Here is a 72,089-nt window from a genome sequence, read left to right as displayed (position 1 = left end):
TTAAAGCAGCCAGAAGTACTGCACAAAGAACAGCTAGGCGTTGCGCAAACGACTACTGGCAACACCTATGCAGTCATATTCAGCTGGCCTCAGACACCGGAAACATCAGAGGAATGTATGATGGCATGAAGAGAGCTCTTGGGCCAACCATCAAGAAGATCACCCCCCTCAAATCTAAATCGGGGGACATAATCACTGACCAACGCAAACAGATGGACCGCTGGGTTGAGCACTACCTAGAACTGTACTCCAGGGAGAATGCTGTCACTGAGACTGCCCTCAATGCAGCCCAGCCTCTACCAGTCATGGATGAGCTGGACATACAGCCAACCAAATCGGAACTCAGTGATGCCATTGATTCCCTAGCCAGCGGAAAAGCCCCTGGGAAGGACAGCATTACCACTGAAATAATCAAGAGTGCCAAGCCTGCTATACTCTCAGCACTACATGAACTGCTATGCCTGTGCTGGGACGAGGGAGCAGTACCCCAGGACATGCGCGATGCCAACATCATCACCCTCTATAAAAACAAAGGTGACCGCGGTGACTGCAACAACTACCGTGGAATCTCCCTGCTCAGCATAGTGGGGAAAGTCTTTGCTCGAGTCGCTCTGAACAGGCTCCAGAAGCTGGCCGAGCGCGTCTACCCTGAGGCACAGTGTGGCTTTCGTGCAGAGAGATCGACTATTGACATGCTGTTCTCCCTTCGTCAGATACAGGAGAAATGCCGTGAACAACAGATGCCCCTCTACATTGCTTTCATTGATCTCACCAAAGCCTTTGACCTCGTCAGCAGACGTGGTCCCTTCAGACTACTAGAAAAGATCGGATGTCCACCAAAGCTACTAAGTATCATCACCTCATTCCATGACAATATGAAAGGCACAATTCAACATGGTGGCTCCTCATCAGAGCCCTTTCCTATCCTGAGTGGTGTGAAACAGGGCTGTGTTCTCGCACCCACACTTTTTGGGATTTTCTTCTCCCTGCTGCTTTCACATGCGTTCAAATCCTCTGAAGAAGGAATTTTCCTCCACACAAGATCAGGGGGCAGGTTGTTCAACCTTGCCCGTCTAAGAGCGAAGTCCAAAGTACGGAAAGTCCTCATCAGAGAACTCCTCTTTGCTGACGATGCTGCTTTAACATCTCACACTGAAGAATGCCTGCAGAGTCTCATCGACAGGTTTGCGTCTGCCTGCAATGAATTTGGCCTAACCATCAGCCTCAAGAAAACGAACATCATGGGGCAGGATGTCAGAAATGCTCCATCCATCAATATTGGCGACCACGCTCTGGAAGTGGTTCAAGAGTTCACCTACCTAGGCTCAACTATCACCAGTAACCTGTCTCTAGATGCAGAAATCAACAAGCGCATGGGTAAGGCTTCCACTGCTATGTCCAGACTGGCCAAGAGAGTGTGGGAAAATGGCGCACTGACACGGAACACAAAAGTCCGAGTGTATCAGGCCTGTGTCCTCAGTACCTTGCTCTACGGCAGCGAGGCCTGGACAACGTATGCCAGCCAAGAGCGACGTCTCAATTCATTCCATCTTCGCTGCCTTCGGAGAATAATTGGCATCAGGTGGCAGGACTATATCTCCAACACAGAAGTCCTTGAAGCTGCCAACACCCCCAGCTTATACACACTACTGAGTCAGCGGCGCTTGAGATGGCTTGGCCATGTGAGCCGCATGGAAGATGGCAGGATCCCCAAAGACACATTGTACAGCGAGCTCGCCACTGGTATCAGACCCACCGGCCGTCCATGTCTCCGTTATAAAGACGTCTGCAAACGTGACATGAAATCGTGTGACATTGATCACAAGTCGTGGGAGTCAGTTGCCAGCATTCGTCAGAGCTGGCGGGCAGCCATAAAGACAGGGCTAAATTGTGGCGAGTCGAAGAGACTTAGTAGTTGGCAGGAAAAAAGACAGAGGCGCAAGGGGAGAGCCAACTGTGCAACAGCCCCAACAAACAAATTTCTCTGCAGCACCTGTGGAAGAGCCTGTCACTCCAGAATTGGCCTTTATAGCCACTCCAGGCGCTGCTTCACAAACCACTGACCACCTCCAGGCGCGTATCCATTGTCTCTCGAGATAAGGAGGCCCAAAAGAAGTGTATCTTACAATATTATTTTCTGAAATAAATCTATCCATTAATCAATATCATTGCTTTCACTACCTCCCTCGGAAGCATGTTCCATAAATTCACCACTCGGTCCCTGAAATAATTTTTTTCCAGATTACCTTTGAATTTACTCTCCTTTAAGTGCAGCCAGTGTCCTGTGGTTCTATTGTATTGGACAAGGTGAAACAGCTCGCCATGATCCACTTGTCCTTTTTAGAATCCTAAATAAGCAAAAGGTCAAATGCAAACCTGCAGTGTCATTGTTACTACAAGAAAATGAAAGGTACATACGCTGGATTTTATCCCAAAATGGAGATGAGAAAATATTCCTCTTTCCCTTCCCCCCACCCCTCCCCCAACCCCCTCACCACCCCCCACCCCATCCCACTTACCCCTAAAAATAGTAGAAATGAAGAATAGAATCTTTTCATAGGTATTAGATGTCCTATTGCTTAACATCTTAAGCTGTAAAGATATGTGGTGAAGAACAGATTTGAAGAACAGAGTAAATATAGAGTTAGATGATCAAATACTCAAATACATCACAGTTCCCACAGGGACCATTGAGGTGATAACTGTGAAATACAACTGGGCAAGGCTGAACTGAGGAGATCTGATTTTCAAATGATATATGCTCTATGTTTTGCTCAATTACATTCAGGGATTAAAGATAAATTTAAGAGAGCTTTAGGTCTTTGTATGTTTACCTCTGGCTATTTACCCTCCTCAAAAGATGGATCAAATAGAGAAAATTTTCAACAGTGCAAATTGGACCATGACAAATGGACCAATCATCTTTTGCCACTCCACATATGGTCATTGTGCTGAATTTTTTACTTACCCAAATGCCACTTCTATATTTTAAAAGTGAATCTGGTGGATGAAATCTAAGATGGCTGCTGATAGCACTTATTTTCTTGAGATCAAATTACTAAAATCATTTAATCATCTCCAAATTTTAAAATCAACTTTGTTACTTCAAAACCTTAATCCCCTTTTCAAACTACCAACAAGCTAATGACATCCACTTGCACATTGTCTTCTATGTTGCAAATACTTTGCAGCCTTGCAGCAGACCACCTCAAAACCATGCTTTTAATCTGGTCATTAAAATTTGGTTTCTTTGGAAATAGGGGTGCCATCTTTGCTGCCTCCGGAGAATCCTAGGCATCAGGTGGCAGGACCGTATCTCCAACACAGAAGTCCTCGAGGCGGCCAACATCCCCAGCTTATACACACTACTGAGTCAGCGGCGCTTGAGATGGCTTGGCCATGTGAGCCGCATGGAAGATGGCTGGATCCCCACGGACACATTGTGCAGCGAGCTCGTCACTGGTATCAGACCCACCGGCCGTCCATGTCTCCGCTTTAAAGACGTCTGCAAACGCGACATGAAGTCCTGTGACATTGATCACAAGTCGTGGGAGTCAGTTGCCAGCGATCGCCAGAGCTGGCGGGCAGCCATAAAGGCGGGGTTAAAGTGTGGCGAGTCGAAGAGACTTAGCAGTTGGCAGGAAAAAAGACAGAAGCGCAAGGGGAGAGCCCCGACGACCAATTTTATCTGCAGCACCTGCGGAAGAGTCTGTCACTCTAGTATTGGCCTTTATAGCCACTCCAGGTGCTGCTTCACAAACCACTGACCACCTGCAGGCGATTACCCATTGTCTCCCGAGACAAGGAGGCCAAAGAAGAAGAAGAAGAAGGGGTGCCAGCAGCATTTCTGTGTTATTTGATCACAATGTACATTTTTACCCCACGTACAAATCTAAGGGGAGACTAGGTATTGTAGTTTGACACTGACTCTTAATATTATGGGCAGCACAGTGGCGCAGTGGTTAGCACAGCAGCCTCACAGCTCCAGGGACCTGGGTTCGATTCTGGGTACTACCTGTGCGGAGTTTGCAAGTTCTCCCTGTGACCGCGTGGGTTTTCGCCGGGTGCTCCGGTTTCCTCCCACAGCCAAAGACTTGCAGGTGATAGGTAAATTGACCGTTGTAAATTGCCCCTAGTGTAGGTAGGTGGTAGGGAATGAGATTACTGTAGGGTTAGTATAAATGGGTGGTTGTTGGTCGGCACAGACTCGGTGGGCCGAAGGGTCTGTTTCAGTGCTGTATCTCTAAATAAAAAAAAATAAATAAAAAAAAATAAAAATCACCTACGTTCAAGTCAAAAGGTACACTAGGATTGGGGAGGTGGAAATCTACCTATTGGATGTTAGACTTCTATGTGACTTGAGTTCAGACAGCCTCAGCCCAGGTCCTAACGGAATGGGACCCAGAGCACAAAAATGCCTCTAATTCAGGACTAAATTGACAATCTCACTTGGGGATATCAAAAGATAATGTAGGTAAGAAATGCAAAATGCCACACTTGTAGAAGAGGTGCTGCTTCACTGAAGTTGCAGCAAGTAGAGACCTTTATTTTACATTTATTTGTACCCAGCTTAGCCTGCATTTACTTGATACTGTGTGCCCGAAATTACTAAGTGTTGCATTCATTACTCGATTCAAAAAAGTACCTGCATAGTATTACAGTGAAGTATGCTTAACATTTTCTCAAATTAGTTGCTAAAATAATGAATATTGAAAATTGATGGCTTGCGCAAATAATGCTAGATCTCAGCCATATTTCTTAAGCTAGGGGAAAAAGTTATATTAGTGATAGAAAATAGTGAAGAATAAAGACAAAAGGGACTAAATAAAAGAAAAGGATGAAAGGATAAAAATGTGAAAATGAAAAGTATAAATTAGAGATAAAATATTGCTTTGCACAGCTATAAAACCTCTAGGCTTAAAGTAGTCTGCCAAAATTCTAATGCACAGTGTATGATAGAAACAGATGACGTAGTTAATCACACAAAATCATTGAACAACTTTCTGAAAATCAAATGTGAATTTGACAGGGGAAGAAAAAGTAAATAAAGGAAATGCGCAGCAGATAGATTTAGCAGCTGATAGATTGAATAACATTTCAGGTGTGATGTAAATTTGACAGACTGAAAACCACAAGAGACAAGGAAACAGTTTATTTTTTGTGATGCAGCAGGATAATTCTGCATCTGACAGCATATTAAATACAGACATGGACACAAAAGATGCAAGAATATACATGCATAATTAGAATTGTATTAAAAGTGGTAGGAAACAGACATAACTGACAATTACGTGAAATAACTTAAATTGTGTTCAGTAGACCTTCTCTGAAATACATGCCGGACTAAATGTAAAATGCGTGTTACAGAGAATGGTATGTTGCAGTACATTTTGCATTTCAGAATTCATGTTTGAACCATAAATAATCTGTATTGTATTGGCAACTGCTGGTTTTCAATGATGATTGTAGTGAACTTGCTCCTATTTCTGTTTAATTTTGCTTTGACAACCGTTCCATTTTAATTGAATACCCCAAGCTGCTACTAGCATACACCACACCTCATTTTTGCATAATTAGAGGAAGTCACTTCCTGGTATAACTGAGCCTAGAGCTGCATTCCAGTGCACAATTGCAATGACTTTTTTTTCCACTATCACTACTTCATTTAAAGGTTAACAAGGCATTTCCAAGAGACAGGCGAGTTTTGAGGCCGGCTAATTTTCCAGAACAGGCAGGAGTAGCTCAAGGTTCACCATGTTTCCTTATGGGTTATATTCACATTGCAGCATATGTGTCTTATGCAATACATTTCTTCATATTAATATTGAATTCAATTTAACCCTTCATTTACATGGCTCTAAGTTACACATTACTTCTCATTTCCTTGACTGTAGCAATTCATTCTAGAGTATGGTTTCCTTGGCAGCAACTTCTGGTACCTAGCTCACATTGCAATTTTTAATATACGCTTGGAGATGTAGTGTTACCTGTATGACATCGGGGTCAATAGCAGCAAATATGATCCTATCTTCACCTAGCACCTACACAGGCTTACATTCAGTGACAGACACTGGATAATCATCAAGAACAGGAAAGCATTCTGATTTTCCTCTTCCCTGGCCAGGACAAGGGGCAGGACAAAATATGGCTTCTGTTTCATGATATCAGCTGAGATAGCCAAACTCAGCAAAACTCACAAAGATCTCCTTGGCTTGAACAACTCAATAACAATCTGTGTCATACAGGCACCACAGAATAATGAGACATCGGGAGTAATTTTCCATCTTTGACACTTGGGATCGCCCACCTGTTGTAGACACCACCTGACTTTCATCCCATTGAAATTCAGTTTAAAATCTTCATCTTCAAATTCCTCCATAGCTTCGTTCACTCTGCAGTCTCCTCCAACCTTAATTCTGCTTCACTACCCCTCACCCAGAACCACACTTTTATTTTACATTTGGTCCGGCACGTGTTTCAGAAAAGATCTACTGAACACGACTGAAGCTATTTCATGAAGTCATCAGTTGTGACTGTTTTCTACCACTTTTAATAAAATTGTAATTTTGCAAATATATTCTTACAACTTGATTATCCATGTCTGTATTTAATATGATGTCAGATGCAGAATTATCCTGATGCATCACAAAAAGTAAAAATCAATTCATAACTTTTTATAAATTGCTCACTGTTCACACTACCATTAGTGGTACAGCCTTCAACTGTCTCAGTCCTACTCTGTAGAATTTTCTCCCAAAACCCCTGTCCCTCTCCAATTCTGTCCTCAGTTAAAAACCTTTTCAATGTCATTCTTGTTCACCAGATTTACCGTCACCTCTCCTGACTCAAAGACAGCATCTGTTCCTTTATCGATCATTTTCTTTCTTTTCCCTACTTTCCCAACTTGAAAGAATCTCTGGATATTTTCTACACTAAATAAAGGTGTAATTTTTTTCTTTATTCATTCACAGGATGTGGGTATTGTTGGTAAGGCAAGCATTTATTGCCCATCCCTAATTGTCCATGAGAAGGTGGTTTTGAGCTGCCTTCTTAAACCACTGCAGTTCATGTGCTGTAGGTACACCCATAGTGCTGTTAGGGTTGGAGTTCCATGTTTTTGATCCAGCAATAGAGAAGGAAAGACAATATATTTCCAAGTCAGGAAGGCGTGTGACTTGGAGGCCAACTTGGAGATGGTGCCCTTGTCCTACTTAAGCAGTAGAGGCCGCTGGTTGGGAAGGTGTAGTCGAAGGAACCTTGGTAAGTTGTTGCAGTGCATCCTGTAGATACTACACACTGTAACCACTGTGTGTCAGTGGTGGAGGGAGTGCATGCTTGAGGCGGTGGATGGGGTGCCAATCAAGCAGGCTACTTTGTCCTGGATGGTGCCGAGCTTCTTGTTTTTGAAGTCGCATTCATTCAAACAAATGGAAAATATTCTATCAGTTTCCTGACTTGTGCCTTGCAGATGGTGGAAAGATTTTGAGGAGTCAAAAGGTTCATCACTCGTTGCAAAATATCTAGCTTCTGACTTGTTCTTGTCATCACGATATTTATGTGGCTGATCCAGTTAACTTTCTGGTCAATGGTAAACCCCCAGGATGTTGATGGTGGGGGATTCAGCGATGGTAATACTGTCGAACATCAAGGGAAGATGGTTAGATTCTTGTTTGAAATGGTCATTGCCTGGCACTTGTTTGGCATGAATGTATTTGCCACTTATCAAGCCAAGCTTTAACATTGCCCATGTCATGCTGCTTGTGGACACAGACTGCTTCATTATCAGTTGCAAATGCAACTGAACATCATTACTTCTGAACTTATGATGGAAGGAAGGTCACCAATGAAGCAGCTGAAGATGGTTGGGCCTAAGACACTGCCAGAGGAACCTCTGCAGTGATGTACTGGGGTCTCCAGCACCCGTAACCATATTCCTTTATGCTAACTATGGCTCCAGCCAGTGGAGAGTTTTCCTCCTGATTTCCATTATCTTTAATTTCACTAGGACTCCTTGATGCCACACTTGGTCAAATGCTGCCTTGATGTCAACTAGAACAAAGAACAACGAACAAAGAACAGTACAGCACAGGAACAGGCCATTCGGCCCTCCAAGCCTGCGCCAATCTTGATGCCTGCCTAAACTAAAACCTTCTGCAATTCCGGGGACCATATCCCTCTATTCCCATCCTATTCATGTATTTGTCAAGATGCCTCTTAAACGTCACTATCGTACCTGCTTCCACCACCTCCCCTGGCAGCAGGTTCCAGGCACTCACCGCCCTCTGTGTAAAGAACTTGCCTCGCATATCCCCTCTAAACTTTGCTCCTCTCACCTTAAACCTATGTCCCCTAGTAACTGACTCTTCCACCCTGGGAAAAAGCTTCTGACTATCCACTCTGTCCATGCCGCTCATAACTTTGTAAACCTCTATCATCTCGCCCCTCCACCTCTGTCGTTCCAGTGAAAACAATCCGAGTTTATCCAACCTCACCTCATAGCTAATGCCCTTCAGACCAGGCAACATCCTGGTAAACCTCCTCTGTACCCTCTCCAAAGCCTCCACGTCCTTCTGGTAGTGTGGCGACCAGAATTGCACGCAATAAGTGTAGCCTAACTAAAGTTCTGTACAGCTGCAGCATGACTTGCCAATTTGTATACTCTATGCCCCGACCGATGAAGGCAAGCATGCCGTATGCCTTCTTGACTACCTTATCCACCTGCGTTGCCACTTTGTGACCTGTGGACCTGTACGCCCAAATCTCTCTGCCTGTCAATACTCCTAAGGGTTCTGCCATTTACTGTATACCTCCCACCTGCATTAGACCTTCCAAAATGCATTACCTCACATTTGTCCGGATTAAACTCCATCTGCCATTTCTACGCCCAAGTCTCCAATCGATCTATATCCTGCTGTATCCTGACAATCCTCATCATTATCCGCAACTCCACCAACCTTTGTGACGTCCGCAAACTTACTAATCAGACCAGCTACATTTTCCTCCAAATCATTTATATATACTACAAACAGCAAAGGTCCCAGCACTGATCCCTGCGGAACACCACTAGTCACATCACTCCATTCAGAAAAGCACCCTTCCACTGTTACCCTCTGTATTCTATGACTGAGCCAGTTCTGTATCCATCTTGCCAGCTCACCTCTGATCCCGTGTGACTTCACCTTTTGTACCAGTCTGCCATGAGGAACCTTGTCAAAGGCTTTACTGAAGTCCATATAGATAACATCCACTGCCCTACCTTCATCAATCATCTTTGTCACTTCCTCAAAAAACTCAATCAAATTAGTAAGACACGACCTCCCCTTCACAAAACCATGCTGCCTCTCGCTAATAAGTTTGTTTGTTTCCAAATGGGAGTAAATCCTGTAATCATTCTCACCTTACCTCTGGAATTCAGCTCTTTTTTCCAAATTTGGACCAAGGCTGTAATGAAGTCTGGAGCTAAGTGATCTTGGCAGACACCAAACTGAATATCAGTGAGCAAGTTAATAAGTAAGTTCCACTTAATAGCTCAGTTGACAACATCTTCCATTACTTTGCTGATGATTAAGAGTAAATTATAGGGCCGATAATTTGCTTTTTGTGGACAGGACATAACTGGGCAATTTTCAACATTGTCAAGTAGATCAGTGTTGTAGTTGTACCAGATCAGCTTGGCTAGCGGCACAGCTAATTTTGGAGCACAAGTCTTCAGCACTAGTGCGGGGATGATTTTGGGGCCCAGAACCTTTGCTGTATCTCGTATGCTCAACTGTTTCTGTATCATGTGGAGTGAATCAAATTGCCTGAAGACTGGCTTCTGTGATGGTGGGGACCTCAGGAGGAGGTCAAGATGGATCATCCACTCAGCACGTCTGCCTGTAGATGGGTACAAACGCTTCAGCTTTGTCGTATGCACTCATGCGCTGAGTTCCGCTATCATTGAGGATGGGAATGTTCATAGAACCTCTTCCTCCTCCCGTTGGTTGTTTAATTGTCTACTGATGTTCATGAGTGGGCATGGCAGGACTGAATAGCGTTGATCTATTCAGTTGGTTGTGGGATCGCTTAACTCTGTCTAGTTGTCTCAGCATGTTACTTCTGCTGTTTAACATGTATGCGGTTTTGTGTTGCAGCTTCACCAGGTTTAGATACACCTGCTGCTGCTCCTGGCATGAAACCATAGAAAAATTATGCACAGAAGGAGGCCATTCAGCCCATCGTGTCCGTGCCGGCCGAGAAGGAAAAAAAACAGAAACTAGCCGCCCAATCTAATCCCACCTTCCATCACCTGGTCCAAAGCCTTGCAGCTTACAGCACTTCAGGTGCATGTCCAAGTATCTTTTTAAAGAATTGAGGGTTTCTGCCTCCACCACCATTCCTGGCAGTGAATTCCAGACACCAACCACCCTCTGGGTGAAAATGTTTTTCCTCATGTCCCTTCTAATCCTTCTACAAATCACCTTAAATCTGTGCCCCCTTGTAATTGACCTCTCTGCTAGGGGAAACAGGTCCTTCCTATCTACTCTATCTAGGCCCCTCATAATTTTGTACACCTCAATTAAGTCACCCTCAGCTTAAAGGCCGGCTCAGGTCTGCAAATAAAAACCTGACCCGAGCCCAACAGAACCACATCCGACCCGAGCCCGACCCGGCCCAGGTCCTTCCAATTTTTCCCGCGCCCGACCCGACCATCAGTTAACTTACCTTCCATTTTTCACTTTGTTGCTGATCTGCACAAGCTTAAAATAACTGTAACAAAATTACCTTTCTAGTCCAAAAATTAAATTAACAGCGGAGCCACTTACCTGTGATAGGGTGTGTCCGACACGGGCCCACCTGAGCCCGAATGCCGGACCCGGAAGTGCAACCCGACCCAACATGAACCCGACACATTACGTCAGGTCCCGTTGGGTTCAGGTCAGGTAGCAGGCCTTTACCTCAGCCTCCTCTGTTCTAAGGAAAACAACCCTAGCCTATCCAATCTTTCTTCATAGCTGCAACTTTCGAACCTTGGCAACATTCTTGTAAATCTCCTCTGTACTCTCTCCAGAGCAATTATGTCCTTTCTGTAATATAGTGACTGGAACTGTACGCAATACTCCAGCTGTGGCCTAACCAGCGCTTTATACAGTTCCAGCATTACATCCATGCTTTTGAATTCTATACCTTGACCAATAAAGGAAAGCATTCCATATGCCTTCTTCACCACTCTATCTACCTGTCCTGCCACCTTCAGGGACCTGTGGACATGCACTCCAAGGTCTCTCACTTCTTGCTCTTCTACACTCTCCACTGAACCAAGGTTGGTCCCCTGGTTTGAACATATTTAGCAGCGTGAGAGGTGTACTGGGCCATGACGTTAAAGATTGTGGTGGAATACAATTTTGCTGCTACTGAAGGTCTATAGAGGTTCACGGATGCCCAGATTTGAGCTGCTAGATTTGCTCTGAATGTATCCCATTTAGCATGATGGTCATGTCACACAACATGATGCAGGATGTCCTTAGTGTGAAGACGGGACTTGGTCTCCACAAGGACTGTGCAGTGGTCACTCTGACAAATACTCTCATGGACAGATGCATCTGCAACAGGTAGATTGGTGAAGGTGAGGTCAAGTAGGTTTTCCTCTTGTCAGTTTTCTCACCACCTGTCCCAGGCCCAGTCTAGAAAATAAGTCCTTCAGGACCTGGCCAGTTTGGTCAGTAGTGGTGTTACCAAGTCATTCTTTGTGATGGACATTGAAGTCCCCCACCCAGATTACATTCTATGGCCTTATAATTCCCTCAGTGCTTCTTCCAATTGGTGTTTGACATGATATTGCCTCATCAGCTGAGGGAGGGCGGTAGCTGGTAATCAGCAAGAGGTTTCCTTGCCCACGTATGACCTGATGCCATGAGACTTCATGGGACCCAGAGTCAATGTTGAGGACTTCCAGGGCAACTCCCTCCCAAATGTGCGATTGACTGTGTCAAAGGCTGCAGACAGGTGGAGAAAGATGAGGAGGAATAGCTTGCCTTTATAACAGTCAGATACAATGTCATTTGTGACTTTGATAAGAGTCGTTTCAGTATTGTGACAGGGGCGGTAACCTGATTGGAGGTTTCAAACATGGAGTTTCAGGAAAGATGGGCCCAAGCATAGGAGGTGACAACATGTTCAAGAACTTTGAAGAGGAAAAAGAGGTTGGAGATGGGGCAGTAGTTTGCAAGGACAAAGAGTTCAAGGGTTGGTTTTTTTGAGGAGAGGGGGTGATAACAGCTGATTTGAAGGAGAAAGAGACAGAATCTGAGGAGAGAAAACCATTAACAATGTCAGCTAACATGGGAGCCAGGAAGGGAAGTTGGATGGTCAGTAGGTTAGTGGGAAGAGAGTCAAGAGAGCAGGATGTGAGTCTCACGGACATGATGAGCTCAGAGCGGGCATCAGGATAGATAGGTGTGAAACCAGAGAAGGAAACAAGTGCAGGGGTAGGGCACTGGGGAACCTTGGAGGAAGTTTGGTCCCAGTGGGCATGGGGAAGGGAGGGAAGTGACAGAGGCAGCTGATCAGATGGTCTTAAGCTTGGTGACAAAGAAATCGATGAGTTCCTTGCACAATGTTGGAGGTGAGGGTGGAGGAGACGGGGGAGAGGAGTTTAAGAAGATGGCTTGCAGTAGAAAAAAGCCAGGGTGTGGGGGGGGGCGGTAATTACCTTTGCATTCCAGGATGATCCTGGTATAATAGTAAGCAATTTTCACAGAAGAGAGCAGGACCCAATAGTAGAAGTAGCTTTATGTGGTCCAGCCAGATCTGGTGGTAAATGGCTAAACCAGTTGTTCACCATATCTGTTCAAGTCTGCTTCCCATGGACCTAAGGGAGTGGAGATGAGGGCCCGTACCAGGCCAGGGTGAGAGAGAGTGTAATGGCTTTAATGGGGACAAGGGTGTCAAAAGTGGAAGTGAGGGTGCGGTTGAGCAGACTGGTAGCTGCAGAAATGTGGTGAACAGAGGGCCAAAGGCTGGATAATTGGGAATTTGAGGGGATTTTCTTTCCAGGGGCAGATACAGAAGGAATTAGGGTTTGGAGGCGGATATGCAATGTGGATGGAAGGCAATACAAGGAAGTGATCAGAGATTACCTTATCTGCAATTGGTATTATGGGGGCAGCGAGGCCACATAAGATGACAAGGTCAAGCAGGGTGGCCATGAATATGGGTTGGGGATTTTACATGGAGGGTGAGATTAAGCAAGGATAGGAGGGCAGTGAACTCAGAGGAGAGAGAACATGACATGATGAATTGAGATGGAGGTTAAAATCACTGAGGATGAGAAGCCGCTTGGTTCAGAGGCTGAAGTAGGAAAGCAATGGAGATAACTTGTTCAGAAATTTGGCAAGGTATTTGGGTTGGTGGTAGAGAAACAGGATTGTAAATGAGTGGTGAGAGGGGTGAAACAAGGTGAGATGCTTAACGGAGAAAAGTGCCAGAGAAGCAAGGGGACAGCAAGCTGAGATTTGGTTATAACAGCCACATCACCAATAATGCAACTGAATGGCCATTTCAGAAGGCAGCTAAAAGTTTAGCTAATTGCTGTGGATTTGGAGTCACATATGGGCCAGACCGGGTAAGGAGGGCAGATTTCCTTTCCTAAAGGACATCTCTTTTGATTTACACTTTCAACCCTTCTATCATTTAATCTCTCCTGCCTTCCATTCTCTCAGATTCTGCCTTTTGTTCTTTCTTCGCAACTTCCCCACCATTTTACCTGCCTCTGTACTTGCTTAAAACCTGTTCGATCTCTAACTTTTTCCAGTTCTGATGAATGGATATCACCCTGAAATGTTAACTGGTTTTCTCTCCACAGATGCTGCCAACCTGAACATTTCCAACATTTTGTTTTTAAACCATATATCCAAGTTTGCCAATGATACAAAGACAGGTAGCATAGTAAATAGTATAGATGGAGCATAAAATTATGAAGACATTGATAGATTAAATGAGTGAGCAAAACTGTGGCAGATGATTTCAATGCAGGTAACTGAGGTCATCCATTTTGGACCAAAAAGATAGATCCGAGTACTATACATGGTGAAAAGCTAGGAACAGTGGCGGTTTGAAGAGACTACACAGCTCATTAGTAGTCAGGTACAAAAAATATTCTAAAAGGGTAATGGAATGTTAGCCTATATAGCTAGACGGTTACAATATAAAGGTGAAGTTTTGCTACAGTTATACAAAGCCCTGGTTAGACCGCAGCTGGAGTACTGTGTGCAGTTCTGGGCACTGCATCTTAGAAAGGATACATTAGCCTTTGAAAGGCTGCAGTGCAGAATCACTAGAATGTTACCAGGACTCCAAGGTTCAAATTATGAGGAGAGATTACACAATCTAGGTTTATAGCCCCTGGAAGAAAAAGAAAAAGACTTGCTTTTCACAATCATAGGACGTCTCAAAGCACTTTACAGCCAATGAAATACTTTTGAAGTGTAATCATAGTTGTAATGAAGGTCAAAGGAATAATGGTGCAGAGATTAACAAAAGAAAGCTACTTGCCCAACCTCGGGAAGGCGGTTGAAAGAAAAAAAAGTTGATTTATTTATGGTTATTTTTCCCAGTAACAGAATTTAGAAAGAAAACATAAAATCCAGGTGCACAATGATTTTTTTCAGGCGATCACAAGCAGTGTTTAAAGAGGGTGTTGTTGAAATTAACCCTTTACAACCTTCCAGATCACCCTTGGTTCTGAGTTGTCCTTCCCACAGAAGGTTGTAGAGCATCTTTATCTGGAAAACTGTCACGTCTTAATGTCAACTAAATGATTTAAGAGTATAAAACCATTCTATAGTGTATCTGTTTCAGTTGATTCTTACCTTTCAGGTCCAGTAGAGTTAACCCTATAGATTAAAGTAGCAACGAATATGTAAATAGCTAAAACAGTGAGAGACACACCCACAGAAAAATGGGAGAAATTAAAAGTTAACAGAAAATGCTGGCTCCGCAAATTCCAAAAAAAAAGTAAAATGGGTCACTACCTTGACTGTATAGGACAAATAACTACTTGGGTAAAATGTCATAGAGCCCTAATCACTAGTAGAAACATGTTAAAAATACAACCCACTATCTTTGGGAAAGGAGGAAGCGGTGCTTGGAAAAAAAATTGCACTGATTTTTATAGGACAGTCGTGATGCTACACTTGAAATACTGTGTTTAATTTTTGTCACTATCCCCAAAAGGATATTAAGAACCCTGGAGAAGAATTAAACAAGAAGGATGGCCTGGGATTTCTGTGGTTTGTAGGGAAGACATTACCCAGATTATTAAAATCCTGGCAGCATAAATAATTATAGATAGATAAGCTGCTTATTTAACATGGACTGAATTAAGTACAAACCACAATAGAGATTACAAAATTTCACCCTGAAGTAGTGTATATATGTAACAGACTAACAGAAAAAGCAAGTAATGACTTATAAAAAATTATCAAATGATAGGTCTAAATGAGGTTGATGGTTACAAAGTTAAGTATAGAGATAGATTAAATATCCCATTTAATGTGATCATCACTGAGATGCTAAGACTACAGAGAACACCTTCCATCAGAGGAAACTGTTCAAAAAGTGAATCATAAGGTTAGGCAGATATTCTAAGATTTTGTCCATCACTGTAACAAAAATAAATATTTTGTCTCCTTGTAGTTTAGCGGTTATTCCTTTAAATCCAGTCACAGTACATAAGGAGTTTAGCAGCCAGCTAAATCAGGATCTTGTATCAATGTTGCAAGTTACAGACTGGAGAAAGGAATGATTCAAATCTATAATAATAATTTGCAGTTTTTGTCTGTCCAGACTGTTTTGATTGATCAGTTTAAGGGCTGTGTCTGTTACTGGGTTTATTTGGGTACTGAGTATACTGAGCATAACAATTTTTTGATCCATCTGATACAATGCATCTGGAATAAAGTGTAAGGTCCTCTGTTTATAACCAGGTGTGTCTCTTCTAATCTCTGCCATGCAAGTTTTTTAAGAAAGTAGTTGCTAACTGAAAAATTTCAAACGCCTCATTGTAGTTTGTGGAACCTTGCTATGCATAAAATGGTTGCCACTTTATCTCACAGAAGTGCACCAGATAATTAATTCTATGCAAGGTGCTTTGGGACATTTGAAAGGCACGAGTGGCTGAATTTTACCAGGCTCCTGATATCCAGGTTGTGGCAGGGGGGCCCGGAAAATGCTTCCGGGAGAGGCCCGCCGCGCTCTCTGACGCCGGAAAGGCCCCGCCCCATTTTACCGGAGGCGGAAGGACCTCGGAGCAGCCCCCCCCACCCGCTGCTCGGCGGCAGCGGCACCCCAATTTAAATATTCAAAGCATTACTTACCTTGCATCACGCTGCCTCTAACTTCTCCATTCAGCATCTTCCAGTGAACGGGCATTTCTCACGTGCTGTCCCGTTCACGACTAATAAGAGCCGGCAGGACAGCAGTTGCAGTCATCGGAGCCTTTGCTGGTAAGTCTTACGAGATGGGTCTCAACTCTGCAAGCGTTTTCACAGAGGGTGAGAGGGGGGATAGTATTAACAAAGAACAAAGAACAGTACAGCACAGGAACAGGCCATTCGGCCCTCCAAGCCTGCACTGATCTTGATGCCTGCCGAAACTAACACCTTCTGCACTTCTGGGGCACATATCCCTCTATTCCCTTCCTATTCATATATTTGTCAAGATGTCTCTTAAACGTCGCTATCGTATCTGCTTCCACCACCTCCCCTGGCAGCAAGTTCCAGGCACTCACCACCCTCTGTGTAAAAAAACTTGCCTCGCACATCCCCTCTAAACTTTGCCCCTCGCACCTTAAACCTATGTCCCCTAGTAACTGACTCTTCCACCCTGGGAAAAAGCTTCTGACTATCCACTCTGTCCATGCCGCTCATAACTTTGTAAACCTCTATCATGTCGCCCCTCCACCTCCGTCGTTCCAGTGAAAACAATCTGAGTTTTTCCAACCTCTCCTCATAGCTAATGCCCTCCAAACCAGGCAACATCCTGGTAAACCTCCTCTGTACCCTCTCCAAAGCCTCCACGTCCTTCTGGTAGTGTGGCGACCAGAATTGCACGCAATATTCTAAGTGTGGCCTAACTAAGGTTCTGTACAGCTGCAACATGACTTGCCAATTTTTATACTCTATGCCCCGACCGATGAAGGCAAGCATGCCGTATGCCTTCTTGACTACCTTATCCACCTGCGTTGCCACTTTCAGTGACCTGTGGACCTGTACGCCCAGATCTCTCTGCCTGTCAATACTCCTAAGGGTTCTGCCATTTACTGTATACCTCCCACCTTCATTAGACCTTCCAAAATGCATTACCTCACATTTGTCCGGATTAAACTCCATCTGCCATTTCTACGCCCAAGTCTCCAACCGATCTATATCGTGTTGTATCCTCTGACAATCCTCATCACTATCCGCAACTCCACCAACCTTTGTGTCATCCGCAAACTTACCAATCAGACCAGCTATATTTTCCTCCAAATCATTTATATATACTACAAACAGCAAAGGTCCCAGCACTGATCCCTGCGGAACACCACTAGTCACATCCCTCCATTCAGAAAAACACCCATCCACTGTTACCCTCCGTCTTCTGTGACTGAGCCAGTTTTGTATCCATCTTGCCAGCTCACCTCTGATCCCGTGTGACTTCACCTTTTGCACCAGTCTGCCATGCGGGACCTTGTCAAAGGCTTTACTAAAGTCCATATAGACAACATCCACCGCCCTTCCCTCATCAATCATCTTCGTCACTTCCTCAAAAAACTCAATCAAATTAGTAAGACACGACCTCCCCTTCACAAAACCATGCTGTCTCTTGCTAATAAGTTTGTTTGTTTCCAAATGGGAGTAAATCCTGTCCCGAAGAATCCTCTCTAATAGTTTCCCTACCACTGACGTAAGGCTCACCGGCCTATAATTTCCTGGATTATCCTTACCACCCTTCTTAAACAAAGGAACAACATTGGCTATTCTCCAGTCCTCTGGGACCTCACCTGTAGCCAATGAGGATGCAAAGATTTCTGTCAAGGCCCCAGAAATTTCTTCCCTTGCCTCCCTTAGTATTCGAAGGTAGATCCCATCAGGCCCTGGGGACATATCTACCTTAATGCTTTGCAAGACACCCAACACCTTCTCCTTTTTGATAATGAGATGACTGAGACTATCTGCACTCCCTTCCCTAGGCTCATCATCCACCAAGTCCTTCTCCTTGGTGAATACTGATGCAAAGTACTCATTTAGCACCTCACCCATTTCCTCTGGCTCCACGCATAGATTCCCATCTCTGTCCTTGAGTGGGCTAACCCTTTCCCTGGTTACCCTCTTGCTCTTTATATATGTATAAAAAGCCTTGGGATTTTCCTTAATCCTGTTTGCCAATGACTTTTCATGACCCCTTTTAGCCCTCCTAACTCCTTGCTTAAGTTACTGCTCCCGAAATGCTCCTCCACTGAAACTTCGACCACCTGGCCGGGCTCATTCCCCAATACCGGGTCCAGAATGGCCCCATCCCTAGTTGGGCTATCTACATACTGTTTCAAGAAGCCCTCCTGGATGCTCCTCACAAATTCTGCCCCATCCAAGCCCCTAGCACTAAGTGAGTCCCAGTCAATATAGGGGAAGTTAAAATCACCCACCACTACAACCCTGTTACCTTTACATCTTTCCAAAATCTGTCTACATATCTGCTCCTCTACCTCCCGCTGGCTGTTGGGAGACCTGTAGTAAATCCCCAACATCGTGACTGCACCCTTCCTATTCCTGAGCTCCACCCATATTGCCTCGCTGCATGACCTCTCTGAGGTGTCCTCCTGCAGTACAGCAGTGATATTCTCCTTAACCAGTAATGCAACTCCCCCACCCCTTTTACATCCCCCTCTATCCCGCCTGAAGCTTCTAAAGCCTGGAACATTTAGCTGCCAATCCTGCCCTTCCCTCAACCAAGTCTCTGTAATAGCAACATCATATTTCCAAGTACTAATCCAAGCTCTAAGTTCATCTGCCTTACCTGTTATACTTCTCGCATTGTAACAAATGCACTTCAGACCACCAGTCCCGCTGTGCTCAGCAACATCTCCCTGCCTGCTCTTCCTCTTAGTCCTACTGGCCTTATTTACTATGTCCTCCTCATTTACTTCACTAGCTGTCCTACTGCTCTGGTTCCCACCCCCCTGCCACACTAGTTTAAACCCTCCCGAGTGACGCTAGCAAACCTTGCAGCCAGGATATTAGTGCCCTTCCAGTTTAGATGCAACCCGTCCTTCTTGTACAGGTCCCATCTGTCCCTGAAGAGAGCCCAATGGTCCAGATATCTGAAACCCTCCCTTCTACACCAGCTGCTCAGCCACGTGTTTAGCTGCACTATCTTCCTATTTCTAGCCTCACTGGCATGTGGCACAGGGAGTAATCCCAAGATTACAACCCTAGAGGTCCTGTTTTTTTATCTTACTACCTAACTCCCTAAACACCCCCTGCAGGACCACATCACTCTTCCTGCCTATGTCATTGGTACCGATGTGTACCACAACCTCTGGCTGTTCACCCTCCCCCTTCAGAATGCCCTCTGTCCGTTCAGAGACATCCTTGACCCTGGCACCAGGGAGGCAACATACCTTCCTGGAGTCTCTTTCATGTCCACAGAAGCGCCTATCCCTGCCCCTGACTATAGAGTCCCCTATACCTATTGCTCTTCTGCGCTTTGTCCCTCCCTGCTGAACAACAGTGCCAGCCGTGGTGCCACTGCTCTGGCTGCTGCTGTTTTCCCCTGATAGGCCATCCCCCCCAACAGTATCCAAAACGGTATACTTGTTAGAGAGGGGGATATTACTGGGGGCACAACTCTGCAGGCATCAAGGGAGGTGGAAGGCGGGATGGTATTACTGGGGGCACAACTCTGCAGGCATCAACGGAAGTGGGAGGGTGTATGGCATTACTGGGGGCACAACTCTGTACATGTGTAGAGAGGTGGGAGGGGGACTGCATTAAAGGGGTACAACACTGCTACTGCGTACCCACCCTCTGTAAAGGTTGTCCACTCTGTGCCATTGATTGTTTGTGTGAGTGAAGGAGCAATGGCACTCCAGTGGCCCTGTGGGTTATCTGGCTGGTGGGCCAATTGATGCAGCTGTTACAATCTGAATGTGGTCATGCTGTGCCACTCTTAATGGACTAATACAGGCAATGCCATGCCAAGCCACATAGTTGCTGCATGAAAGCACCTGATGTATAACTCAACATCAATCTCTGCTCTACCACAAACAAGAAATGCTGGAAATGCTCAGCAGGTCTGGCAGCATCTGTGGAGAGAGAAGCAGAGTTAACATTTCAGGTCAGTGACCCATCATCAGAACTGACAAGTAAAGCAGGGGTGGGGCAAGAGATAACAAAACAGGTGGTGTTGAAAGGACAAGGTCACAGAGAATAACTGACCAGAAGGTCATAGAGCAAAGGTAAACGGTATGTTAATGGTGTGGTGAAAGACAAAGCGTTAGTACAGAGAGGGTGTTTAGGAACAGAAAACTGAACAGCCTGGCCCCAAGCACAAACATGAAAAAAACAGTGGGTAGGCACAGTAGAAACAAACTAAACAAACTAAAATAAAATAAACACATAACAAAGAAAAAGTAAAAAGAGGGGCCCGTCATGCTCTGAAATTATTGAATTCAATGTTCAGTCCGGCAGGCTGTAGTGTGCCTAATCAGTAAATGAGATGCTGTTCCTCGACTTGCGTTGATGTTCACTGGAACACTGCAGCAATCCCAGGACAGAGATGTGAGCGTGAGAGCTGGGGTGAGTGTTGAAATGGCCAGCAACCGGAAGCTCAGGGTCATTCGGACTGAGTGCAGGTGTTCCGCAAAGTGGTCACCGAGTCTGCGTTTGATCTCCCCAATGTAGAGACCACATTGTGAGCAGCGAAGGCAGTATACTAAATTGAAAGAAGTACAAGTAAATCACTGCTTCACCTGAAAGGAGTGTTTGGGGCCAGGGATAGTGAGGAGAGAGGAGGTAAACGGGCAGGTATTACACCTCCTGCGATTGCAGGGGAAGGTGCCGTGGAAAGCGGACGTGGTGGTGGGGGTAATGGAGGAGTGGACCAGGCTGTCGTGGAGGGAGCGATCCCTTCAAAACACTGACAGGGGAAGGGAGGGGAAGTTGCGTTTAATTGTGGCATCACGCTGGAAGTGGCAGAAATGGCGGAGGATGATCCTTTGGATGTGGAGGCTGTTGGGGCGGAAAGTGAGGACAAGGGGAACCCTGTCATGGTTCTGGGAGGGAGGGGAAGGGGTGAGGGTAGAGGTATGGGAAATGGGCCGGACATGGCTGAGGGCCCTGTCAACCACAGTGGGGAGGAATCCTCGGTTGAGGAAAAAGGAAGACATATCAGAAGCACTGTCATGGAAGGTAGCATCATCAGAGCAGATGCGTCGGAGACGGAGAAACTGGGAAAATGGAATGGAGTCCTTACAGGAGGCAGAGTGTGAAGAAGTGTAGCTGTGGGAGTCGGGGGGCTTATAAGGAATATTAGTAGACAGCCTATCCCCAGAGATGGAGACAGAGAAGTTGAGGATGGGAAGGGAAGTGCCGGAGATGAATCATGTAAAGGTGAGAGAAGGGTGGAAATTGGAAGCAAAGTTGATAAAGTTTTCCAGTTCTGGGCAGGAGCAGGAAATGGCACCGATACAGTCATCAATGTACTGGAGAAAGGGTTGGGGGAGAGGGTCTGAGTGGGACTAGGAATGTTCGCCATATCCCACAAAAAGACAGACATGACTAGGACCCATGCGGGTACCCATAGAAACACCTTTTACTTGAAGGAAGTGAGTGGAGTTGAAGGAGAAGTTGTTCAATGTGAGAACAAGTTCAGCCAGGCGGAGGAGGGTGGTGGTGGATGGGGACTGGTTGGGCCTCTGTTCAAGGAAGAAGCGGAGAGCCCTCAAACCGTCCTGGTGGAGGATGGAGGTGTAGAGAGATTCGACGTCCATAGTGAAGAGGAGGCAGTTGGGGCCAGGAAACTGGAAATTGTCAAAATGACGTAGGGCCTCAGAAGGGTCACGGATGTAGGTGGGAAGAGAAAATCTCTGCTCTGTTAGTTTCTTCACTTCCTCGAAGTTACCTGAATGTCAGAGTGTAATTGCAACTTGGAGATGGGGATGGTACACCCTATATTCATTGATCCGCTTGTCATGAAGATTCATATGCAGTGCAGGCAAAACCAGCAGGCATGTGCAGCCCATGTAGAGGCCGCTGGTCGTGAGCAGCAGCAACCCCCAAGGAGAGCTCGCCACTACAGATCACCGCACATCTACAGGTCCCGCATGACAAACCTGCAGATGTCAGAGCGCCAGTGTCAGAGGCAACTTCGGATGTTGAGAGAGGCAGTGACACATCTCTGTGCCCTGCTCAACAATGAGCTGCAGCCCATGGGCTTCGGTGGACATCCTATGCTTTTAGCCCTCAAAGTGACAGCGGCTCTCAACTTCTACATTTCATTTCAGGGGCCCACCGGAGACCTTTGTGGGGTCACACAGTCAGCAGTGCACCGCTGCATCAGGGAGGTCACCGATGCCCTGTACTGGAGGGTCCCTGACTATGTCTGCTTCACGATGGACCCTGAGAGCCAGACCCAGAGGGCCATTGGTTTCGGCTCCATCACGGGATTCCCACTGGTGCATGGGGTCATAGACTGCACCCGTGGCCATCAAGGCTCCTGCCGGATGACCAGCTGCGTACGTCAACCGTAAGGGATTCCACTCAATCAATGTACAGTTAGTATGTAATCACTGGAAGTGCTTCATGCAGATCTGTGCCCGCTTTCCAGACAGCTCCCATGACACCTTCATCCTGCGCCAGTCCCAGCTGCCATTGCTGTTCATTGAACTGGCTCAGATGGAGGGGTGGCTTCTTGGAGACAAGGGCTACCCCTTGCAGACATGGCTCCTGTCACAGTGAGACACCCCAGCACTGCTGCAGAAGAGTGATACAATACCAGGCACAGAGCTACAGGAGCCACCACTGAGCAGGTGATCGGCATGCTGAAAATGCACTTCTGCCGCCTGGATAGATTGGGTGGTGCCCTGCAGTACGAGCCGGAAAGGGTAGCTCGTATCTTTTCTGTTTTCTATGCTCTGTATAACTATGCACTCAATATGGGGGAGGCCTTGCAGGATGAGGAGAGACGTGAGCATGACTCCTCCTCGGACGATAGGATGCTGAGGGCTTACAGCAGGAAAGACGCACAGGAGGACGGAGAGCATCCAGGTGCTGCGTGCAGGGCGAGCAGCGAGCTAGGGATGCACGGCAGCACCTTATTGATCAAAGGTTCTCCACTCCATAGGAACCACTATGAGCTCTACAAGCCACACAGAACCCTCGCTCACCTGCTGTGCAGCAGTCTGCATCTGCAACATCTTTGTCTCAACCATTAGAGGCAGCAGCAGAATGAACCATTATCTATGTTAGTGCATCCGTGGAGACGCACATGAGTAATGCTGGCATGGCAATGATATTATTCCATACATTGGCAGTTATGAAAGGCCAATGATGTAAAGTGACGAGACATGAGCGGTCCATGCTGGCACACGTCATTCACACAGTAAAATGACACACATATTAGAAGAACGTTTAGTGGATTACTTTGGCGGTCGTCCTCTGTACACATAGGGCCTGGAGGGCCTGCATCAGTGCAGAACTCCCCTCAGACGTCTTGGCTGCTGGAGCTTGACTCACCGGGGGAGGGGCGGGCGTCCACATTGGAATCATCTTGAGGGGGGACCCCAGATATGGCACGCAGGCTCACCTCTTCCATCTCAGGGCTCATTGGAGCCCTCTGCTCTCCCAGGAAGGACCAAGGGGACAGTCTCCATGCCCCGGTCCCCCTCTCATCTTGCCACTGTTGATTGGATCTCATGGCCTCGGCAAGGGATGCAGGTCAGCGCAAATCAATGGAATCCAGCCCACCAAGACGACCGCCGCCATCTCAATGGATGACACCGGCGCTCATACACCTGGGACGTGGCAGTTGTCATGGCCTGGATGGACTCCCCCATCGTCCGCTCAAGGCTGCACATGGCCTGTGGCATCTCCACCAGATGTTGCCACCACTGCTGCTGCAGCTCCAACATGTCCTGTGCTGCTGACAGCAAAAGGTCATCAGTGGCCTGGAGCTCTGCATAGGCCTGGCCACTCACAGCCCTCCAACTGTCAGGGGTGTCAGCTTTCTCAGCCTCAGTCAGCTGCTCAGGCTCATGTGCAGTGCTCTCACCAGCTTATTACCCACACTCTAAGGCCAGACGGATATCTACTGAGGTGACAGTATTTGCACTGGTGGAAGGTGTGTTAGTGTCATGGGACACTGCTTCCTCGGAGGATGTCTCTTCCTCTGAGGTGTGGGAGGTGTTGTGGGCCACCAGGGTCGATTCAGAACGCTGACCTGGGAGATACAATGGGAAGAGCACACTGTCAGTCTTGATGTTGCGCAAAACATGATTATAACAACAATTTCACAGTGATCGTTGTTTATATGAAATGGATGTATGTTCACCAGGACCCTGAGGTCTACGTCACCGAATAAGCGTTCCTCATGGATCGCCGATATCTCCAAGGCCGCCTCCTCCGTATCTGTGAGCCTTCTAATATCTGACACTTCTCCACCCGTATGACTGGCCTCTCTTGCATTGTGCGCCGTCTTTGCCTGGAGGAGCAATGAGGCAGATATTAAGCATGGCTGATCAACAGCATGACTCATGTTACAAGAGGGGTGCTGGGCACAAAGGCGAGCACTACTGAATGGGACACTCATGAAGGTGGCATGCTCTGAGCAGCAGACAAGGGTAAGTTCTATCTTGCATTCTTCCATTTTTGTCACGTCTTTCCTCCCTGCCCAACCTCCGTGTCTTTGGCATGGCAGTGGCATATGTGCCAGTGTGGGCACACCCAGGATCAGTGCAGCCCTGAACTGAAGTGCCACTTACTTTTGCGGAGAGCGGATCATTCATCCTCTTTTGGCATTGGACCCAATCATGCTGGATGGACCCACGACTACTGACCTCCTCTGCCACCTCCAGCCTCTGCCTTGGTCAGGCGGGAGGGCCTCTTCTTGCCATAGTTGGGGAAGAGGACCTCCCGCCTTGCCTGCACAGACTGGAGGAGAGTGCGCTTTCGTCTCGATGGGAGTGAAAAGAGTTACCTCCTGGAATTGGACCATTTTGCTACCAAATACATAGACAAGTCTATCATGCTGTTTTTTCATTGCATGTTTCAAGTAGAGATAGTGCTTCTTACACTCAACTGTATATACTTGATGCAGCAGAAGCAATAGATTTACAATTGAAGAGAAATACAAAATGCATAGAGGTGATATTTAGACAATTAGATGAACTGCTCCGATAAGTCAATCCTTTCACCCATGCTTACAAGAATATGTCTGAAGTTGAAAAAATTGAAAACAAGGGGGCTATTAGAGAGGGAAGACAACTGAGAGAAGTCAGAATATATTTTTAAAGCTGAAAATGGAAAAGATCAAAGACGTTACAATAATCCAACTGCAAGTGGTTCATCTGACATAGCAGCAGCGTTTGTAGGCAAAGACAGGAACCCTCCTCTGCATAGAGATACATGTATCTATCCCTGTGGAAATACATACCAGAATATTAATTTTCTAAGTCCTAATTGTGATCCCATGACGTATCCTTTACTATTTTCGTACGGGGAACAAGGATGGTCGGTTCGCACGGAACATGAGGAAGAGCAATGAACGACAGTCAGAATCAAGGTAACACCCTTCAATTTTATGCATGCAGACTTGCTGTAAGGGATGGCTTTAGCATACTTCATAGTAGTGGAAAACTGTTTCAGCAGTATTAGAGTTGAAGGCAACAGGCTTAGTTATAACAAACAAAATCAGAAATGTTTACAAGTTGAGCTTGTAATAGTAACAATACCTGTTAGATAATGTGCATAACAGAGCAGCTGAACACAACACAAAGCTTGGCTATATGTTTATTTTGCCATCGAGGCACATTTCAAGGCAGCCTGAGAGATATGCAGCAGAATTACAAGATGCCATGACAATTGTAAGAAGATTTGTGAAGCTGGATCTGTTTGTTACATTTACTCACAAACCAAGATGGATTGAAATCGCAGAAAGCATTGAACATTATCAATGTCCAGAACATAGGCCAGATATTGTTGCAAGAGTTTGTCACATGAAACTAAAAGAACTACTTCATGATTTAACAATAAAACATATACCCGGGAAGTCAAGTGCATTTTTGTATGTAGTTGAATTTTAAAGACTTCCACATGTACATATCCTTATAAACTTAGTAAATGAAGACTACAGACACTACAAATATATCAAAAGATTGTTACAGTAGAATTCCCCAAGCAACAAGGAAGGCTCTTTGAGATTGTTAAAGCGAACATGGTACATGGCCCTTGTGGTACTCTCAACCTTAATTCACCGTGTTTGCGGGATGATCAATGTAGTAAAAAATTTCCAAAAGAATTTATAAATGGAACCAAAGAGAACACTGGTGGTTAAGCCCAATATAGGAGATGTGATACAAACATGACAGTTAAAGTTGGAAAATATGGGCTCAATAATTGTGAAGTAGTGCCTTACTTAATCTTAAAAAATAAAGCTCATATTGATGAACAAACTTCAACATTAATAAAAAGCGTGAAGTCTTCTTTGGCCTCCTTATCTCGAGAGACAATGGGTAAGCGCCTAGAGGTGGTCAGTGGTTTGTGAATCAGCGCCTGGAGTGGCTATAAAGGCCAATTCTAGAGTGACAGACTCTTCCACAGGCGCTGCAGATAAAATTGGTTGCCGGGGCTGTTACACAGTTGGCTCTCTCCTTGCACTTCTGTCTTTTTTCCTGCCAACTGCTAAGTCTCTTCGACACGCCACTCTTTAGCTCCGCCTTTATGGCTGTCTGCCAGCTCTGGCGATCACTGGTAACTGACTCCCACAACTTGTGATCAATGTCACAGGACTTCATGTCATGTTTGCAGACGTCTTTAAAGCAGAGACATGGACGGCCGGTGGGTCTGATACCAGTGACAAGCTCGCTGTACAATGCATCCTTGGGGATCCTGACATCGTCCATGCGGCTCACATGGCCAAGCCATCTCAGGCGCCGCTGGCTCAGTAGGGTGTATATGCTGGGGATGTTGGCCGCCTCGAGGACTTCTGTGTTGGAGATACGGTCCTGCCACCTGATGCCAAGGATTCTCCGGAGGCAGCAAAGATGGAATGAGTTAAGACGTCGTTCTTGGCTGACATACGTTGTCCAGGCCTCGCTGCCGTCGAGCAAGGTACTGAGGAAACAGGCTTGATACACTTGGACTTTTGCGTTCCGTGTCAGTGCGCCATTTTCCCACACCCTCTTGGTCAGGCAGGACATAGCAGCGGATGCCTTTCCCAGGTGCTTGTTGATTTCTGCATCGAGAGACAGGTTACTGGTGATAGTTGAGCCTTGGTAGGTGAACTCTTGAACCACTTCCAGAGCGTGGTCGCCGATATTAATGGATGGAGCATTTCTGACATCCTGTCCGTGAAGTACTATACAAGTATGTTTACAAAGGACATGACTGTGTGAGCATAGAAATGAGACTGCAGACTGAAGAAAGTGGTGAACTGGCATGGGGCAAAGTCGCAACATATTTGGACGGCGTTAAGTTAGCGCCCCGGAGTGATGTGAAGACTGTCAGTAAACAAAATGCAAGATCAATCTCATACAAACATCAAAATGCCGTGCATTTACCTGACATGCAAGTGGTCTACTTTCAAGAAAATCAAGAACAAGAAGCCATCATGAGAGCAAACATGAATACAATGCTGACAGCTTATTTCAAGTTGAACAATGACGATATATCCGTGCAAGGGTATTTTCATTCGGAAATACCAAATCACTATGTTTGAAAAATAGCGAGGCATTTGGAAGAAACATAAGCAAGGAGGTAAATCAGTAATAGAAAGAATGATTACAGTGAGCCCAAAAGATGAACGTTAATTTTTAGGAATGGTGCTGTTGCATGTTAAGGGTGCAAAATTGTTCGACGATCTGTAAACTGTTTGCAAACCGAATGGTGAACAGAAAGCATGTTCTACATACAAATATGCAGTGATTGAATTAGATCTTTTGGAGGATGATTCGGAATGTGAAAATCTGCATTCAATGCCTTCTCAGCTTAGAACACTTTTCGCTACTATTTGCGTTTTTTTGTAACGCTGAAGATCCTCTAGCACTACAGAATAAATTTAAACAAGCAATGAGTAAGAGTTTTTGAACACTTACTCAGAAGAAACAGCATATTCTCATTCACTCTCACACTGAAGAATTTTAAAGGTGCAATAATACAAGTTCACAAAACCTCGGTGTAAGATCTCACATTGTAGATCCGTTATTGTACATCTCTGGAAGAAACACGTGGCACTACTTTCTGGATTGCTGCTGTAAACTAAATCTTTCTTATTGATTCCCTTTAGTGGCACATTGCGCATGCTGCATCTTGCATGTACGGTGGCCTCAAATGAACAATACACTACACTCGGACTGCCAGCATGCACTTTGACTAATGCATTCCTCTGTGAAGATTACTTTATTTTGGAAGTCTATCTTAATAAAGAAAACCTTAACTATGATCAAAAGGCAATTGTTGATGAGGCCTCCCATGCTGTCTACAAAGGAGAAGCATTTGTTTTGGATGGTCCTGCGGAACAGGGAAAGCCTTTGTTTACAACACTCTCATGCATATGATACGAGGTAAAGGCGATGTAGTTTTGCCTTGCACTTCAACTGTCATAGCCCCTACTCTTCTCATTGGAAGTTGAACAGCACATTCACTTCTTAAAATGCCAATACACGAGTCTTCAACATCAAAATTGAAAGCAAATTGTAGAAAAGTAGATCTTATTAGAAAGTCAAAGCTTATTATATGGGATGAAACTCCAATGATACCAAATTATTGTTTCCTGGTGGTGGATCGTTAACTTAAAAGATTTAATGAATAACAATATTACATTCGGAGGGAAAATTGCTTTGCTGGGGGTGATTTTCGACAGCTCCTACTAGTTATTTCTAGAGCGATGAGAGGATATATTGTAGGAAGATGGATTAACAAAATGACCACAATTGAGGAAATTCAAACTTAAAGAAAATATGAGAGTAACACCCAATGACAAAAGTGTTTACAGATTGGCTTCTTAAACTAAGAGAAAACTGGCAGATTCAATTAAGTACTGGAGAATTGTTTTTCCGAGGAGTCAAATTGTGTTGATTTCTTATTTGGTGAAAGCGTTAATGTATTTGGTACCATTTATTATTTGAAAGCTTCATGCTAAAAATTAAGATTCACTCGATTTGAATCAAAAGGTTTTTGAAAAGCTGCTAGGTGAATTAAAAGAATACATCAGCCAAAGACTTGCAGGTTGATAGGTAAATTGGCCATTGTAAATTGCCCCGAGTGTAGGTAGGTGGTAGGAGAATGGTAGGGATGTGGTAGGGAATATGGGATTAACGTAGGATTAGTATAAGTGGGTGGTTGTTGGTCGGCACAGACTCGGTGGGCCGAAGGGCCTGTTTCAGTGCTGTATCTCTCTATGACTATGAGCATTGACTCTATAGACAAAGATGATAACAGTCTGCACCCTCCAGGGTTTCTCCACAGTCTAACTCCAATGGGCATACCACTGCACAAACTTAGACTCAAGGAAGGAGCACTTATAATGTTGCTACGAAACTTGAAGCCTAAACAAGAACTTTGTCATGAATTTAAAGGAATTAGAGTTTTTATTCAATTTAACTGAGCCAATCAGATGGAAACCTGCCTTTTCAACTCAGGACAAAACAGTTCCCAATTAGACTTCAACATTCTATGATTATAAACAAGTCACAAGACCAGACTTTTGACAAAATTTGTATTTATTTATTTAGAGATACAGCACTGAAACAGGCCCTTCGGCCCACCGAGTCTGCGCCGACCAACAACCACCCATTTATACTAACCCTACAGTAATCCCATATTCCCTATCACCTACCTACACTAGGGGCAATTTACAACGGCCAATTTACCTATCATCTGTAAGTCTTTGGCTGTGGGAGGAAACCGGAGCACCCAGAAGAAACCCACGCAGACACAGGGAGAACTTGCAAACTCCACACAGGCAGTACCCAGAATCGAACCCGGGTCCCTGGAGCTGTGAGGCTTGGAATATTTTGCAAAGTTTATCTTTTCCCTCCTTCAGGGTACAGCCCACACAAAGCAAGCTGTATTTTAACTGTGTTCAGAAAAGACTTGATAGGCAACTAGCCAGTTCTTACTTTGACAGATATTTCCTACAACTTGGAGAATACATGAATATACAGCTTTGTATTATCAAACTTTAAAAATCGTTGCAAATAACTGCTTGAATTTGCTAACATTCTTGTCTGAGTAATTCAGAAGATTTTCTCTTACTTGGCTCTTGAGGAAAATGTCAATAAACAGTGCTGAGATTCCAGAAACACCAGTGTTCAGTAGAGACACTGACCACCCACCATCTTAAAAGTGATATCCTCAAGGTCCTGTTGTGTGAACTCAAGTTTAAGATTGTGGGGAGCTCATTATCAACTTTGGTAAAATATCTGACTCTAGAATAAGCCAGTAAATGGATAAGAGGTATGGAGGGGATCATTTTCAATTTAGCCACATGGACAGTAACCTGGCAGAATAGTTCGCCCACCCAATTTCCATCTCATTGAAATCAACGGGAATTACCTCCATTCATTTCAAATAGTTGCAGTGTCAGGGTGATGCTGTCTTATGACTAATTGCTTCACTGCACCGTTTTATTTTTCCTCCTCTGGACCTCTTCACCCAGTTTCCCATCCACTCTAGCTCCATTCCTTGATCACTCTGCAGTTTCTTTCCCATTTCTCCTTTTTTGTTCTAAAAATTCATTTCATTCTCCTTCAGCTCCTGACCACTGCAGGGGAGGCCATGGCATAGTGGTAATGTCACTCAAGTAGTAATCCAGCAGCTCAGGCTAATGCCCTGGGGACATGGGTTCAACTCCCACCATGAAATTGTGGAATTTCAATTAATAAAAATCTGCAATTGAAAGCTAGTCTTGTAAAAACTCATCTGGTTCACTAATGTCCTTTAGGGAAGGAAATCTGCCATCCTTACCTGGTCTGGCCTACATGTGACTCTTAACTGCCCTCTGTAAACCCCTAGCAAACCACTCAGTTGTCAAGGACAAATTAGGATGGCAACAAATGCTGACATGCCAGCAACACCTACATCGCATGAAAGAATACAAAAAAAATTAGCCCTCCTTGCATCCAAGCTAGTTTAACATGGTTAAAGGTGCCCTTTGCTCAAGCACCATCCCAATCAATGGGATGAAAATTGAGCAGTTTCTACTATGAATGGTTGATGTGTTTTGTGGAAAGGATGTTTCCTCTTGTGGGTGAGTCCAGAACAAGGGGGCACTGCTTTAAAATTAGGGGTCGCCATTTTAGGACAAAGATGAGTAGAAATTTTTTCTCTCAGACGGTTGTGCGACTTTGGAACTCTCTACCTCAGGTGGTGGTGTAGGCAGGGTCATTGAATATTTTTTAGACAGAGGTAGATTGATTGCCTTGCCTAACAAGAATCTAAGATTATCAGGGGTAGATGGATGTGAAATTCGAGACAGAAACAGTTCATCCGTGATCTGATTGAATGGTGGAGCAGGCTCGATGGGCCAAATGGCCTATTTCGACTCCTAATTCGTATGGTCAGGTTATCTCCCAGGCAAAGTTGATAATTACTCTCATGGATCCCTGCCAACTTAGTGTCCATCCTGTCTGTGCAATAAACCATCAGAGCAGTTCTGACAAGCAATCAAATGTTCAAAAGCAAGACAGATATCCTACAAGGAGCAAGGTTCTATGCATGTAGGTTAACGGTCAGGTTTGCATCAACAACCAGTGTGAAGCATAATTCTGTCAAATCTGGCTCAAGTCAACAGCAACACCAGCACGATGTATTAGGGATTTGTTGAGAGAGTTTCTTTTTAACAAGTTCAAACTTTTTTGATTAGATAGCGCTACTTTTCAAAAGATCCTAAGATTGTTGCTTAGTCCCACAGAGAATCCAACAGTGTTTTCAGAAATTGTTCGACTATCTTCAGAACTCTTCATCTTAATTGGTCAATCCCAATGATTTACTTTATTGGTCTGCATGACTGTGGTGTCTCAAAACCACTTCTCAGCAGATGAGGTAGTCTTTCCAAGTTCATGCAATAGGGAATCTTGCAGGCACTATATTTAGATATGATTTAGGAACATATGAGCAAGAGTAGGCCATTCAGCCCATCGAGCCTGCTTCGCCATTCTATACGATCTTGACTAATCATCCACTTCAATGCCTTTCTCCCACACTATCCCCATATCCCTTTATGTCATTGGTATTTAGAAATTTGTCAATCTCTGCTTTAAATGCACTCAATGACTGAGCTTCCACAGCCCTCTGGGGTAGAGAATTCCAAAGATTCACAACCCTCTGAGTAAAGAAATTTCTCCTCATTTTGGTCTTAAGTGGCTTCTCCCTTATTTTGAAATCGTGTCCCCTGGTTCTAGACTCCCCAACCAGGGGAAACATCTGACCTGCATCTACCCTGTCTCTCCCTTTAAGTATTTTGTAGGTTTCATTGAGATCACCTCTCATTCTTCAAAACTAGAGAATACAGGCCCAGTTTCCCCAATCTCTCTTCATAGGACAGTCCTGCCATCGCAGGAACAAGTCTGGTGAACCTTCTTGCACTCCCACTATTGCAATAATATCCTTCCTAAGGTAAGGGAACCAAAACTGCACACATTACTGCAGGTGCAGTCTAACCAAGATTCTATACAATTGAAGCAAGACTTCACTATTCCTGTACACAAATCCTCTTGCGATAAAGGCTAACATACCATTAGCCTTCCTAATTGCTTGCTGCACCTGCCTGTTAGCTTTCAGTGACTTATTGACGAGGACACCCAGGTCCCTTGGTACATCTACACTTTCTAATCCCTTACTATTTAAGAAATACTCTGCACAGCTATTCCCCTTACCAAAGTGGTCAATTTCACATTTTTCCACATTATATTCCATCGCCACGTTCTTGACCACTCACTAAGTCTGTCCAAATCCCCTTGAAGCTGTTTTGCATCTTCCCTCAACACACATTGCCACCTAGTTTTGTGTTATCTGCAAACGTGGAAATATTATATTTGGTCCCCACATCCAAATCATTGATATGGTGAACAGCTGGGGCCCAAGTACTGATCCTTGCAGTACCCCACGAGTCACAGCCTGCCAGCGCGAGAATGACCCGTTTATTCCTATTCTCTTTCTTGCCTGTTAACCAATCCTTAATCCATGCCAGTATATTACCTCCTATCCCATGTGCTTTAATTTTGCTAACCAACCTCCTGTGGGGGACTTTATCAAAAGCCTTCTGAAAATCCAAGTATACTATGTCCACCGACTCCCCTTTATCAATTCTGTAAGTAACATCCTCAAAAAACTCCAACAGGTTCGTCAAACATGATTTCCCATTCATAAATCCACGTTGACTATGCCCAATCAGATTATCCAAGCGTCCATTTGTCACATCCTTTAGAACAGATTCTAGCATTTCCCTACTACTGATGAAAGGCCAACAGATCTGTAGTTCCTCATTTTCTCTCTCCTTCCCTTCTTAAATAATGGGGTGACATTTGCGACCTTCCAATCTGCAGGAACCGTTCCAGAATCTATAGAATTTTGGAAGATGATCAGCAATGTATCCACTATCTCCATAGCTACCTCTTTCAACACTCTGGCATGTAGAACAGTAGGTACTAGGGACTTATCAACCTTCAGCCCCATTAATTTCTCCAATACAACCTTCTTACTAATAATTTCCTTCAATTCCTCATTCTCCCTAGTCCCTTGGATCTATAATTCTGGGAGATTTCCTCAGTGAAGACAGACACAAAATAATCATTTAGCTTCTCTGTCACTTCTCTATTTCCCATTATAAATTCTCCTGACTCTGCCTGTAATGGACCCGCATTTGTCATAGCCAAACATTTCCATTTTTACGTACCTATAGAAGCTTTGTCTGTTTTTATGTTTTTTGCTAGTTTACATTCATATTCTATTCTCCCTTTATCAGTTTCTTGGTCCTCCTTTGCTGTATTCTAAAATCCTCCCAATCCTCAGGTTTACTACAATTTCTAGCAACTTTATAGGCCTTTTCTTTTAATTTTTTTCCCCCTGTATACCCTGTCCTACAGTGTAGCTGCGTTTGGGGGCCTATAAACTACTCCCACAAGTGACTTCTTACCGCTACCCAAACTGATTCTACCTCTTGATCTTTAGAACAAAGGTCATTTAGCACCTGCCAGAACAAAAAGAAAAGTCTTAAAGAATAAAGGAAGCCTATTAAGCAACTTGGTCTGATTGCAAACCTAGCATTTTTTGTAAAATTGGAAAACAGTAAGGGATGACAGAAATGTGACACTTTTCACATAAGTAGCTGAGCTGCACTAGCAAGAGAAAGGAACGCCCAGAAGTGTGACTATTTCTTTCGGTACATAAAACAACAGCAGAGGCCTTTTGTCAATACATTGTAATGACCAACAACTAGTTTAACTGGTAAATTCAGAGTCAGTTAATATTTGTTCACAAAATAAGTCATGCCTCCTCTTTGCAAAAAAGCAACAGAATTATGCAGTGAAGAAGAGATCTGTTTGGATTCTTTACGAGGAATGGACATAGGTAGGTGTGCCATATTGTACTTCACCTGGTATGTGAGGAATACTGACAGAAGTCAGACATACAATCCCATTAAAAGGTTGAGCAGCAGCATGTACGGGCCAGCATTGTTATAATAAACCAAAACAACAGAAAATCATCACAAGTATTTTATATTTAGTATCAAGTTTGGAACACCAAAAATATGACATTCATTTGGAAATCTATACAAGTCTTACAGGTGGGCAACATCACTTTAGAAATGGTATTAAAAATGAAACTTGAACTTCAAAATATGCATCTCATGAAATTCTGATCAGATCCTCAATTGCCAAATGGCCATCACTATGTTAAGATAAACCAAAACAATAGAAAGTCATCACAAGTATTTTATATCTGGTATCAAGTTTAACACACCCAAAATGGCATCATTTGGAATTCTACACAAGTTTTACAGGTGGGCAACACTTTTCAAATGGTATTAAAAATGGAACTTATACTTCAAAATATGCATCTCATGAAATTCTTATCAGATTGCCAAAAATTCAGAAAAGTTAAAAATTTGTTTTCTCATAGCTTGACATTACCAAATATGACATATTACCAAATATTTAATCAATTTTAGGTCCAGGTTATACTTGAATTACATATGGAATGCTTCACACCAACTGACTGTTTTAAAGATACAACTAACACATTCACAATGCAATGCGTACACTGTCAAAGGCGAGTACTAACATCAATCAATATAACAAGATTAACAAACAAGGGCACCTAGTTATGCTGTAAGAATGTATATTAAAATAATAAATACAAAACCATGAAATACATTCCATTCTATTTTGATTTGCCACTCTGCAAGCTTCTACTTCCTTTATAAACCAATGGGGTTGGTCTTCAACAGCATCCTTCCTGGTTATTGAGAAGTAACCAGCTACTGAATAGGAACCTTCCTTCTCCCTCATGTATTTCAGATCCTGGCTCCTGGCTTAAGGCAGTCAGTCATTGGACAATCTCAAAGTAGTGCAATATTGCCATAATATGCTGAGGCATAAACACATAACCGGTGTACACAGCCATCCCAACAACAGAAATCAATAGAGAGTCTGAAGAGTAAAGTTAAGGAACAGGTTTTGTTAAAAGCATTACATTCAATTACCTGAAGTGAACACAGTGGGCATTGAACACAGTCTAATTCCTCTGGTCAGAAGTACTTAAGGGGAAAAAGGCAAATATTTTAAACTTGCCTTCAGCTGATGTTCATACACACAAGCTTTATAGTGGAAGTCAATGGATAACAATGAGGAATAGTAACTGTGGTTTGCTTTTCTCCAACCTAGCCCAAAAGTACCTAACTGGCCTGCTTGATTTGCAAGGCTTAATTTCATTTATCTGATGAGCCAATCAGTATTTTAAAAACCATTCAAATGCATTTTGAAATTGTTCCATATTGTCACCTGGGCTTTAACATTTAATTGGAGCATTAACAACTGTAGCTACTAGTCTGACAACTAGATACACTATACAGGAACAGGTCAAAATACAATGTTAAGCAGCAGAGAATGTGAATTAATTGCCACTACTCTCTGAATGCTAGCTTAGTGTAAATTAGAATGGGCGAGTATTAGTATTTTATAAATACTCAAAATATTGGTTAGCTGCAGCTGGAAGCAATAATCTTGGGTACAAATTTCAAATAAATTTAACAGATGAACCACAAGCAATAAAGTCATTCACTGTTTATGTTAAATCCACAGAAAACTGAATTTTGCCAGTTTCAACTTGAGTTGGCTAGTTTTAAAGTCAAATATACTTGTACATGCATAGGAATTTTAGAATCCTTTGCACACAAACAGCTTTGACTTAAGTTTCAACAAGATATGTTTCAACATGACAATTGTGCATATGCAAACTTCTCATGCACGATATCAATGAGTGAAGTGCAAATGAGGTGGGGAGATGGGAAATGAGGGAAATTTAACTATACCCTCAAATCACAAACCCACTTCACATTATTAAATTAAAAAGCAGTAGCACATAACTGAAGACTTTTCAAAGTTGGATGCAGGGTTGGCAATTATCAAGATAGTTTGTAAAATCATGGTTAAAATGCTGCAGTATAATTTGTACATAATCTGCACTGCAGATTTTATAATGTAACTTTTTTTTATTCATTCATGGGATGTGGGTGTCGCTGGCTAGGCCAGCATTTATTGCCCATCCCTAATTTCCCTGGAGAAGGTGGTGGTCAGCTGCCTTCTTGAACTGCTGGCTGCAGTCCAGATGAGGTAGGTACACCCACAGTGCTGTTAGGAAGGGAGTTCCAGGATTTTGACCCAGCGACAGTGAAGGAACAGCGATATAGTTCCAAGTCAGGATGGTGTGTAACTGGAGGTGAACTTACAGGTGGTGGTGTTACCATGCATTTGTTGCCCTTGTCCTTCTAGTTGGTAGAGGTCATGGGTTTGGAAGGTACTGTCTAAGGACCCTTGGTACGTTGCTGCAGTGCATCTTATTGATGGTACACACTGCTGCCACTGTGCATCGGTGGTAAAGGGAGTGAATGTTTGCGGATGGGGTGAAAATCAAGCAGGCTGCTTAGTCCTGGATGGTGTCAAGCTTCGAGTGTTGTTGGAGCTGCACTCATCTAGGCAAATGGAGGGTATTCCATCACACTCCTGACTTGTGCCTTGTAGATGGTGGACAGGCTTTGGGGAGTCAGGAGGTGAGTTACTTGCCGCAGGATTCCTAGCCTCTGAACTGCTCTTGTAGCCACGGTATTTATATGGCTACTCCAGTTCAATTTCTGGTCAATGGTAACCCCTAGGATGTTGATAGTAGGGAATTCAGCAATCGCAATGCCATTGAATGTCAAGGGAAGATGGTTAGATTCTCTCTTGTTTGAGATGGTCATTCGTGCCACACAAGTGCCAGGCAATGTTACTTGCCACTTACCATCCCAAGCCTGGATATTGTCCAGGTCTTGCTTTTCTTCAATATATATTTTAATGTATAAATATTCACAGCAAAAATACATACATGTTTCACAGGTTTCATATGGTACCAAATCCTGTTTGTCAAAATAGACTAAAGGACATCTGCACAAGGTCTCCATTTGTCAAACAGGACTAGAGAACTGTGAGCATAGTTTCAATTTAATGCATCAAATATAGGAAGGCTAGTAATTTATGCAACAGACATTTCATTGGTCATAATCACCCTGCAATAGTCAACATTATATTAGCTGCATTGCAAACAAAGACTTACACCTGCTCAAAGAAATCAACAAGAAAAAGTTTTTTCTTATGAAAGGTCACAGACCTGAAATGTTAACTCTGCTTCTCTCTCTACAGATGCTGCCTGACCAGAGTATTTCCGGCACTTTGTTTTTATTTCAGATTCCCAGCATCTGCAGTATTTTGCTTTTATATTAGAAAAACAGTTTACTCGCAAAGATTTTAAAAGTCATCTGCTTCCCATTATGTATTGAGGGCACATTCCTTTTTTGGTCCTAGTTTCCCTGGAGAGTCTTTTGTTTTGAGGCTAAAAGGCCAAGCTAGGGCAACTATTCCAGGCCACTGGCTTACCCAACCTCAGGTGGCTGCCAGAAGGTACATAAATGCAACCAGAGTTAGATGACACATCAAATTTTCCCTTCCACAAAGGGAAGGTAAAATGCTATACATGTTCTTTTTGCAATAACGCAAGGTCAATAAACTGGGAGAATCAAACTTGTAGCTCTCTGCTCTATTGTACTGTGGACTGACAATATGTCCAACTGCTAAGAAACTCCTACTGGAAAGTGCGTGTGTGGACGGCTGGAGAGCAGGATTAGGCTCAACTGTAATATACCTTCCACGATTGATTACCCTGCTAAGTCTCATCACCTAGGCCCACACACTGTAGACTTATGCAAGGGTTTGGAGGGTAACCAGTGTTTATGGACTCATATACACTGGCACAAGTTAGCACCTTCAGGAAAAGGAAGAATGAGGAGGAAAATTTAAAAGACGTATGTAAATTAGCAGCAGTGCTAATCAGTCTGTGAAGTGCAAAATATACTTATAGACTACTTACAGCAACTAGAATATGGAGTTTCTACAAAGCTTTATATTGAAAAAAAATTGGTCATGAAGAAAAAAACTTCTTTAAGCCAAGATTAGGACAGGTCCTAAACCTTAAGTTCCCCTTTATAGCTCTCTAAACACAAAATATTGGCTTCTGCCATTTAGATTAGCCCTACAATATGATTATCTGCTCCACTCTTTATTATAAACAACAGAGTACAAAATTAAAAATGAAAATAGACCTGCTTCCCACAACCCCAGAGCAGAATACATTACCAGGACAACAGTGATGCACTTTAAAATTGAACAAATGTTTTGACCTTTCCTTCCCAAATGCAAATTGTTTTTGCTTATTCTCGAAACCACTATATAAGACTAGCAGCTAGTCTAATTTGTTCATTATCTGTCCAGCTAACCCAGAATAGCTTGAAGACATCTGATATTTTTAACATCAAATTTCTTCTCTGTAGCCTGCGTCAGTCCCATAAAGCTGAGTTGATAACATCAGTGTCATGTACCCAAATGGTCATACTTTGTTTCTTCAGACAGATGTTTAGTCTGATTTTGTTACCCAATTTTGCTGATAACATTTTCTTACTGCATAAAATTCTGAATTTTGTTTACTTGTATTCAGAAAGCAAAATTACCACTAGCGCTCTCAAGATTCTCCAAATGGAGATCCACTGTTTTTAGTTCTCACGGAACAGGAATGGGAAATCCAGTTACAGCTCTACCTTATGTGCAGATGATGTGCCACTACTCTGCAACCTATATTTCAATACAGCTCAAAATGCATACAATAAATGTATTAAATATTTTTAAAAGCCTAACCCAGGCCATGCTGCTTAAAACGAACATTTACGACTCAGTAGAAATAGCTGAAGGCCATCCCATTCCTCTATCTGCTGGTGAACCCAGATCAGAAGCTCCTTTTAAAAGCAGAGGTTGGAGAAAGTCAAGTGTTCAGACCTGTAAGGGAGAGCAGGATTTAAATCTACTGGAATAGCTAACAGCTTAGCTGAAATATAGAAAAAACATTAAAGGAGAAAGGGAAATATATAGGGACTAAGCTAGTAAGAGAAAAAAACACTTGTAGATGGGACAAGACTATAAAAAAATTAAATGAGTAGAGCTGTAAACAAAAGTGTTCATTACTCAAGAAAATTTAGAGTCAACTCAGTTTCACAAAACATTCAAAACAGAATCGGAGTCAGAACCATTGTCTATGGAGGGATGGGCAATAGTAACAATCAAGATGTGAATTAAGTTTGAATAAGACTGAGAACTTAATATTCCTGGTTATAACATTTTCAAGAGACATAAGGAGTGAAAAAGTGGTGATGTGGTAGTATTAGCAATGGAATCTAACAGAGGACTAGCACATAAGGATTCCCTAGATAATGTGTTAAATCGGAATACATACAGATGATTAAGAAATAGGAATGGTTGGGTAGCAGGGACCCAAGTATGACCCAGGTGACAAGCATCTATGTGTAAAATGGCAATGATGCATGCTAGGAGCCTCCATCACAAACTCCACTGTCTGGAACAGTGAATGGTATGCAAATGTAGTTGCACTTGCAGGCATAAAATCCATGCTGCACAACCTGTAAAGTATATTTAGAGGAAATATGGATTCTGCTCCTTAAATTTCATTGGTAATTTGCCAATGTTGAAAACTTTGTGCAAATTGCTACTTTATTGTGCTCGAATAGTCACGTCGCACTGTAAAGATGGCTGTATTTAAAACCACATTGAGAAGGTGAAACTAACAAGATACAAAATGCACCAAATTGCTTTATACTGGGGTGAAGTCAAGTAATTGTTATTGGGATCAGGCTTGAACTTCTGAACACACAACAATCACCAAAATTAAACATTCACATTTATGTATGCTCCAAGAATATCTGTACTGTTTAAGTTATTAGTTGCAATTCTTACTCTTCAATCCACTGTCGGAAACAGGAAAGATTTAGACTTGTTTGTTGGACAGTCACACTTATTTTACACCAAAAGCAGACATTTTGTACAAACTTGCCTCCCACATCTAACCTTTACAAAATGCAGCCTAGCAGCGCTTGCATGTAATGATTAACTCCAACAACCACCCCATGCAACAACAAATACAAAATGACAAACACACTTTAAAAGGATACTGAATATGGTCCTTTCCCAGGGCTCTAGCATGTACAGTGCTGTAACCAACAAGTACTGGTAGTAAAGCCAAGACATCTGTTTCCATGCTGTTCCCAGCGCCATGGTCACTGGTTTGGTTTCCTCCAAAAACTGCAAGCTAAAGAACACAAACATGTCATTAGTCACTATCCTGCTTTTTATTGGGACAGCAACATCTCTCTTTAATCAAAAATGCAAGACAAAGTCATAAATGACATCCTATACAACTATGACATGAGGAAACGATCCCTCCTCATTGCTTTCAGCCTGTCTACAGCCTTTGACATGGTCAACCACGCTATCTTCCTCCAAAGCCTCTCCACTGTCGTCCAGCTGGGTGGGTCTGCACTTGCCTGGTTTCATTCTTATCTAATCATATCCAGAGTATCACTTGCAATGACTTCTCTTCCAATTCTATAGTGCTACCTCTGCAGCACCTGCCCCCTTGGCCCCCTCACATCTACACACTGCCCCTAGGTAACATCATACAAAGACACAGTGTTAGCTTCCACATATACACTGCCAACACCCAGCTTTACCTCACCATTACCTCTTGATGCCTTCGCCTCCCTCTAAATTATCAGACTGCTTATCTGACATCCAGTACTAGATGAGCAGAAATTTCCTCCAACTAAATATTGGGAAGACTGAGGTCATTAGCTTCAGTGCCCACCACAAACTCCGCTCCTTTGACACCTGCTCCATCCCTCTCCCTGGCATCTGTCTTAGGTTGAACCCGACTGTTCACAACCTTAGTGGCATATTTAATCCCATTATGAGTTTCTGATCACATATCAGCACCATCACTAAAACTGCCTATTTCCATCCGTGGAACATTGGCTGACTTCACCCATCTAGCTCATCTGCTGCTTAAACCCTCATCCGTGCCTTTGTAACCGCTAGCCTTAAATCCTGGCTGGTCATCTATGTTCTACCCTCCGTAAATTTGACATCACACAAAACTCTGCTGCCCATGTCCTAACTCACACCATGAAGGGGAGACGTTTGGTGCAGTGGTAATGTCACTGGACTAGTAATGTCCCAGAGATGTATCCAAATTCCACCATGGCAGCTGATGGAATTTAAGTTCAATTAATTAACACAATTCAATTAATTAATAGAAATCTGTAATTGAAAACTAGTTTCAGTAATGGTGGCATAAAACTATCGATTGTTGTAAAAACCCATCTGTTTCATTAAAGTCCTTAAGGGAAAGAAATCTGCTGTCCTTACCTGGTCTGGCCTACATGTGACTCCAGACCCACAGTAATGTGGTTGACTCTTAACTGCCCTCTGAAATGGCCTAGCCAGCCAGAGTTCAAGGATAACTAGGGATAGGCAAAACTGCTGGCCTCGTCAGCAATGCCCGCTTCCCATGAAAGTTTTTTAAAAATGGCTCGAGCAGGATGGTTTGTTGGATGTGGGCTCCTCATAAAAAAAAAAGATTTTTATATGGAATGTTCTTTAACCCATTTTTGATCCTTTCTAATAGAATAAAAACCCCACTCTCTTCCCATTACAAGAGAAACTCTTCTTGGAAATCACCTGTACTAAATTTGCCCTTCATCATCTTCAACCCAAGCCTTCTCATCTTGACACTATCAAAATAGTATTTTAGATTTACCTTCTCAACCCTTTTTAACATAGATACAGCTAAGCTAAGATACAACTAAGGTCTTCTCAGAGATGTGTTTTCCAGGCTGAAGCAGCTTTGCTTCTTTCCATAAGATGGCAGTTGTGACTTTAATAATGGCTGCTTCAGTGCTCTGGGAAGAGCACAGTAGCGCAGTGGTTAGCATCGCAGCCTCACAGCTTCCGGGACCCGGGTTTGATTCTGGGTACTGCCTGTGCGGAGTTTGCAAGTTCTCCCTATGACCACGTGGGTTTTCGCTGGGTGCTCCGGTTTCCTCCCACCGCCAAAGACTTGCAGGTGATAGGTAAATTGGCTGTTGTAAATTGCCCCTAGTGTAGGTAGGTGGTAGGGGAATATGGAATTACTGTAGGGTTAGTATAAATGGTGGTTGTTGGCCGGCACAGACTCGGTGGGCCGAAGGGCCTGTTTCAGTGCTGTATCTCTAAATAAAAATAGAAACTGGATTGCAGGGATTCAAATATAGGAGTTGCCGAAAAGGTGGGCATGAATTTGGGAGACAACATGTTCAAGAAGTTGAGAGGAAATGAAGGTTGGAAATGGGGGTGGGGGGGGGGGGGGGGGGGGGTTAGTGTGCAAGAACAGAAGAGTCGAGGGTGGGGTTTTTGAGGATGGGCGTGATGACAGATTTGAAGAGGAGGGAAACCGTACCCGAGGGCAGAGCACCATGAACAATAGCCAGCATGTGGGCTGGGAGGGCGAGGGGGAAGACAGGTGGTCAGCAGTTTTCTGGGAACAGGGTTGAGCAAACAGGTGGATCTCATGGGCAAGACGAACTCAGAAAGGTTATATGGGGAAATAGGAGAGAAACTTACAGATGAGTGCAGGTTTAGGGCTGGGGGTGTATTTTAGAGGAAATTTGGCCTGGTGGGCTAGGGGAAGGAAAGGAAGCACTTGGGGCAGCTGATTGGTTTCTTTGTCGCTAAGATCGAGATGATTCACTAAGCTTCTCACACTTGGAGGTGAAGGTGAAGGAGGCACAGAAAGAGCATTTAAGATGGTTGGTAGTGAAGGGAAGCAGGATGTTAACTTCGCATTCCAGGATGATCCTGGAATAGTGAGCAGCTTTGGCTGAAGACAGCAGGACCATAGCAACAGTATGTGGTCCAGCCAGATGTGGCAATGAATGGCTAAACCAATTGTAGCCATAAACACTCAAGTCTGTGTCCCTTGGACTTAAGGGAGTGCAGCTGAGGGCCATACCAGCAAATTGACTAGGGTGAGAGACAGTCATGGTTTTAGTGGGGACAAAGGAATCAAAGGTGGAGGTGAGGGTGCAATGAGCTGTAGAAGCATCATAGTGAGTGAAGAGCCATAAGTTACAAATGAGGCAGCAGGAGTGCACTGTTTATTCTAGTTCCACTTCTCCACAGGTCACAACACAATTAAATTTTTTCCCACTATAGTCAATCATAGGCTCTATTTTTATCCCAGAATAAAACACACCAACCATGTTTCTTTAATAAGCAACAAAAAAATCATTTATTATAAAACAAGTCTTAACCAGTAACGAAGTAAAGCATAAACACAGATTGAAATATTAAAGTTCCTTTTTACCTTAGCCCCCACCCCCCCCACACACACACACACACGTTAACCGGAAAAAAGGGATTTTTGTTTCAGAGCTCTATTACAAAAAAGACAAAAAAACACTTGGGTTAAATCCTTGTTTATTCTTGAAGAAAGAGGAAATATGCGTATAGACGGCTGTCACTAGATCTCCCTAGAACAGTTCCTTTAAGGCGACGTTAAAGTTTGGGTAAGCTTCCAGGAAATGGAGCAACAGAGGTTTCAGACACAGGCCTTACAGGAGGAATGCAGTCCCAGTCTGCTTCTTACACTTGCTTTTTAGCTCGAGAGATGGAAAATTGGCAGGCTTTTTCCAAACTGCTGGAACAGACTGAGTTGGGGTGGTTTGTTCTTCTTGGCAAGTTTTCTCAAACCTTCCTTTCAAACCATTATCCATATCCCAACTCAGTCCAAAGCGAAACCATAAACAATGTCACAAGAGACAAGCCTCGTAACCTCAATAAATCTTGACCTGTCACTACTCCGTAAATAACTTCCCCCAAGACAGAAACAACCACTGCTGGGTAATTATTTGAAGACAGGTGCCTTCCAGTAACTGTTTACAGTCCAGATCTCTCAGTGACCCTCATAAAAAAAAACCATGGACTCCTTTTCAGTTTTAAACCACAAATTCTCAAAATTTAACCATTACGACCAGGTAAGAAGGGGGTCTAGGGTTCCCGCTCAGCCTTCATCTGATCTTACCGTAACAGAGTTTTATTTTAAACACACCACACTTTTAGCTCCCCCTTGGCGAATCCTTGTTCACTGCTTTCCAATTGTAAGGCAAAGAAACCATCCAAACAGGTCTTCTTAGGTTTAAAGAAGACAGGTTGAACTTTATTAAACTTAAACTCGAATTCGGTTAACGACTACGGATACACGACACGCCCACGCTAGCATGCGTACACGATACACACATGCAGATAAAGACAGAAAAGGGCAGAAGGAAACGTTTGAGGCAATATCTGAAGATGATTTTGGTTACTGTTCTTCAAGCTTGCTGTAGAGCCCTTGACTACATAGAAAATAGGAGCAAGAGTAGGCCATTCGGCCCTTCGAGCCTGTTCCGCCATTCATTATGATCATGGCTGATCATCCAACTCAGTAACCTGTTCCTGCTTTCGCCCCATACCCTTTGATCCCTTTAGACACAAGAGTTCTAACTCTTCAAGACTCCTTAAAACATACATTGTTTTGGCCTCAACTGCTTTCTGTAGTAGCAAATTCCACAAGCTCATCACTCTCTGGGTGAAGAAATTTCTCATCTCAGTCCTGAAAGGTTTACCCCGTATCCTGAGACTATGACCCCTGGTTCTGGACTCCCCCACCATCGGGAACATCCTTCCTGCCAAGTCCTGTTAGAATCTTATTGGTTTCTGAGATCCCCCCTAACTCTTCCGAACTCCAGCGAATATAATCCTAACCGACTCAATCTCTCCTCATACGTCAGTCCTGCCATCCCAGGTAAACCTTCGCTGCGCTCCCTCTATAGCAAGAACATCCTTCCTCAGATAAGGAGACTAAAAACTGCACACAATATTCCAGTGTGGCCTCACCAAGGCCCTGTATAATTGCAGATTGTAGATAGGTCTTGCTTTTCGTTGGGGCCCAGTATTCTTAAACCTTGCTCGAAGTAGGAGACTTTTCTCTCGTGGTTCACATCTTCAGTGGATTTGGAGTTCCATGAGAAAGAGATGGAAGCAGACAGGAGAGGCTGTGCAAAGCCATTCAGGAGAAGTCTTTACAGTCCAGAAGCAAACAGTTTCTCTCTCTCAAACTATCTGTACAATTCAAAAAAAACTCAAGTTGCCCAGCAGGTTAGTCATGTGACTAGCTGGTTTGACCACGTCTGTTTGTGGATTCGGCCATCCTAGCATTCATCCTGGAACGTGAGCTTCCTCACCTTCAATGTCTAGTAATCAAAGTCCATTGTGGATTGAATGTTAGGGAATGGTTCTTTGTCTCCACAAGCACTGTCTGTTAGTATGCAAATGTTTTTTCCAGCCACGGCTGATCTGTTTAACAAGTCATTTCCTCACACCAACAGTTCAAAGTTAACGTTCATATGACAAAATTAATATGCCTCATTCTTGGCAGGTGGGGGTCTGCATGACACTTCCACACCAGCAGAATGAAATGCAATGTTTTAAAAAAAAAGAGCATTTCATTAAAAGGGACGAGAGAAAAAATATAAGATACGGGGAAAAACACGCGTCTCTCTTTCTCATTCATTCACGTTCATTTACAAATCCCAAAAATTACAGCCTGTCTTTTCTTGGCGGCAGCGCCACTCCAACTACCCCCTTTTTGGCATACCAATAAATGTGGTTCTTTGGGGATGTTTTTCTTCAGTTTGCCCATTTCCACGAGTGCCTAGGGTCTTTGTTCCTGTTGAGGTCTGCAAAGGGGGAGGATTAGATTCAATTAGCCCGAAGTTGGAATATTTTCCCTCAGGAGACTCAGTAGTGGGCAGGTCCATCCTGAACTCTTCTTTCAGTGGTTTGCTGAATCATGCAAAGGCTTTTGACTTCAGGGGATGGGTGAATCTTTTTATTGGATGTGGGGGATGATTGTTTGCTAATTTCCTCTTTGTCCCGGAGGACACTCCTGCCTGCAGGTATTTGTGCAGACTCTACTGCACTCCCCTGTGGCACTTTGACTATGTGAGGATTCACCCTCACGGTTTCTCTGCCCCCTCGTGATCTTTCTTTGTCTCTGCATGCTCCTGGAAATGCTGTTTGCAACTCTGGGGAGGTGCTTCTAGTGTCTGCATTTACAAAAGGAGAATATGGGGTATAATTTTTCACATTTTTTGGGGTTGGCTGACTGGACAGTAGGTGTTTTCATCCGGGATTCCTCCTGACTTCTTTTAACCTGCCTCTTGGACACTTTTTCCCCTTCCCTTTCTAACCTTTTGCCAGCCTTGCGCCTGCCTGTCCCCTTTGTTCTCGGCGGCGGTCCCTTACAGTTCACCAGCTTGAAGGGTCCTCCTAACACCAGTACAGGACATAGGGGTACAGGTTTAACTGTAGGTTGGGGTTTCCCCACAACCTTGCACACGTGGCAGCTCCTGCAGTGCTCCACCACATCTTAGTGGAGTTTTTGCCAATCAAACTGCTGCCTTATGCAGGCTTTGGTGTTTCGCATACCAGCATGTACAGCCACTGTAGTCTCATGGGCCCTTAATATTTCTCTCCGGTACCACTAACTGGTGAACTACCGCTCACTCCTTGCACTCAGGTCTGTGAAGAGAACTCCATTTCCTCATCAGTACCTCATTCTTTCGATAGTAGCAATCAGGGAGTCCCTCTGCTTCACTTTCAGACTGACCAGCCTGTGCTAACTCTCGCAATATTGGGTTGGCTCGCTGAGCCTCAACTAGGGAAGATTTATTTAACACTTTCCCTGGGTCTTCTAACTTTCCAAAGAAAGTCTTGGACAGACGGACCTCATGATCATCTGCCTGCAGTGCCAATGCAGTCTCCTCTGGGGGAGCTGGTTTGATCATGGCCTGATTCATTACCCATTCAGGGACTCTGCAGGGGACCATCTCCTGCCACTGCCCTGTCTCTCTGACCTCCTGCGGTCTTTCACCACTGGAGGTACTACCACCTTCACCCCCACCAAATCATTACCTAGGAACAGGTCAACCCCCTCCACAGGCAAACTAGGGACAATCCTTATGGTCACTAATCCCGAAACTAGGTCGCACTTCAGGTGCACCCAGTGTACAGGTACAGGCATACACTGCCCTTCAATACCATTCATCACCATTCTGGTGTTCACTGCGCTCTGGGAGAAAGGTTGCAATAGTAAATTCCATCGGAATAGTTTGGCATTCTGGTTTTTGAATTTTTCCACAAAGGCTAGGGGGTTATGATCAGTATATGCCAGTATGTCTCTGTAGTCATGGCAGACACAGACGTCAAAATGCTTAAGAGCCAATAATAAATCTAAGGTTTCTTTTTCCACTGTTGAATATCTTTTTTGATATCCATTTAGCTTTTTGGAAAAGTATCCCACTAGCCTTTCTATGCCTGATTCATCATCTTAGGAACATAGGAAAATAGGAACAGGAGTAGGCCATTCAGCCCCTCAAGCCCGTCCCGCCATTCAATGAGATCATGGCAGATCTGCGGCCTAACTCCATATACCTGCCTTTGGCCTATACCTCTTAATATCTTTGCTTAACAAAAATCTATCTATCTCAGATTTAAAATTACCAACTGTTCTAGCTTTAACTGCTGTTTGTGGGAGAGTTTTCCAAACCTCTACCACCCTTTGCCTGAAGAAGTGCTTCCTAACATCTCTCCTGAACGGTCTGGTCCTGATTTTTAGACCATACCCCCTAGTTTTAGAATCTCCAACCAGGGAAATAGTTTATCTTTATCTAGCCTGTCTTTTCCTGTTAATATCTTGAAGACTTTGAGCAGATCACCCCTTAACCTTCTAAATTCTAGCGAAAACAGGCCTAATTTGCATACTCTCTCTCCTCGTAACTTAACCCCTGTTGTCCAGGTATCATTCTTGTAAACCTACGTTGCACTCCCTCCAAGGCCAATATATCATTCCTAAGGTGTGGTGCCCAGAACTGCTCACAGTACTCCAAGTGGGGTCTAACCAGGGTTCTGTACAGCTGCAGCATAACCTCTGTCTTTATATTCCAATCATCTAGATATAAAGGCTAGCATTCCATTAGCCTTTTTGATTATTTTCTGCACTTGCTCGTGGCATTTTAAACCCCCACCCTGAACCCCCAAGTCTCTTTGGACATCCACTGGCCTGAACCTCTTCCCATTTAGAAAGTACACTGCTCTATCCTTTTTTGGTCCAAAATGGATAACCTCACACTTGCCCGCACTGAAATCCATCTGCCACAGTTTTTCCCCACTCACCTGGTCTGTCAATATCTCTTTGCAATTTTATGCTATCATCTAGACTGTCTACAATGCCGCCTAGCTTTGTATCATCAGCAAATTTGGATATATGACTTACTATGCCATCATCCAAGTCGTTAATGAATAATGTGAATAATTGAGGCCCCAACACAGATGCCTGCGGGACACCACTAGTCACATCCTGCCAATCGGCGTACTTACCCATCATCCCCACTCTGTCGCCTACCACTCAACCAACTTTCTAACCATGTCAATAATTTGCCCTCAACTCCATGGGCTTCTACCTTAGTTAACAGTCTCTTATGTGGGACTTTATCAAATGCCTTCTGGAAGTCCATATAAATAACATCCATGGACATTCCCTTGTCCACTACCTTAGTCACCTCTTCAAAAAATTCAATGAGATTTGTCAGGCACGACCTTCCCGTCATGAATCCATGCTGGCTGTCCCTGATTAACTGAAATTTTTCTAGGTGTTCAGTCACCCTATCCTAGATTATAGACTCCAGCAACTTGCCCACCACAGATGTCAGGCTAACTGGTCTGTAATTTCCTTGGTTCCCCCTTTCACCCTCCTTAAAAAGTGGAGTGACATGTGCAACTTTCCAATCCAGAGGGACCACTCCTGAATCTAGGGAACTCTGAAAGACTATAGTTAGGGCATCTACAATGTGCTCCCTACTTCCTTTAACGGATGGAAACCGTCAGGTTCTGAGGATTTCTCACTCTTTAGTTCCATTAATTTCCTTGTTACTGATGTTTTACTTATGTTAATTGTATTAAGTCCCTGTCCCCTACCGGCTATTAATTTTCTTGGGACATCCGGCAAGTTATCCTCCTTTTCAACTGTAAATACTGAGGCAAAGTAATTGTTCAACATGTCTGCCATTTCTCCATTATCAATGACAATATCTCCATTTTCAGCTTTTAGTGGGCCTACATTGGTTTTCTCAATGAAATTGATCCGGCAATGAAATTGATCCGGATGAAACTGACGAGAACAGCTGCCGATACTTCAATCTCCGATCCTGCTGTCTTCACAGTCCAGAGTGTCTGCAGCCACGGCATGCGGTAAGTCCATTGAGGTGAAGAAGGAGCTGCGGGACCCGAGAGAAGTCCTGTGAAAAGGTGCCCCGAACACCCAAAACATCCACGAACGGCCCCCCCGGCCGCAACTTCAAAGCGCCCGCGGGAGATGGCTCGGAGAGCATCTGCAGCGCACTGTCGGCAATGCTGCATGCCTTTATTTAAACCACTGCAAAAAAAAAAAACCCTTAGCAAATGTAATCACCTCTAAGTCTGCCAAATGATGCTTCACCTCCCGAAGGGCGTGGATGAGCTTTCCGGACGTCGATGGTGGGCACTGAGGAAATGGCTTATTACCTGCACCAGATTCCACCCCCCCTCCCCCCCCCCCCCCCACCCCCGTCCCCTTCCCTGCTCCACCCTCTCAGCTCACCCCCTCACAACCCCGTCCCAGCCCGCCCCCCCCTCGCACCATCTTCACCCCGCACCCCCTTCCCCTGCACCCCCCCCCCACCCCCTCCCTCTACCCCTCCCCCTTGCATCCCCTCCTCCCACCGGCACCATCCTACACCTGTGTAGGGGCCCCAACAACCCCACTGCCTTGTGGGCGTCTCGGGAGAGACCAAGGCTAAGGGAGTAAACCCTAACAGAAAATCCGGAGTGGAACCCCGTAGGCGGTCATGTGTCACCTTTGGCATGTTTCCGGCAGTTCCTGCAGCCATACTGGTGCCAAACGTCGTGTCCTGCACTCCTTTGGACCCCACCAGAAAGGCCGAGAGGGGGGTTTTGACGACTGGGCAACTCTCAACCTCCATAAATTTGCCCAGGCATGCGCCATGGAGAGGTCACTCCATAGTTGCCTCACAGCGACATTGCTCTTGACCACCTGCTTTCCCTTTATGTAACTATAAAATTTCTTATTTGATTTTGATGGCCCTTGCAAGTTTCCTTTCATAATTTCTTTCAGTAGCTCTTATAAGCTGCTTTGTGACCCTTTGCTGGTCTTCGTATCGATCCCATTCGGCCGGATCTGTGCTGCGTTTTGCTTGAAACAGGACTGCACCGACCCCCACCTCACTAGCATCAATTGCTAGCTTGAAGGGCTTAGTGAAATTTGGAGCAGCCAACACTGGTTCATTAATAAAAATTACTTTCAGACTCTCAAAGGATTCTTGGCACTGCTCTGACCATACTACCTTGGTTTTCCTTTTCTGTAGCAAAATCTGTCAGTAGAGAAGCTATAGTACTAAAATTTGGTACAAACTTGCTGTAGGAACCCACACCCAAAAACCACATGATTTCTCACTTAGTCTTAGGGGTAGGGAACTCCGTCAATGCTTTTACTTTTGCTGTTCTTGGCAACACTTCTCCTTGCCCTACTATATGCCCGAGGTAGGTCACTGTCACTTTCGCAAATTCACTTTTGGCAATGTTTATTAATAAATCAGCTGATTATAATTTTCTAAACAGAGCTTCTAGTTGTTCCAAGTGGTCCTTCCAAGTGTCACTGTATACCAGCACATTAATGTAAACTACAGAGTTAGGAACACTGGCTACCACTTGGTTCATTAATCACTGAAAGGTTGCTGGGGCATTTTTTAAGCCCGAATGGCATCACTCAGCATTGGAAAAGTCCAGCTAGTGTGACAAAGGCCAATATTTCTTTAGCTTGGAGTGTTAAAGGAACTTGCCAGTAACCCTTTAACAAACCTATTTTTGTAAGAAATGTGGCACTGCCCACTCTGTCAATACAGTCTTCCAAGCAAGGAATTGGGCAGGAGTCTGTCTTTGTTACTGCATTAACTTTTCTGTAGTCTATGCAGAGTCAGGTTTAGGCACTTTACATCACTGGGGAACTCCAGCTGCTTTGACTGGATTCAATTAGGTGGTTTTCCAGCAAGCATTGGATTTCTGCTTTTACCTGGGCCTGTTTCTCTGGACTTAAATGATAAGGATGTTGCTTTATAGGAAAGGATTCCCCTACATCTACATCATGTATGGCGAAGGCTGTACATCCTGGCTTGTCCCAACAGACTCTTTTAAAAGCTGCAAGTAGCCTTGTTAGGTCTTGTGTACTGCATCTAAATATGAAAGCAATCTCCCTAACAATTCAGTATTAGCTAACCAGATAGTAGGAGATTCAATTTGAAAATTATCTAGGTCTCCTTCGGTCTCATCCTCACCATCCCTTTTACCCTTCACTGTCCCTACTACCTGACATACCTGTACTGTTGCTTGCTTATCCTGCTCCCGGTGATGATATTGTTTCAACATATGGATATGACACAGCCGATTCTTTTTCTGGCGATCTGGGGTGTCAATCAAATAATTTACTTTACCAATTCTCTTCACCACTTTATATGGACCACTGAACCATGCTTTCAATGGTTCACCCTGTAAAGGCAGTAATACTAACATCTCATCCCCTGGTTGAAACGTTCAGGTCTTGGCATGCTTGTCTGCCCATTTTTTCATCATTGTTTGGGAGCTTTAAGGTGTTCCTGAGCCACTTTGCAAACTCTCGTGAGCCACACCCGAAACATGGATACATAATCTAGCACAGAAAATTCATCCCCCTGTTCTAAAAACCTTTCTTTAATTAGTTTTAGAGGACCTCTTATCTCATGTCTGTAAACTGATTCAAAAGGACTAAAACCGGTAGATTCATTAGGTGAACAACCGAAATTCTAGTCCTTTATCCCAATCATGGGGATATTCGTGCCAGTATCCCTGATCATCATTTTGAGGGTCTGACGGTACCTTTCTAAAGCTCCTTGTAGCTGTGGGTGGTATGCTGAAGACTTAAACTGTGTTATACCCTAATTCCCCTAACTTCCTGAAAAATTTTAGACATAAAATTGGAACCTTGATCCAACCGAATCTCAAACAGTACTCCATATCTAATGAAGAACTGGGTTAACTTCTCCACCATTACCTTAGCAGAAATTGTTCTCAAGGGAATGGCCTCTGGGAACAGAGTAGCCATATCCATGATCGTGAGTATATATTGGTGTCCCGCTTTTGTTTTCGCTAAGAGTCCTACAGAGTCTACTAACTGGTTCCCTAAAAACAGATATGGGAATTAGAGGTGTCAATTTTATGGCAGGTTCCTGTTTTCCCACAATCTGGCACGTATGGCAAATTTTACAAAACTGCACCACATCCTTGGAAAGACCTGGCCAGTAAAAATGTCGACTTGATTGGGTCTTCCGGATCTCCACATGTCCCGCTATAGTAATTTCATGCGCTTTATTTAATAGTTCCCAGCGATACTTTGGCAGTACCACTATCTGATGAACTACCGTCCATTCTTCATCCGCAGGTCTGTGAGGAGGTCTCCACTTCATCAGAATCCCATCTTTAAAATAGTAGCCTTCTGGAACTCCCTTTGCCTCAGCTTCAGTTAGAGCTGATTGCACCACTTATTTAGCTCTGGCTCAGCTTGCTGAGCCTTGACTAGAGAAGACTTATTAAACATTTCCTTTGGATTATCCAAATCCCTAAAGTAAGTTTCAGATAGTCGGTTATCTGTCTGTGGTGCCAATTTTACCTCCGACAATGGAATTTGTTTAGTCATTGCTCATGAAGGAAAAATTCCTGGAACCTTTTCCTGCAACTGTTCTGTCTTTAACTTCACTTGGTTTTTCCATGACTACTGGAGAAGCTACTACCTTCGCTCCGACCAAATCGTTCACCAGGAGATCAACTCTGTCTACTGGCAAACTATGGACAACTCCTATAGTTACCGTTCCAGACATTAGGTCACACTCGAGGTGCACATGATACAAAGGTACGGGTATATACTCCTCGCCAATACCATTCACTAAAACTTTGGCATTCAGTACACTCTTTGGTGGAAAGGTTATGCCTTTTCCCAGCAAAAGAGTTTAGGTGGTTCCCATATCCTTAAGTATAACTATAGGTTTACCTGCCTCACTTGAGTGATAAGGAGTTACTTTTCTTCTTGTCAAGAATTCCCTATAACTTTCAGGTATCTTATTCAAACCCCTGCACTCAGTGGTTTTTGTACTTGGCCTTACAGCTGCAGTCAGAGCGACAGCCTGATCTGTTGTACTCTCGGTCAGGGCCCTTTTCTCTGCATTGGCTTTGTGTATCCCAATAAGAGCCATGGGTTTACCCCACAACTTCCAGCATTCTGCTCGAAGGTATCCCTTGTCACAATGGTAACATTTAGGCTTGCAGTCCTCACTTCCAACCTCAGCATCTTTCTTTCTGGCCTGAGGAGATGATCCCGGGGCGTTCCCAGCTGTCCATTCTTGTCCCCGACTACTTGCCTTCCTTTCACCTTCCCACCTTCTATGCTTCCCGGGTTTGTGGGGGTGTCGGACAAAGGGTTTGGGATTATACACAAACTCAAACTTCAGCAATTTCCGCTGCCAGTCTGGCTGTTGAAAACGTCTGGCTCTCTACATGGGTTCTTACTAATGGAGGCAGTGAGTTTTTAAATTCTTCCAGGAGAATTAGTTCCCCAAGGCTCTCATACGTAGCCTCTATTTTTAGTGCCCGTATGCAAAGATCAAAATTAATTTGCTTTACCGTCTCAAATTCTATATAAGTCTTCCCAGACAATCTCCAGAGGTTCTGAAATTTATGCCGGTAAGCTTCAGGGACTAACTCATATGCAGTGAGAATAGCCTTTTTTGCCATCTCAACGTGCAAAAGTCTCCTCAGAAAGCATGGCATAAACTTCATGAGCTCTGCCCATCAACCTGCTTTGCAAAAGCAGTGTCCAGCTTTACTTTGGTCATTTCATCTGTTTGGCTATCTTGTCAAAAGAAATGAAAAATGCCTCTACGCCCCTTTCCTCAAACTTAGGGAGGGCTTGTACAAATTTAAACAGCTCTCCACTGGGTCCTGAACTGGAGTCAGATCTTCCACCACCACCACCCCCCGGCAGAACTTTCACTGGTGTCAAGACCACCCCTTTCTTTGTCTTAGTTCCATCTTTTTTAATTCAAATTCCTTTCCTTCTTTTACTCTTTCCTCAAGTTCAAGTTTCTTCATTGTCAATTCTCTTCCAAGTTTTTCCAATTCTATTTCTTTTTCTTTGACAAGTTCAAGCTGCTTCATCTGTAAACGAATTTTAGCTAATTCAACTGTACTACCCTCTGGTTTGCTTTTGGCGGCTTCCAACTGCAAATGCTGTGCTATTTTCAATTATGTCTGCTTTCTTAGCTCCTGGCTTTAACACTAACACCAATAGTTCTGCCAAATCCTTTAGTCTAACTTTGATAAGTGTCTCAAATTACTCAGGCATACATCTTCCTTCCCCAGAAAAGTCAAAGCAACTGTTAAAGACATTCTGGTAGATTAATACTGCACAAGAAACCTGTCTTTTTTTTCCTCTTTTCAATTATTATTACCCCACTTATAATTGAATGTCGTCAGCGTTGGATATCCCGCAAATAGCCCCCAATTATATGTTACGACCGACGGTGGCGGAAGGAGTGCACTGTTTATTCTAGTCCCACTTCGTCACAGGTCACAACATATATTTAGGTTCTTTCCCACTTACCGATACAGTCAATCATAGACTCTATTTTTATCCCAGAATAAAATACACCAACCAGGTTTCTTTAATAAGCAACAAAAAAATCAGATTATAAAACAAGTCTTAACCAGTAACGAAGTAAAGCATAAACACACAGATTGAAATACTGAGGTTCCTTTTTACCTTAGCCCCTCACACACCGGATAACTGGAAAAATAAAGGGATTTTCGTTTTAGAGCTCTATTACAAAAAAAGACAAAAAAACACTTGGGTTAAATACTTGCTAATTCTTGAAGAGGTAATATGGAAAGATGTCTTTTGTTTTGGTTTGGTGTACCAATGCGTATAGACGGTTGTCACTGGGATCTCCCTAAAACAGTTCTTTTAAGGTGATGTTGAAGATCAGTTTGGGTAGGCTTCCAGGAAATGGAGCAACTGAGGTTTCAAACACAGGCCTACAGGAGGAATGCAGACAGAGTTTCAGTCTGCTTCTTACACTTGCTTCTTAGCTCACGAGATGGAAAACTGACAGGCTTTTTCCAAACTGCTGGAACAGACGGAGTTGCAGTGGTTTGTTATTCTTGGCAAGTTTTCTCCAACTGTCCTTTCAAATCATTGTCCATATTGCAACTCAGTCCAAACTGTAACTGTAAACAATGTCACAAGAGACTAGACTCCTGACCTGTCACTTCTCTGTAAACACCTTCCCCAAGTCAAAAACAACCACTGCTGGATAATTATTTGAAGACAGGTGCCTTCCAGTAACAGTTAACAGTCCAGTCCTCTCAGTGACCCATGTAAAAAAAAACATGGACTCCTTTTTAAACTTTAAAGCACAAATTCTCAAAATTTAACAAAAAATCAGAAGCACTCATAACACATAGGCTAGATAGTTGGGAATTTGAAAGTGCCATAGTAAGTGATTTGGGGGAGGAAAAATTCACAGGGCCAGGCCAAGAAGAATGTAGAGTTGGGAGTGGGGTAGGAAAAGAGAGAGAGAGAGAGAGAGAGAGAGAGATCTGACTACACAGTACATTAAAGTACTATATTCATTATAATTAATTATTGGCCTGGATTTTGCAGTCAACAGTAAATGAATAGCACGTGACGTTCATTACACTTGCTGTGGATATTTGCACTGGAACTTGTAGTTATTAGCCAGCCAAAGCAGTATGGCCAGCATCCAATACAGAGGTTCAAGGGCATATGTAAACAGGGCAAGCAATGTTGTGTCTCCTCAACCAAATCAGATTGAAGAATCATCTCACACATGCAGAATGAACCAGGAAGTGTAGAATAGTTAACTTAATGCTAAATCAGGTACAGAAAATGAAATATAGAGAAGATGGGATTGAGAGAGAAAGAAAGGAGACAAAAAAAGAAACATTTAATCTCCAACAATTAAAGTCTGAAGGAATGATACTCCACACTTGTGAAAATTAATTTTCAGTGTCAGTGTTTGACAGTAATTAAAACTTTGCACCTTTAAAAATTCACTAACATTTGAATGGATTAATAGTCAGTAATTCAGCAGGAATACTGTGCAAGATATATAGGGCAATGAATTTTCTTCACAATTCCATGGCTATTTTTTAAAAATAGATTATAGAAACATTTCATTATATGCCATAATTCAGAAATTATGTAAATTTTTCATGAAAATTAGTCTTACATGGACTATAGCATCAAGTCAATAGGTTAGGTTTCTCATAATAAAAGCAAAATACTGCGGATGCTGGAAATCTGAAATAAAAACAAGAAATGCTGGAACCACTCAGCAGGTCTGGCAGCATCTGTGGAAAGAGAAGCAAAGTTAACGTTCCGAAGAAGGGTCACTGACCCGAAACGTTAACTCTGCTTCTCTTTCCGCAGATGCTGCCAGACCTGCTGAGTGGTTCCAGCATTTCTTGTTTAGGTTAGGTTTCTCACTTAATAAAACTGGAACAGCCCCTGTGCAAGTGTTCCCAGAGTATGGTCTTGAACAGATGCCAGTTTCTGGAGTAATATATTCTTTATTTCCAGGCAACAACTTTTTTTTGCTACTGTAACAAGACTTGAGCTGTTGCTGCAAGTTTCCACCATCAGAGTAGCAGGACTCCTTAGAAGAGCCTGGGGTGCCACCTCCCATGTGTATTGACTCCAAGGCTGGAAATAGAGCTGAGGGCATCTGAAAGATGAGTGATAGTGCCTGCTTGCTTCAGCACAGTGACCAAAAGCAGAATGTAAGCTTCAAAGTCTAATTTATATTCAGGTTGCATCCCAGCTCTGATATTCCAGATTCTCACACTATTAGTAAATTAACAATAATTACCTCTAGGGAAGGAAACAGGAACGATAAAACATAGGCTGAAATGGAATAAATAAAAGATATAAGCACTAGCCTAGTTCACAGCAAGAGGTCTTACACTGGGCATCTCTTTCAGCATAGCTAAAACTGGCCTTAAATGAACAGCAAGTTTAAAAAAAAATCAATTTTGCTCGTGACAAAGGGTTTTGAAGGAAACAAACTCAAAAGTAAACTTTGTGTAAAGGTAGTTCATATTTATTCCATTCTCCCAGTTTCTCCGTCTCCGACGCATCTGCTCTGATGATGCTACCTTCCATGACGGTGCTTCTGATATGACCTCCTTTTTCCTCAACCGAGGATTTCCCCCCACTGTGGTTGACAGGGCCCTCAACCGTGTCCGACCCATTCCCCGCACCTCTACCCTCACCCCTTCCCCTCCCTCCCAGAACCGTGACAGGGTTCCCCTTGTCCTCACTTTTCATCCCACCAGCCTCCATATCCAAAGGATCATCCTCCGCCATTTTCGCCACCTCCAGCGTGATGCCACTACCAGTCGCATCTTCCCCTCCCTTCCCCTGTCAGCATTCCGAAGGGATCGTTCCCTCCGCGACACCCTGGTCCACTCCTCCATTACCCCCACCACCTCGTCCCTGTCCCAGGGCACCTTCCCTTGCAATCGCAGGAGGTGTAATACCTGCCCATTTACCTCCTCTCTCCTCACTATCCCAGGCCCCAAACACTCCTTTCAGGTGAAGCAGCAATTTACTTGTACTTCTTTCAATGTAGTATACTGTATTCGCTGCTCACAGTGTGGTCTCCTCTACATTGGGGAGACCAAGCGCAGACTGGGTGACCGCTTTGCGGAACATCTCCGCTCAGTCCGCAAGCAGGACCCTGAGCTTCCGGTTGCTTGCCATTTCAACACTCCCCCCTGCTCTCATGCTCACATCTCTGTCCTGGGATTGCTGCAGTGTTCCAGTGAACATCAACGCAAGCTCGAGGAACAGCATCTCATCTACCGATTAGGCACACTACAGCCTGCCAGACTGAACATTGAGTTCAATAATTTCAGAGCATGACAGCCCCCCACTTTACTTTCATTTTTAGTCATTTTTAGTTATTTTTTCTTCCTTTTTTTTTTGCATTCCTTTTTACATTTTTTACAATCTTTTTTTGCATTTATTTCATTTCATCTTAGTTTGTTCAGTTTGCTTACCCACTGTTTTTGTCAGGTTGTTTTTCTTCAGGTTTGCACTTGCTGATGTTCATTATTCAGTATATTCACACCTAATCTGTACTAATGCTTTGTCTTTCAACACACCATTAACATATTGTTCGCCTTTGCTCCGTGACCTTTTGGTCAGCTATGTGGCCTGGTCCAATCTGCACCTTCTCCTTTGTTATCTCTTGCCCAACCCCCACCTCACTTGTTTATAATCTGTGACTTTTCTAATATTTGTCAGTTCCGAAGAAGGGTCACTGACCCGAAACGTTAACTCTGCTTCTCTTTCCACAGATGCTGCCAGACCTGCTGAGTGAATCCAGCATTTCTTGTTTTAGTTCATATTTATGCCTGTCCTTCGTTGTGAGATCATAGGAAAATTACTTTACATCAAATTAGTCAAGCAACAGGCCGAGTTTAGAATTGTTATGGAAAAGGACAAGGAGGGCTAATTTCAGTGAGTTGAAAAAGAATCTGGCCTCGGTGAATTAGGATCAAAGATTGATAACAAAACAGCAATTGAACAATGGGAGGACGTCAGAGGACATGGTTCAAATACAGAGCAAAAAGAGAGCGAGGTGACTAAAGTAGTGGACAAGGGAATGTCTGCAGATGTTAGATTTTAGATTAGAGATACAGCACTGAAACAGGCCCTTCGGCCCACCGAGTCTGTGCCGAACATCAACCACCCATTTATACTAATCCTGCACTAATCCCATATTCCTACCAAACATCCCCACCTGTCCCTACATTCCCTACCACCTACCTATACTAGTGACAATTTATAATGGCCAATTTACCTATCAACCTGCAAGTCTTTTGGCTTGTGGGAGGAAACCGGAGCACCCGGAGAAAACCCACGCAGACACAGGGAGAACTTGCAAACTCCACACAGGCAGTACCCGGAATCGAACCCAGGTCCCTGGAGCTGTGAGGCTGCGGTGCTAACCACTGCGCCACTGTGCCGCCCTGTTATTTATATGGACCTCCAGAATGCATTTGAAAAGTCCCATATAACAGACTTTCAGCTAAATTTGAAGTTCATGGAATTGAAGGCAAATTATTGACCTGGTTAGGAGATTGACTGAGCAGCAGGTGACAGAATAGGGATAATGGGCAGGGGTTCAAATAGGCAGGTTATGACTATGCATCCACAGGGATGTGCTGGGGCCTCAACTATTCACCCTATTTAGTAACAGCTTAGATGATGCTGGTCACCATACTTTAGGAAGGATGTGAGGGTCTTTGAGAGGGTGCAGAGGCAATTTACCAGAATGGTTCCAGGGTAGGAGGATTTTGGTTACAAAATTACATTGGAAAAGCTGGGGTTAATCTCCTTTGCTCCAGGGAGAACAAGAGGGGACTTGATGGAGGTGTACACAATTATGACAGGTTTAGATAAGAAAGCCACATATCCAAATTTGCCGATGGCACCAAGATAGGCAGCATTGTAGGCAGTGTAGACAGAAGCATAAAATGGAGATATTTATAGTGTTACAACCAGGTGAGAAAAACATCTAGGGGTCCCTCTCAGCCTTCACCTGGTCCTACCGTAACAGGGTTTTATTTGAAACACACCATGTTTTTAGCTCCCTCTTAGTGAATCTTTGTTCATCGCTTTCCAATTATAAGGCAAAGAAACCAGCACAACAGGTTTTCTTAGGTTTAAAGAAAAGTTGAAATTTATCAAACTTGAACTTAAACTCGGTTGACGCCTACAGAAACACGATGCACCCACGCTAGCATGTATACGCGAAACACACATGCAAATAAAGACAGAAAAGAGCAGAAGGAAAATAAAGTAGAAAAATGTGAGGCAATATCTAAAGAGTTTTTGTTACGGTTCTTCGACCTCACTGTAGAATCCTTGATTGTAGATATATCTTGCTTTTCGTTGGGGCCCAGTATTCTTCTTAAACCTTGTTCACTGTAGGAGACTTTTCTCTCTTGGGGTATATGTGTCTTCAGTGGATTCAGAGGCTTGTGAGAAAGAGATGGGAGCAGCTAGGAAAGATCTTCTCCATCCAAGAACAAGCAGTCTTTGAGTTCAAACTCTGAGGCCAGTTCAAAAGAAAACCCTGGATGAGCCAGTTAGTCATGTGACCAGCTGATCTAACCTGTCCAGGCCCTTTTGGATTGTATTCTCCTTAGCAGGCCCTGGAATGCGCTTCTTCACCTTCGATGTCTGTAGCAAGTAAATGTTTTTTCCAGCCACAGCTGATCTGTTTAACAAGTCATTTCCTCGCTCCAACAACCGTTAAAAATCAATGTTCATGACAAAATTGATGTGCTTCATTCTTGGCAGGTAGGGGCCTAGCATGACAATAGTTTAAGTGAATGGTCAAAACTATGGCAAATGGATTCTAAAAAAGTTAACTGTAACGTCATAAAGTCAGTCATTTAAGGCACAGGAGGCAGCCATTTGGCCTATCGAGTCCATGCTGCCTCTCCGCCAAGCAATCCAGTCAGTCCCACTCCACAGCTCAATCTCCAGAGCCCTGCACATTTATTTCCTCCAAGTGCTCGTTGAATTTCCTTTTGAAATCATTGATTGTTTCCACTTCCACCACCCTTCTGGGCAGCGTGTTCCAGGTCATTACCACTCGCTAGGTATAAAAGTTCTGTCTCACATTCCCCCTGCATCTCTTGTCCAAAATCTTCAATCTGTGTCGCCTAGTCCTTGTACTATCAGTTAATCGGAACAGTTTTTCCTAGTCTAAGTTATCTAAGCCTGTCATAATCGTGTACAACTCTATCAAGTTACACCTCTATCAAGTTCCCCCTCAATCTCCTTTGCTCCAGGGAAAACAGCTTTTCCAACCTAACTTTGTAACCAAAATCCTCCATCCCTGGAACCATTCTGGTAAATCTCCTCTGCACCCTCTCAAAGACCCTCACATCCTTCCTAAAGTATGGTGACTAGAACTGGACACAATACTCTAGTTGGGGGGCCTAACCAAAGCTTTATAAAGGTTCAGCATAACTTCCCTGCTTTTGTATTCTGTGCCTCTATTTATGAAGCCCTAGATCCCATATGCTTTGATAACCACTCTCCCAATATGTTCTGCCAGATCGATGCACATGCACCCCCAAGTCTCTCTGTTCCTGCACAGTCTTTAGAACTGCGCCATGAAGACTATATTGCCTCACCCCATCCCTTCTGCCAAAATGCATCACCTCACACTGGTCTGTATTAAATTCCATCTGTCACTTGTCTGCCCATTCTACTAGTCTATATCATGTTGTAATCATTCAGTTTGGACATAAAAAGTATAAATCAGAATACCTTCTAGCTGGTGAAAAGCCAGAAACAATGGAGCTCCAAAGAGACTAGGGGTCCATGTACATAGATTAAAATGTCATGAACAGGTACAAAAAAAAAATCAAAAAGCCTAATGAAATACTGGCCTTTGTATCTAGAGGACTAGAATACAAGCAGTTAGAAGTCATGTCACAGCCATACAAAGCCCTGGAACAGTTCTGGACACCAGACGTTAGGAAGGATATACTGGCCTTGGAGGGAGTGCAGTATAGATTTACAAGAATGATGCATGGACTCAGAGTTAAATTACAAGGAACTAAGGTTATATTGCCTGGAATTTAGAAGATTAAGCAGTGATTTGATCAAAGTTTTCAAGATACTAAGGGGAATAGATAGGGAGCTGGAGAGAAACTACTTCTGATGGTTCAGGAATCTGGGACTAGGGGACATAGATTCAGCTCTAATTTTTAAACTTTCAACAGTGACCTGTGGGAAACACTTCTACTAGCCAAGGGTGGTAGAAGTTTAGAACTCTATTCCACAAACAGCAGTTGATGCAGGGTCAATTGTTAATTTTAAACCTAAGATTGACAGATTTCTGTTAGCCAAAGATATTAAGGCATCTGAGAAAAAGCGGGTATATGGCATTGGGTAACAGATCAGCCATGATCTGACTGAATGGCGGAATAGGCTCAAGGGAGTTAAATGGTCTACTCCTGGTCCTATGTTAATAGAAACATTCTCAATAGGGGGAAAAGGAAAGACAAACAAGGCTACAGCTCCCTGGATGACCAAAGATATAGAAAGTAAAATGAGACAAAAGGAGGCTTTTGACAAAGGTAAAGTTCACAATAAAGTAGAGAATCGAATACAGAAGGTACCAAGATGATCTAAAAAGGGAATAAGAGAGACAAAGTCAGTATACGAGAATAGATCAGTGGCTAACATAAAAGGGAACCCAAAAGTCTTTTATAAACATATAAATAGGAAAAGGGTAGTCAAAGGAAGGGTGGGGCCGATTAGGAACCACAAAGGATATCTTCTTGTGGAGGCAGAGGGCATAACTAAGGTAATAAATGAGTGCATCTGTTTTTACTAAGAGGATGATGCTGCTATTGTAGTAGTAAAAGAGGTAGCAAAAAATACTAGATAGGATAAAAATCGATAAGTACTTAAAAAGTTGGTAGTACTCAAAGTAGAAAAAAAAGTTACTTGGTGCTATGGGATGCATCCTAGGTTATTGAGGGAAGTAAGGGCGGAAATTGTAGAAGCACTGGTCACAATCTCCAATCCTCCTTAGATATGAGGTGATACAAGAGGACTGGAGAATTGTAAATGTTCCATCATTGTTCAAGAAAGGGGGCATGGGATAAACCCAGCAATTACGGGCCAGTCACCCCAACTTCAGTTGGGGAAACTTTGAGACAATAATCCTTGACAAAATTAATTGGCATATAGAAAAGTTTGAGCTAATAAATGAAAGTCAGTATGAATTTGTTAAAGACAAATCGTGTTTCACTAATTTGATTGCGTTACTTGAAGTAAGAGGGAGGGTCAATTGGGGTAGTGCAGTTGGTGCATATGGACTTTCAAAAGACGTTTTGATAAGGTACCACATAACAAACTTCAGAAAAGTTAAAGCCCATGGGATTAAAGGAACAGTGATCGTGTAGATAGGGAATTGGCTATGGGACAAAGACAGCAGTGGTGAACGGCTGCATTTTTAGACTGGAGGCAGGTATACAGTGGTGCTCCCCCTCTGCTCTTTTTGACATACATTAATGACCTGGACTTGGATATACAGGACATAATTTCAAAATTTGTACATGACACAAAACTAGGATATGTAGTAAATAATGAGGAGGATAGCAACAGGCCTCAAGAGGACTGGTGAAATTGGTAGACACAAACCAGATGAAACTTAACATAGAAAATAGGAGTAGGCCATTTGGCCCTTCGAGCCTGCTCCGCCATTCATTATGATCAAGGCTGATCATCCAACTCAGTAACCTGTTCCCGCTTTCACCCCATATCCTTTGATCCCTTTCGCCCCAAGAGCTATATCTAACTGCTTTCTGTGGTAGCGAATTCCACAGGCTCACCACTCTCTGGGTGAAGAAATTTCTCACCTCAGTCCTGAAAGGTTTACCCCATATCCTTAGACTATGACCCCTGGTTCTGGACTCCCCCACCATCAGTAACATCCTTCCTGCATCTACCCTGTCAAGTTCCGTTAGAATTTTACAGGGTTCTATGCGATCTCCCCTCACTCTTCTGAACTCTAGCGACTATAATCCAAACCGACTCAATCTCTCCTCAAACGTCAGTCCCGCCATCCCAGGAATCAGTCTGGTAAACCTTCGCTGCACTCCCTCCATAGCAAGAACATCCTTCCTCAGATAAGGAGACCAAAACTGCACACAATATTCCAGGTGTAGCCTCACGATAGCCCTGTATAATTGCAGCAAGACATCCCTGCTCCTGTACTCAAATCCTCTCACTATGAAGGCCAACATACCATTTGCCTTTTTTCACTACCTGTTGCACTTGCATGCTTACCTTCAGCGACTTGTGTACGAGAACACCCAGGTCTTGTTGCATATTCCCCTCTCTGTTTATAGCCGTTCAGATAATAATCTGCCTTCCTGTTTTTGCTACAAAGTGGATAACCTCACATTTATCCACATTATACTGCATCTGCCATACATTTGCCCACTCACTCAGCTTGTCCAAATCACCCTGAAGCCTCTCTGCATCCTCCTCACAACTCACCCTCCCACCCAGTTTTGTGTCATCTGCAAATTTGGAGATAATGCATTTAATATAAACTAAATGGTACAATTTTAAAGGGGTGCAGGAATAGAAACCAGAGAGTGTATATACAAAAATCCTCAAAGGTGGTAGGACAAGTTGAGAAGTTAAAAAAGCATGAGACCTTTGGCTTTATTAATCAAGGCAGAGAGTAAAAAAAGAGGATGTTATTCTAAACATCTATATTATTCACAGGTTAGGCCTCAGATGGGGTATCATGCTCAATTCTGGGCATCACATGTTAGGAAGGCTGTCAAGGCCTTAGAAAGGGTGCAGAAGAGATTTACAAGAACGGCACCAGAGCTGAGAGACTGGAGAAACTGGGGCTGTTCTCCTTAGATCAGAGAGATTTAACAGGAGTGTTCAAAATCATAAAGGATTATGATGGAGTAAATAAGGAGAAACAGTTCCTAGTGGCAAAAAGGTCACTAACCAGAGAACAAAGAGTTAATCAGCAAAAGAACGAGAGATGTCATTAGGAAACTTTTTTTTTTAAATGCAGTGAGTTGTTGAGATCTGGAATGCACTGCTGCTAAGACAGGTGGAACTCGATTCATGGTAACGTCTTTCAAAAGGGGATTGGAGGAATACCTGAAGGAAAGAAAACTGCAGGGCTATGGGGAAAGAGCAGGGAGTGAGACTAATTAGATAAAGAGCCAGCACAGGTATAATGAGCAGAATGTCCTCATTCATCCAAGCTGTATCATTCTACGATTCAATAAACACACTTACTTAGGCAATGACCACTTAACTTTCTTGTCAAAGTTATCAAACGTCTTTGCAAAAAATAAGCTTTACAAAATCTACAAACAAAAAGTTACCTTGCTTTCTGTTTGAAAATCACATTCTATTAAACTGCATGCCCATACAGTTCATAAGAGCGATCCAGGCACACACCCATCATTTTTAAACAGTCTCCACCTATGAGAGCTCACTTAATAATTTAGTATTTATCATAGCTGGCTACTCATTTAGTCATACATATTATGATCGCCTACAATTGTTTCAGTGATGCACAAGAAACATTCATGTTGGATTAGTGTGCAAAACTAGCTGCATTTCAACATACACATATTTCTAAAGTCTCTAACCATTGTAAAATGTATTAACTTCATTTTCAAATATAAATATTAATTTCTAATATTCATAATGATTGGGATGCTTTTGTTAAAGTTACTACATAACTAATTCATGTATGTTCAGTTGCATAAAATCAAATCATGTATCAATATTTAAAATACCAATTATTTAAACTGATATTTAAAATATTGATCTATTTCTTTAATTCATTTTCTTTGAAATGTGTTTAATCTGGTGCTTTATGCCCATAACCATACTCTCTCCATCCTGCATTTACATCAGCCAGTCAACACAGAAATGCTGATGTAACTTGGATCTGGCTTCCAAACTCTGAAGCCAGGAACTGATAAACATGTCAACTAGGGCTGTCTCAAAGCATTTCAGCTTTGCACCTGGTTCAGTACAAGACCAGCAAAGTTCAAGTTTATAAAGTTCTCAACTCCTTGAAACACCTGGACATTTTATAAAGATAATTAGTAATGTTAGGAAAACACAGGCAACCCTATCGCTCCGAACAAAATTTAAACAGCCGCAGACATTGCTTTGTCATTGTTAATCAAGTGAGATCGAAATATAACTTAGGTCAACTGCTACACATCATACTCTACAGTATCTGAATTATAACAGTGGTCATCCATTTTATCGCCTCTTCTATCCCTTCATAACTTATTCAGATACTCATGCAAATCAGTTATTGTGACTCTCAATTACTCGTTTTTACCTGAAAAGAAACAATCTCCGCTAGATCCCACGTATTTTAGATGTTTTTTTAGATTTAGAGATACAGCACTGAAACAGGCCCTTCGGCCCACCGAGTCTGTGCCGACCATCAACCACCCATTTAAAAACTAATCCTACACTAATCCCATATTCCTACCACATCCTCACCTGTCTCTATATTCCCCTACCACCTACCTACACTAGGGGCAATTTATAATGGCCAATTTACCTATCAACCTGCAAGTCTTTTGGCTGTGGGAGGAAACCGGAGCACCCGGAGGAAACCCACGCAGACACAGGGAGATCTTGCAAACTCCACACAGGCAGTACCCAGAATTGAACCCGGGTCGCTGGAGCTGTGAGGCCACGGTGCTAATCACTGCGCCACTGTGCCGTATAATTAACAATGACACATATGCAGCAGTTTTTCAATACCTGGCTATTTGGACCTCAGGCATAGTTTAATTAACTCGCACAATTGTGTAAAACTACTGTTTGTTCAAATGATTGGGTTCACCTTCTTCCATCAGAAATCTGACTTGTCTCAAACATAAAACACAGGGATTTAGCGGATCAAAACGACCACAGCAAAAGTTACAAAATCATAAAATGACAGAACAAGTTAGAGTCAGTTTTTGACTAGAACTAGAGCTCACTGATCCTCAGCGAAGCAAGTTAACACAGAGCCGCAGCTGACAACACAACAGGCCAAATCCATGCAACTCGGCAGCAGGAAATCCCACAGCAACATGAAGCAGATAATGTGGAGGAGATCAGAGCCGCCACATTTCCTCCACTGGATGAAGCGGGGCTCAGGAAGCGGTAGCAGACCTGAGAAAACCAGAGTGAGGAAACATAAAGCCTGCTGGGCACAGCAGACACACAGACAGAGCCCGGCTGTGACGGTGAACGGACCCTGTGTACCGAGGCCCAGTGCCTGATGCTGGCGAGTCCGTGTAACTAGGGGCAGGGGTCAGCAGCGGGTCAAAGCCCCGGAACAAAGCGAAGCCCCCGGGGGGGGGGGGGGAGGCAGACACTGTCTCACACCGGGAAAGGCGGGGGGGGGGGGGTGTAGACACTGTCTCACCCCAGGAAAGGCGGGGGGGGGAAGAGGGTGTAGACACTGTCTCACCCCGGGAAAGGCGGGGGGGGCGGGTGTAGACACTGTCTCACCCCGGGAAAGGCGGGGGGGGGGGGAGGGTGTAGACACTGTCTCACCCCAGGAAAGGCGGGGGGGGGGGGGGGGGGTGGTGTAGACACTGTCTCACCCCGGGAAAGGCGGGGGGGGGGGGGGAGGGTGTAGACACTGTCTCACCCCAGGAAAGGCGGGGGGGGGGGGGGGAGGGTGTAGACACTGTCTCACCCCAGGAAAGGCGGGGGGGGGGGGGGGTGGTGTAGACACTGTCTCACCCCAGGAAAGGCGGGGGGGGGGGGGGGGGGGGTGGTGTAGACACTGTCTCACCCAGGAAAGGCGGGGGGGGGGGGGGTGGTGTAGACACTGTCTCACCCCAGGAAAGGCGGGGGGGGGGGGGGGGGGTGGTGTAGACACTGTCTCACCCCAGGAAAGGCGGGGGGGGGGGGGGGGGGGGTGGTGTAGACTGTCTCACCCCAGGAAAGGCGGGGGGGGGGGTGTAGACTGTCTCACCCCAGGAAAGGCGGGGGGGGGGGGGGTGTAGACACTGTCTCACCCCAGGAAAGGCGGGGGGGGGGGGGGTGTAGACACTGTCTCACCCCAGGAAAGGCGGGGGGGGGGGGTGTAGACACTGTCTCACCCCAGGAAAGGCGGGGGGGGGGGGTGTAGACACTGTCTCACCCCAGGAAAGGCGGGGGGGGGGGGGGTGTAGACACTGTCTCACCCCAGGAAAGGCGGGGGGGGGGGGGGTGTAGACACTGTCTCACCCCAGGAAAGGCGGGCGGGGGGGGGGGGGGTGTACACCCCAGGAAAGGCGGGGGGGGGGGGGTGTAGACACTGTCTCACCCCAGGAAAGGCGGGGGGGGGGGGGGTGTAGACACTGTCTCACCCCAGGAAAGGCGGGGGGGGGGGGGGGGTGTAGACACTGTCTCACCCCAGGAAAGGCGGGGGGGGGGGGGGTGTAGACACTGTCTCACCCCAGGAAAGGCGGGGGGGGGGGGGGTGTAGACACTGTCTCACCCCAGGAAAGGCGGGCGGGGGGGGGGGGGGGGGTGTAGACACTGTCTCACCCCAGGAAAGGCGGGGGGGGGGGGGTGTAGACACTGTCTCACCCCAGGAAAGGCGGGGGGGGGGGGGGGGTGTAGACACTGTCTCACCCCAGGAAAGGCGGGGGGGGGGGTGTAGACACTGTCTCACCCCAGGAAAGGCGGGGGGGGGGGGGTGTAGACACTGTCTCACCCCAGGAAAGGCGGGGGGGGGGGGGGGGGGTGTAGACACTGGTCTCACCCCAGGAAAGGCGGGGGGGGGGGGGGGGGGGTGTAGACACTGTCTCACCCCAGGAAAGGCGGGGGGGGGGGGGGGGGTGTAGACACTGTCTCACCCCAGGAAAGGCGGGGGGGGGGGGGGGGTGTAGACACTGTCTCACCCCAGGAAAGGCGGGGGGGGGGGGGGGGGTGTAGACACTGTCTCACCCCAGGAAAGGCGGGGGGGGGGGGGGGGGGTGTAGACACTGTCTCACCCCAGGAAAGGCGGGGGGGGGGGAGGGGTGTAGACACTGTCTCACCCCAGGAAAGGGGGGGGGGGGGAGGGGTGTAGACACTGTCTCACCCCAGGAAAGGGGGGCGGGGTGTAGACACTGTCTCACCCCAGGAAAGGGGGGGGGGGTGTAGACACTGTCTCACCCCCGGGAAAGGGGGGGGGGGTGTAGACACTGTCTCACCCCCGGGAAAGGGGGAGGGGGGGAGGTAGACACTCTCACCCCCGGGAAAGGGGGAGGGGGGGAGGTAGACACTCTCACCCCCGGGAAAGGGGGAGGGGGGGAGGTAGACACTCTCACCCCCGGGAAAGGGGGAGGGGGGGAGGTAGACACTCTCACCCCCGGGAAAGGGGGAGGGGGGGAGGTAGACACTCTCACCCCCGGGAAAGGGGGAGGGGGGGAGGTAGACACTCTCACCCCCGGGAAAGGGGGAGGGGGGGAGGTAGACACTCTCACCCCCGGGAAAGGGGGAGGGGGGGAGGTAGACACTCTCACCCCCGGGAAAGGGGGAGGGGGGGAGGTAGACACTCTCACCCCCGGGAAAGGGGGAGGGGGGGAGGTAGACACTCTCACCCCCGGGAAAGGGGGAGGGGGGGGTGGGAGGTAGACACTCTCACCCCCAGGAAAGGGGGGGGGGGTGTAGACACTGTCTCACCCCCGGGAAAGGGGGAGGGGGGGGAGGTAGACACTCTCACCCCCGGGAAAGGGGGAGGGGGGGAGGTAGACACTCTCACCCCCGGGAAAGGGGGAGGTGGGAGGTAGACACTCTCACCCCCGGGAAAGGGGGAGGTGGGAGGGAGGTAGACACTCTCACCCCCGGGAAAGGGGGAGGTGGGAGGGAGGTAGACACTCTCACCCCCGGGAAAGGGGGAGGTGGGAGGGAGGTAGACACTCTCACCCCCGGGAAAGGGGGAGGTGGGAGGGAGGTAGACACTCTCACCCCCGGGAAAGGGGGAGGTGGGAGGGAGGTAGACACTCTCACCCCCGGGAAAGGGGGAGGTGGGAGGGAGGTAGACACTCTCACCCCCGGGAAAGGGGGAGGTGGGAGGGAGGTAGACACTCTCACCCCCGGGAAAGGGGGAGGTGGGAGGGAGGTAGACACTCTCACCCCCGGGAAAGGGGGGGGGGTGGGAGGTAGACACTCTCACCCCCGGGAAAGGGGGAGGGGGGGAGGTAGACACTCTCACCCCCGGGAAAGGGGGAGGGGGTGGGAGGTAGACACTCTCAATACCGGGAAAGGGGGAGGGGTGCGTCGTGAGGAAAGACAGACACTGTCTGACCCCGGGGGGAGGGAAGACAGACACTGTCTGACCCGGGGGGGAGGTGAGGGAAGACAGATTATCTGACCCCGGGAAGGCGGACACTGACCCCGGTTCTCTCTCTCACCCGAGCTTCAGTATTTCCCTGACGGAGCTGCGAAATGTCCGGCCCAAAACCCGACACCAATGCCGTAGCTGCCCTACCGGTGAAAATACTCCGCACATTACCCGTGGTGGCGCCGCCGCTCCTTCACCCGATTCTGCCAAGTCGCCCTCTTCCGGCCTAAAAGCCGACCCCGCCTCCCCGGTTACAGCCCGCCTGCGACTCGGAGTCACATCCGCAACAAGAACGGACAAAGCAGCCGGAGTTAGTCAGCACCTGGGAAATAAACTGTTGAATAGGAGTTAATGACAAATTAGACTTTAAAAATAAACATCTGTCTTAGGAGCACGAGTAGGCCTTTTGGCCCTTCGAGTCTGCTCCACCATTCGATAAGATCATGACTGATTTGGTTGTGGCCTTAACTCCACTTTCCTATCTGCCTTACTCCCTTGTCTATCAAAAATTTAACTCAGCCTTTAATATTTTCAATAACCCAGCCTCTGCTACTTTGTGGGGAAGAGAATTCCACAGACTAACGACTCTTTTAGAGAAAACATTTCTCTTCATCTTGTCTTAAAAGGGAGACCTCTTATTCTTAGATAAAAACAAGAAAGGCTGGAAATACTCTTATTCTCAAACTGTGCCCCCAGTTCAGTCTCCCCCACAAGAGGAAATATCCTCCCGGTATCCACTCTTATCAAGTCCCCTCAATAGATTCTGATACTGAAAGGTGTGGGACCTGATTGCGAGAGTGATATATGTGTGTCTATGATTTAGTATTTGTTTGTTGTTTATAATGTACAGACTTTAATATTGAACACTGTTCTGTGGGTTGCAGAGAAAACCTTTCCCAGACTGGTGAATCTATGAATCTCAGCACAAACCCTTCACTCGCCATTCAATTGCTGCCATTGTTCTCGATCAAAACAAGTCTTGCAGCATGCAAAGGTGTTTGGACCATTTCAATGAGCTTCTAAGGAAAGGCTCCAAACATCCT

General features: G+C 44.6%; 1 protein-coding gene across 7 annotated transcripts; it reads right to left on the bottom strand.

Annotated features, from left to right (window-relative positions):
- Positions 1–34,933: 34,933 nt before the first annotated feature.
- On the bottom strand, positions 34,934–71,320 carry sptssa (serine palmitoyltransferase, small subunit A). Of its 7 annotated transcripts, none has more exons than XM_068039319.1 (3): positions 71,218–71,320; positions 41,002–41,138; positions 34,934–35,884 (listed from the first exon to the last, which is right to left on the bottom strand). In XM_068039319.1, exons 2-3 carry the CDS (start codon positions 41,102–41,104, stop codon positions 35,781–35,783), a joined length of 207 nt encoding a protein of 68 aa, XP_067895420.1. In that variant the 5' UTR covers positions 41,105–41,138; positions 71,218–71,320; the 3' UTR covers positions 34,934–35,780. The 7 variants fall into 7 exon arrangements, with proteins under 7 accessions (XP_067895420.1, XP_067895419.1, XP_067895421.1 ...); XM_068039318.1 differs by having other exon boundaries at positions 71,194–71,299; XM_068039320.1 differs by lacking the exon at positions 71,218–71,320 and adding an exon at positions 71,117–71,200.
- Between the last annotated feature and the right edge of the window lie 769 nt (positions 71,321–72,089).

This window comes from Heterodontus francisci, chromosome 9, assembly GCF_036365525.1.
Source record: "Heterodontus francisci isolate sHetFra1 chromosome 9, sHetFra1.hap1, whole genome shotgun sequence".
NCBI lineage: Eukaryota > Metazoa > Chordata > Chondrichthyes > Heterodontiformes > Heterodontidae > Heterodontus > Heterodontus francisci.
This window is presented reverse-complemented; position numbering and strand designations above follow the sequence as displayed.

Bases quoted from the DNA above. Each gene is read 5' to 3' on its own strand.
- sptssa (XM_068039316.1), bottom strand. From the start codon at position 67,812: ATGTTGCTGTGGGATTTCCTGCTGCCGAGTTGCATGGATTTGGCCTGT. The intron at 41,139-67,717 runs GTGAGCTCTAGT...TGTGTTCTTTAG, and splicing joins ACTTGCTTCGCTGAGGATCA to CTTGCAGTTTTTGGAGGAAA. The intron at 35,885-41,001 runs GTATCCTTTTAA...TTTACTCTTCAG, and splicing joins CTGGGAAAGGACCATATTCA to ACTCTCTATTGATTTCTGTT.